The sequence below is a fragment of the Zea mays genome, chromosome 5 (genome assembly GCF_902167145.1).
Source record: "Zea mays cultivar B73 chromosome 5, Zm-B73-REFERENCE-NAM-5.0, whole genome shotgun sequence".
NCBI classification, from domain to species: Eukaryota; Viridiplantae; Streptophyta; class Magnoliopsida; order Poales; family Poaceae; genus Zea; species Zea mays.
The window spans coordinates 934612-1004420 of NC_050100.1; the positions used below are offsets into that span (position 1 = coordinate 934612).

Consider the following 69809-nt stretch of genomic DNA (forward strand, 5'->3'; position numbering starts at 1 on the left):
TTTGAATTTGGTGGTGGTGGTGCAGTCCTTTTGCTTTGGGCTCATTTCTCCCCCTTTTTGGCATGAATCGCCAAAAACGGAATCATTAGAGCCCTCGAAGTGCAATCTTCCCCTTTGGTCATAAATAAGTGAGTTAAGATTATACCAAAGACGAAGTCCTTTTGCGTTTGAGCTTTTACTCTCTCCCCCAAGGATGAAGTCTTTTTCCTTGATGCTCATTTCTCCCCCAAAGAAGAGAGAGTTGCTCGGAGTGATGGCGAAGTATGAGTTACGGAGTGGAAGCCTTTGTTTTCGCCGAAGACTCCAATTCCCTTTCAATATACCTATGACTTGGTTTGAAATCGACTTGAAAACATATTAGTCATAGCATATAAAAAGAGATATGATCAAGGGTATTCAAAAGAGCCATGTGTGCAAGCTAGCAAAAGAAATTTCTAGAATCAAGAATATTGAGCTCATGCCTAAGTTTGGTAAAAGTTTGTTCATCAAGAGGCTTGGTAAAGATATCGGCTAATTGATCTTTAGTATTAATGTAAGAAATCTCGATATCCCCCTTTTGTTGGTGATCCCTAAGAAAATGATACCGAATGGCTATGTGCTTAGTGCGGCTATGCTCGACGGGATTGTCGGCCATCTTAATTGCACTCTCATTATCACATAGCAAAGGGACTTTGGTTAATGTGTAACCGTAGTCCCGCAGGGTTTGCCTCATCCAAAGCAATTGCGCGCAACAATGTCCTGCGGCAATGTACTCGGCTTCGGCGGTGGAAAGAGCGACCGAATTTTGCTTCTTTGAAGCCCAAGACACCAAGGATCTCCCCAAGAACTGGCAAGTCCCCGATGTGCTCTTCCTATTGATTTTGCATCCTGCCCAATCGGCATCCGAATAACCAATCAAATCAAAAGTGGATCCCCGAGGGTACCAAAGCCCAAACTTAGGTGTATAAGCCAAATATCTCAAGATTCGTTTTACGGCCGTAAGGTGTGATTCCTTAGGGTCGGATTGGAATCTTGCACACATGCAAACGGAAAGCATAATGTCCGGTCGAGATGCACATAAATAAAGCAATGAACCCATCATCGACCGGTATACCTTTTGATCCACGGACTTACCTCCCGTGTCGAGGTCGAGATGCCCATTTGTTCCCATGGGTGTCTTGATGGGCTTGGCATCCTTCATCCCAAACTTAGCAAGAATGTCTTGAGTGTACTTCGTTTGGCTAATGAAGGTGCCCTCTTGAAGTTGCTTGACTTGGAATCCTAGAAAATATTTCAACTCCCCCATCATCGACATCTCGAATTTCTGTGTCATGATCCTACTAAACTCTTCACATGTAGACTCGTTAGTAGACCCAAATATAATATCATCAACATAAATTTGGCATACAAACAAGTCATTTTCAAGAGTTTTAGTAAAGAGTGTAGGATCGGCCTTGCCGACTTTGAAGCCATTAGCAATAAGGAAATCTCTAAGGCATTCATACCACGCTCTTGGGGCTTGCTTGAGCCCATAAAGCGCCTTAGAGAGCCTATAGACATGATTAGGATACTCACTGTCTTCAAAGCCGGGAGGTTGCTCAACATAGACCTCTTCCTTGATTGGTCCGTTGAGGAAGGCACTTTTCACGTCCATTTGATAGAGCTTAAAGCCATGGTAAGTAGCATAGGCTAATAATATGCGAATCGACTCAAGCCTAGCTACGGGTGCATAGGTTTCACCAAAATCCAAACCTTCGACTTGTGAATACCCTTTGGCCACGAGTCGAGCTTTGTTCCTTGTCACCACACCATGCTCATCTTGCTTGTTGCGGAAGACCCATTTGGTTCCTACAACATTTTGGTTAGGACGTGGAACTAAATGCCATACCTCGTTCCTCGTGAAATTGTTGAGCTCCTCTTGCATCGCCACCACCCAATCCGAATCTTGGAGAGCTTCCTCTATCCTGTGTGGCTCAATAGAGGAAACAAAAGAGTAATGTTCACAAAAATGAGCAACCCGAGATCGTGTAGTTACCCCCTTATGAATGTCGCCGAGGATGGTGTCGACGGGGTGATCTCGTTGGATTGCTTGGTGGACTCTTGGGTGTGGCGGTCTTGGTTCTTCCTCATCCTCCTTTTCTTGGTCAATTGCATCTCCCCCTTGATCATTGCCATCATCTTGAGGGGGCTCATCTTCTTGATTTTGTCCTTCATCAACTTGAGCTTCATCCTCATTTTGAGTTGGTGGAGATGCTTGCGTGGAGGAGGATGGTTGATCTTGTGCATGTGGAGGCTCTTCGGATTCCTTGGGACACACATCCCCAATGGACATGTTCCTTAGCGCTATGCATGGAGCCTGTTCTTCACCTATCTCATCAAGATCAACTTGCTCTACTTGAGAGCCGTTAGTCTCATCAAACACAACGTCACAAGAAACTTCAACAAGTCCTGAGGACTTGTTAAAGACTCTATATGCCCTTGTGTTTGAGTCATATCCTAGTAAAAAGCCTTCTACAGTTTTAGGAGCAAATTTAGATTTTCTACCTCTTTTAACCAGTATAAAACATTTGCTACCAAAAACTCTAAAATATGAAATATTGGGCTTTTTACCGGTTAGGAGTTCATAAGATGTCTTCTTGAGGATTCGATGAAGATATAATCGATTGATGGCGTAGCAGGCGGTGTTGACCGCCTCGGCCCAAAACCGATCCGGTGTCTTGTACTCATCAAGCATGGTTCTTGCCATGTCCAATAGAGTTCGATTCTTCCTCTCCACTACACCATTTTGTTGTGGAGTGTAGGGAGAAGAGAACTCATGCTTGATGCCCTCCTCCTCAAGAAAGCCTTCTATTTGAGAGTTCTTGAACTCCGTCCCATTGTCGCTTCTTATTTTCTTGATCCTTAAGCCGAACTCATTTTGAGCTCTTCTCAAGAATCCTTTTAAAGTCTCTTGGGTCTGAGATTTTTCCTGTAAAAAGAATACCCAAGTGAAGCGAGAATAATCATCCATAATAACTAGACAGTACTTACTCCCGCCGATGCTTATGTAAGCGATCGGGCCGAATAGATCCATGTGTAGGAGCTCCAGTGGCCTGTCAGTCGTCATTATGTTCTTGTGTGGATGATGAGTGCCAACTTGCTTCCCTGCTTGACATGCGCTACAAATCCTGTCTTTCTCAAAATGAACATTGGTTAGTCCTAAAATGTGTTCTCCCTTTAGAAGCTTGTGAAGATTCTTCATTCCAACATGGGCTAGTCGGCGATGCCAAAGCCAACCCAAGTTAGTCTTAGCAACTAAGCAAGTGTTGAGTTCAGCTCTTTCAAAATCTACCAAGTATAGCTGACCCTCTAACACTCCCTTAAAGGCTATTGAATCGTCACTTCTTCTAAAGACAGTAACACCAGTATCAGTGAAAAGACAGTTGTAGCCCATTTTACATAATTGGGATACGGAAAGCAAATTGTAATCTAAAGAATCTACAAGAAAAACATTGGAAATAGAATGGTCAGGAGATATAGCAATTTTACCAAGTCCTTTGACCAACCCTTGATTTCCATCCCCGAATGTGATAGCTCGTTGGGGATCTTGTTTTTTCTCATATGAGGAGAACATCCTTTTCTCCCCGGTCATGTGGTTTGTGCACCCGCTGTCGAGTATCCAACTTGAGCCCCCGGATGCATAAACCTACAAAACAAATTTAGTTCTTGACTTTAGGTACCCAAACGGTTTTGGGTCCTTTGGCATTAGATACAAGAACTTTGGGTACCCAAACACAAGTCTTGGAGCCCTTGTGTTTGCCCCCAACAATTTTGGCAACTACCTTGCCAGATTTGCTAGTCAACACATAAGATGCATCAAAAGTTTTAAATGAAATGGCATGATCATTTGATGCATTAGGAGTTTTCTTTCTAGGCAACTTGGCACGGGTTGGTTGCCTAGAGCTAGATGTCTCACCCTTATACATAAAAGCATGGTTAGGGCCAGAGTGAGACTTCCTAGAGTGAATTCTCCTAATTTTGCTCTCGGGATAACCGGCAGGGTACAAAATGTAACCCTCGTTATCCTGAGGCATGGGAGCCTTGCCCTTAACAAAATTAGACAAGTTCTTAGGAGGGGCATTAATTTTGACATTGTCTCCCCTTTGAAAGCCAATGCCGTCCTTAATGCCCGGGCGTCTCCCATTATAGAGCATGCTTCTAGCCAATTTAAATTTTTCATCTTCTAAGTCATGCTCTCTAATCTTAGCATTTAGTTGATCTATGTGATCATTTTGTTTTTTAATTAAGGCTAGGTGATCATGGATAGCATCAACATTAATATCTCTACATCTAGTACAAATGGAAATATGCTCAACATTAGATGTAGAGGGTTTGCAAGATTTTAGTTCAACAACCTTAGCATGCAACATATCATTTTTAGTTCTAAGGTCGGAAATAGTAGCATTGCAAACATCAAAATCCTTAGCCTTAGCAATCAGTTTCTCATTCTCATTTCTAAGGCTAGCAATGGAAACATTTAACTCATCAATCCTAGCAAGTAAATCAACATTATCATTTCTAGGATCAATGCAAACATGAGAATCTACCTTAGCAATTAATTTAGCATTTTCACTTCTAAGGTTGGCAATAGTGTCATGGCACATGCCTAGCTCACTAGATAATTTGTTACATTTTTCTACTTCTAGAGCATAAGCATTTTTAACCTTAACATGTTTCTTATTTTCCTTGATTAGGAAGTCCTCTTGGGAGTCCAAGAGATCATCCTTTTCATGGATAGCACTAATTAGCTCATTTAATTTTTCTTTTTGTTCCATGTTAAGGTTGGCAAAAAGAATACGCAAGTTATCCTCCTCATTTTTATCATCCTCATCACTAGATGTTTCATATTTAGTGGAGGACTTTGATTTTACCTTCTTTTTGCCGTCCTTGGCCATGAGGCACTTGTGGCCGACGTTGGGGAAGAGGAGGCCTTTGGTGACGGCGATGTTGGCGGCGTCCTCGTCGTCGGAGGAGTCGCTTGAGCTTTCGTCGGAGTCCCACTCCCGACAAACATGGGCATCGCCGCCCTTCTTCTTGTAGTACTTCTTCTTCTCCTTCCTCTTGCCCTTCTTGTCGTTATCCCTGTCACTATCACTTGATAATGGACATTTAGCAATAAAGTGACCGGGCTTACCACACTTGTAGCAAACCTTCTTGGAACGAGATTTGTAGTCCTTCCCCTTCCGTTGCTTGAGGATTTGCCGGAAGCTTTTGATGATTAGGGCCATCTCCTCATTGTCGAGCTTGGAGGCGTCAATTGGTTGTCTACTTGGTGTAGACTCCTCCTTCTTCTCCTCCGTTGCCTTGAAGGCCACGGGTTGCGCCTCGGATGTGGAAGGCTCATCAAGCTCGTTGATCTTCTTGGAGCCCTTAATCATGCATTCAAAACTAACAAAATTCCCGATGACTTCCTCGGGGGTCATTTGTGTATATCTAGGATTGCCACGAATTAATTGTACTTGAGTAGGGTTAAGGAAAATAAGGGCTCTCAGAATAACCTTAACCACTTCGTGGTCATCCCATTTTGTGCTCCCGAGGTTGCGCACTTGGTTTACCAAGGTCTTGAGCCGGTTGTACATGTCTTGTGGCTCCTCCCCTTGGCGAAGACGGAAGCGACCGAGCTCCCCCTCGATCGTTTCCCGCTTGGTGATCTTGGTGAGTTCATCACCCTCATGCGCCGTTTTGAGTAGGTCCCAAATCTCCTTGGCGTTCTTCAGCCCTTGTACTTTGTTGTATTCCTCCTTGCTTAAAGAGGCAAGGAGAATGGTTGTGGCTTGAGAGTTGAAGTGCTCGATTTGGGCCACTTCATCCGTGTCGTAGTCCTCATCCCCTACGGATGGTACCTGTACACCATACTCAACAACATCCCATAATCTTTTGTGGAGAGAGGTTAGATGAAATTGCATCAAATTACTCCACATAGCATAGTCTTCACCATTAAAAGTTGGTGGTTTTCCTAATGGGACGGAAAGTAAAGGTGTATGTTTAGGAATGCGAGGATAGCGTAGGGGGATCTTACTGTACTTTTTACGCTCTTGGCGTTTAGAAGTGACGGACGCCGCATCGGAGCCGGAGGTGGAGGTCGATGAAGTGTCGGTCTCGTAGAAGACCACCTTCCTCATCCTTTTGTGCTTGTCCCCACTCCGATGCGGCTTGTGAGAAGATTTTTCCTTCTTCTCCTTATGGTGAGAAGAGGAAGATCTTTTCTCCTTCCGCTTGGAGGATTTCTTCTTCTTCTCTCTTCTCTTGGTGCGGGACTCTTCCGATGAAGATGAAGTGCTCCCTTGGCTTGTAGTGGGCTTGTCGTCGCCGGTCTCCATCTCCTTCTTGGCGTGATCTCCCGACATCACTTCGAGCGGTTAGGCTCTAATGAAGCACCGGGCTCTGATACCAATTGATAGTCGCCTAGAGGGGGGGGTGAATAGGGCGAAACTGAAATTTACAAATAAAAACACAACTACAAGCCGGGGTTAGCGTTAGTAATAATAAACGAGTCCGCGAGAGAGGGTGCAAAACAAATCGCAAGCAAATAAGGAGAGTGACACGCGGATTTGTTTTACCGAGGTTCGGTTCTCGCAAACCTACTCCCCGTTGAGGAGGCCACAAAGGCCGGGTCTCTTTCAACCCTTCCCTCTCTCAAACGGTCCCTCTGACCGAGTGAGCTTTCCTTCTTCTCAATCAACCGGGAACAAAACTTCCCCGCAAGGGCCACCACACAATCGGTGCCTCTTGCCTTGGTTACAATTGAATGTTGATCACAAGAGCACAAGAGAAAGAAAGAATGCGATCCAAGCGCAAGAGCTCAAATGAACACGGCAAATCACTCTCTCTAGTCACTAGGGTTTTGTGTGGAATTGGAGAGGATTTGATCTCTTTGAATGTGTCTAGAATTGAATGCCTAGCTCTTGTAAGGGGTTGAGAAGTGGGAAAACTTGGATAGCTATGAATGTGGGGTGGTTGGGGTATTTATAGCCCCAACCACCAAACTTGACCGTTGGCTGGAGCCTTCTGTTCGATGGCGCACCGGACAGTCCGGTGCACACCGGACAGTCCGGTGCCCCTGCCACGTCAGCGTTGCCGTTGGATTCTGACCGTTGGAGCTTCTGACTTGTGGGCCCGCCTGGGTGTCCGGTGCACACCGGACATGCACTGTTTGATGTCCGGTGCACCGGTATGGGCAGCCCTGACGTCTGCGCGCGCTGCGCGCGCATTTATTGCAGCGCAGAGAGCCGTTGGCGCCGCAGGGAGCCGTTGCTCCGCTGGCACACCGGACAGTCCGGTGCACACCGGACAGTCCGGTGAATTATAGCGGAGCAGCGTCGTGAAAACCCGAGGCTGGCGAGTTCAGGAGGCCGAGCTCCTTTGGCGCACCGGACACTGTCCGGTGTACACCGGACAGTCCGGTGAATTTTAGCCGAGTCGCCCCTGGAATTCCCGAAGGTGAATAGTTTGAGTCTGAGTCCCCTGGTGCACCGGACAGGTACTGTGCACTGTCCGGCGGCACACCGGACAGTCCGGTGCGCCAGACCAGGGGTGCCCTCGGTTGCCCCTTTGCTCCTTTATTGAATCCAACACTTGGTCTTTTTATTGGCTGAGAGTGAACCTTTTACACCTGTATAATCTATACACTTGGGCAAACTAGTTAGTCCAAAGATTTGTGTTGGGCAATTCAACCACCAAAATTATTTGGGAACTAGGTGTAAACCTAATTCCCTTTCAGGAAACGACGCTCGTCTTCGTCTCAGACGCAAGGTCGAAGCCCGACGTGTCCCCCGCTGGGGCGCCGGCGTCGTCGACTTGCTCGACAGCCGACGAGGTGCCACCTCTTGCTTGGCCATGGTTGCCCCGCCTCCTCCTTCGTCGGTGGGGGAGGTGACGGGACAACCCCGGATGTTGTTCCTCCGCCATGTGGGGAAGACGTCGTTGACTCCGCCGCCGGCGGGCGGGCTGACGGCCGCCATTGTCGCTGTCGCGCGGCGAAGGAAGGAGTATCATGTCGTAGCTACCATCGAGGGACATGAACTCAAGACTCCCAAAACGGAGCATCGTCCCGGGTTGGAAAGGTTGCTGGAGACTACCCATCTGGAGCTTGACGGGAAGCTGTTCGTCAACACGCAGCAGGCCCCTACCTGGCGCGCCAACTGTCGGCGTTTCGACCCCGGGGGGTCCCTGGACCGACGAGTAAATTGTCGCTGTGTGTCCCAGCCCAGATGGGTCGGCGCGAGACGGGACACAAAGGGGGGAGAACAGTAAGGGGAAACCGCGGCCTTCGTGTTGTTCTGCGCCCAGGGCGGATGGATGCGCTTGCAGTAGGGGGTTACAAGTGTTCGCGTGGGAGAGAGAGAGCGAGAGCCTTATGCGTCGGCCCGTTCTCCCGCGCGGCCAACCTTTCGTACGAGAGCCCTGGACCTTCCTTTTATAGACGTAAGGAGAGGGCCCAGGTGTACAATGGGGGGTGTAGCAATGTGCTAACGTGTCTAGAGGAGAGGAGCTATTGCCCTATGTACATGTCGTCGTGGCTGTCGGAGAGGTGTTGCTGCCCTGTTCATGTGATGTCGTGGCCGTCGGAGGAGAGCTGGAGCCCTGCGGAAGTACAGCTGTCGGGGCTGTCGGATCCTTGCTGACGTCTCCTTGCTGACGTAAGGGGCTGGGAGCCGTCGTCGTCATGGAGCGTGCAGGGTGTCATCATTACTTGTTTACTGGGGCGAGCCAGATGGGACGTCGGTCTTGTTCCCTATAGCCTGAGCTAGCTAGGGGCAGGATAATGATGGCCCCCCTGGCGACGTGGCCAGTCCGGACCCGAGTTTGGGCGAGGTGGCGATTCCTCCGAGGTCGAGGTTGAGTCCGAGCCCTGGGGTCGGGCGAGGCGGAGTCCATCGTCTTCCGGAGCCGAGGCTGAGTCCGAGCCCTGGGGTCGGGCGAGGCGGAGTTCGTCGTCTTCTAAGTCGTGGTTGAGTCCGAGCCCTGGGGTCGGGCGAGGCGAAGTCCATCTTCCGAGGCCGAGACGGGGGCCGAACCCTGGGGTCGGGCGAGGCGGAGCTTCCTATGTCGCCCGAGGCTGGACTTAGCCGCTGTCGACCTCACTCTGGCGAGTGGCACGGCAATCGGAGTAGGGCAGGCGGCACTGTATTCCTGTCAGGTCGGTCAATTGAGCGGCGAAGTGACTGCGGTCACTTCGGCCCTGTCGACTGAAGAGCGCGCGTCAGGATAAGATGTCAGGCGATCCTTGCATTAAATGCTCCTGCGATATGGTCGGTTGGTGTGGCGATTTGGCCAAGGTTGCTTCTCCGCGAAGCCTACCCGAGCTGTGCCTCGGGCGAGTCGACGGTGCGTCCGTTGCTTGAGGGGATCCTCGGGCGAGGCGTGAATCTTCCGGGGTCGGCTGTCTTTGCCCGAGGTCGGGCTTGGGCGAGGCGGGATCATGTCCCTTGAGTGGAGCCTTGGCCTGAATCGCGCCCATCAGGCCTTCGCAGCTTTGTGCTGATGGGGTTTACCAGCTGAGATTAGGAGTCTTGGGGGTACCCCTAATTATGGTCTCTGACACGTGTGTTACGTGGGAAGTTCTTCTTTCTCGCTTTTTGTCTAACAACTAGTATCGCATATAAGTCGAATAAGAACAACAAAAATAAGCGTTCAAGTCTCCACCTATCTGACCTCATGTAACCCAGAAAGACGCACGACAGTGATGGTGGCGCTTCGTTGCTCCTCCTTCCTTCGCTCGAGCTCGTTGCCATCACCGCCGACAAAGCCGTTGTGGCACCCAACGTCTAGATCTTTGTCCGTGACCCCCTGCACGATAAAGAGCAATGTGGAGTTCCACACCGTGAGTCGTGCCATCGCCCTCAACTCGTGTGGTCGTCGCCTTTCGTCCCTTTGTTTCACCTTGCTCCTCTGCATGGCATCCGAGCTCACATGTAGGTAGTCACGTTTGTTGTATGCGTTTGTTTAGCATTTCAGTGGGTCCATAGGGCACGACCACGACGATGATGGCGGGCGATAAGTGCTAGACTCTCTCTTTGCTAACATTGTTGGCGTGGAGGCTACTATTGTGCGCCCGTAGGTCCCACCTCCGCACACAACACAACCTCATTTTTTGTTCTAGTATCATGTAATTGAGTTCCTCTCCTCTTTGATGAATCAATCAACTAATTGCTCCATTAATGCTAGTTCTTCTCCGATACCCACGACATTGCATGTGCGCTGTTTGCGCTTCTTAGACCTAGACATGAGGTATGAAACATGGTGAATGGAATGGTCAAGTCTTGGCAGTGACATTCGAGACTAATGAATGTTGGATTCTTGCAGATCCTAGTAGTTGTTGGGGCCCCTTATGACACCTTGGAGGTGATGATTTGGATCAGGGTTCGACCAATGTAGGGTCACTCAAGGATTTCAGAGTGACATACCATGAAGCTCTGGTGTGTTAATTTCTCCCTTCACAATCACAACCTAGGTCCTGATCGAGGACATCAACGCGCTCATCGATATTGACGCGACAAAGATTAGGGAGATGCTAGAGGAAGTTGAAGCATGTTTTAAGACACGATGTACACTAACATTTTATTGAATAATTTGTGTGTTGTTGCGACGCATGGGCATTATACTTGTATCTTGTAATACATGAGAGGGATACCCATTGATTCATTGGAGAATAATGAATAATCCATTGAATTGGAGAGTAAATAATAATTCATTAATAAGGTATCTTGTGCTTGTATGCTAAACTTTAGCACCATGGATCTAAGGCCCTGTTTGGGAGGGCTTCACGTTTTGAGAATTTCAACTTCGTTGTAGCTTTTCTTATCTAAACGGGTCTAGCTTCATGAGTTCTAGTTTTAAAAAATTGAAACTAGAGACCAATTTCATGAAATTTTCGAAGCTCCTTAAAGGGTGCTTCAGAAACAATATTTCCGTAGCCACTCATGAAGTTGCAGGGTAATTACCTGCTATGCCACTTGTTATGCATCATAAGTTTGTAACGTTCTTCCCTGTTTCCTTGTCAATCTCTTCTCTGTTTCCTTGTGTTCTTTCGTAGCTTGTAGGTGGCTGCTGCTCCTGATCGAAAGGGTTATGCCGAGATCTCTTCTAGGGTTTTTTCAGATGACTGTGATTGAGTTATCTAAGACTCAACTAAAAAACAAATGGGAAAAAGTAAAAGGTGACTAAAGAACAAATGGAGAAAACTAAAAGGTGACTTAGGCCACGTTTGGTTTCATTAGTCTTAGGACTAAACTTTAGTCCATGGACTAAACCTTAGTCCCTACCCTGTTTTATTATAGGGACTAAACATATTCTAAATACATTAAATGCGACACATAAAGACTGAAATACTCTTTTTCTTGTTTACTGTGTATAACACTGGTTTTCTAGACAAGAACAATTTGAGTAAATGTTGCCCTTTAGTCACTTTTAGTACCCATGTGAGGGACTAGAGTCTAAAGTCAATTAGTCCCTACTTTAGTCCTTCCATTTAGCAAAATAGAGACTAAATGAGACTAAAAACTAGAGACTAAAGATTAGTCCCTCTAACCAAACGGGGCCTTAACTGCATGGAGAAAACTGACGATGAGGCAAACGGGCACCGGTTGGGATAACTTAAGACAGACCATAGAAATGGACCCTGAGTGGTGGAGGAACATCAAGGCGGTTAGTGTTTAAATAACTTGAACATTGTAATCTCTACTTGTACTTATGCCAACATTGCTTAATTAGTCCTTAATTGTTTGAGGAAATTCTAGGGTGCGCTAAGTTTAAGAAAGGCCCTCTTCAGGATGAGGCAGATCTTAGCAAGATGTTTGATAAGATCACAAACGATGAGAGCGACCATTGGAATCCTATGACTAAGAACCCAATCATTAATGAAAGTCAAGAGTCTACCATTAATCTTTTCCATCTGCGGCCATAGAAACTGAAATTCTATCCAAACTGAAATCTGCCATAGAAACAGAATTTTTGTCCAAACAGAAATCTGCCATAGAAACTGAAAATTTGTCCAAACTGAAATCTGCCATCGAAACTGAAATTTTGTCCAAACTGAAAACTGCCATAGAAACAGAAATTCTATCCAAACTGAATTCTGCCATAGAAATTGAAATTTTTTCTAAACTGAAATCTACCATAGAAACTGAAAAATTGTCCAAACTGAAATCTGCCATAGAAACTAAAATTTTGTCCAAACTGAAACTGCCATAGAAACTGAAATTCTATCCAAACTGAAACTGCCATAGAAACTGGAAATTTGTCCAAACTGAAATCTGCCATAGATACTGAAATTCTGTCCAAACTGAAATCTGCCATAGATACTGAAATTCTGTCCAAACTGAAAGCTGCCATAGAAACTAAAACTTTGTACGAAGTGAAAAGGGAGATGTGATGATTGATTTATATGCAGATGGTCTACAAGTAGCACAAACTAACCTGAAAAACTATTGTTTGTGTGTCACTTGGCTGAAACAAGTGGTTTCTGCTGAAACTTGGTCGTGGCATACATACTGCATGTATGGGCTCTGCATTTGCTCCATGTAAGGGACTCAAGCTGTCAGATTTGTTTAAAAAATATGCTGAATCTGAATTGAGTGATGTCTGCAAAATGAATGGAAATCACTCGGCTGAATGGGCTCTGCATTTGCTCCATGTAGTATAGTGAGGGTTTGTGTGTTGAGTGGATGCGCAAAAATTCTGCATAGACCGAATACATGCATAGAAACATACAGTTCCTGCTATTATTTGGAGATTGTCTTTTTCTGTTTTTTTGGTAATTACAACTTTTGTATCTGTATGAGATATGATAGAGTAATATGATCTTGTTTTTGGAAATGACTGTTACATGAAGGCGACAGCTCTACTGATAGTGACGAGGATACCGAGGTGCTTATGCATATTTGTTTGGCAGGAGGACAAATTCCTATGGCTTATGTTGACATGTACGTTGACAAAAATCCAGCTAGAACGTTAATATTAAGGCCCCGTTTGTTTACTTTTATTTTGAGGAATTAGAATCTTACTATTGTAATAGCTATTTTTTAGAATGTGACATTCCACCACTTTCCAAAGTTATCATATAAGCCTATCTCTAATAAATTGGGTGAGAGATATAAATTGATTCTATAGATTTACATGCTATTTTTCTGATGTACAACATATAGCACACTCTTCTACTTGCTTCGTTATAACATGAATGTAGTATATAACTATCTCTCTCATATGATTTAAGATAATATACAAATATATTACATATATGTTGGGGCTTTTGTCTTTCGAAGGTTCTCAAAAACACGACTAACATGCTTTTTAAGTATAATATACTGTCACGGGAACCTTCGACTTTGAGATGAAGGTGTGCACGACATGAAGGGCGCGATCTGGGAGAAGGATGAATCAATTCCAAAGCTACGAATTAAGAAGCTTCGGCTTAGCGCAAGGGCGGTGATGGAGAATGGAACCGACCTAAAGGGGAATATACTGTCAAGTCCTCGACTGATTACTCTCTAGTCAGTAGCAGGTGTCAAGGGCATGGATGTAATTTTACCCAGACTGTGTCCTATGCCTATAAATAGATGAACAGTGGCACCGTACTGTTCACGCTGACTTGTATTTACTCGCATGTCACACTTGGATTCTTACCTTCTGTCAAGCCGAAGGTAAAAATGTAATTCAATATCGTTAATATTTATTCATGATTATTCAATAAGAATATAAATAATATAATGATTTAAGATGATCATTCGTATTCTTTGTATGTAACTCATGCTTCTGCTTTCCATTACATATTGAGATGATGAAGGTATGTCCTTCATGACCTTCGTCTGAAGATCATTATATCCTGAGGGAGATAATGCTTCGAAGGACGAAGGCTTTTAACCATTAACATTTGTGTTGCCTTGTTCTTAACTCATAGCATTTGAGAACAAGTCCCCAACATTGGCGTCCACCTCCGGTGAACTCATTCGACCACCTTCGGCAAGCTGTGACCTTCGTCATGCCGTCGAAGAAATCTTCAGCACTGGGGGCTGCATTGCAGCTAGTGGACGTCAACTAAGAAACACTACGCGAAGCTAGAAGCCAAAAAAGGAAGGCTACAAGTCCAACGCCTCAAGAGGAGGTGTTGGACCAAGAAATCAGGGACCTCAAAGCAATCCATCAACAGGTCCAGAGGAAGAAGGAGAAGATGGTTCGTCTTACTGATCTTCAGAAGAAGATCGATGAGGCTGTTGAGGAAATGCGTCATCTCACCCAAGATGACTAGGACCGAAGACATCACGCAGAGAGCTTCGTTAGGACAATTCCTATGATGATGACGAATGGTATGATGATTTCCATCATGGAAATTTTGCTTTTGATGATGCTTCTCCTCTGTCAGCAGAACTGCATGCTACCCCATGGCCCCCATCATACAAGCCACCCCAGCTCCCTATGTATGATGGGCACTCAGACCCGAAGCAGTTTCTAATAAGCTACGAAGCAACCATATCTTCATATGGGGGCAACACTGCAGTCATGGCGAAATCCTTCGTCATGGCAGTAAAAAATGTCGCACAAACCTGGTACTCTTCTCTCCGGCCAGGAACAATCACATCATGGCAGAAGCTGAAGGACATGCTGATCACCAGTTTCCAAGGGTTTTAGACGAAGCCGGTCGCTGCTCAAGCTTTGTTCCAGTGCACGCAAGACCACGAATAATACCTCCAGGCGTATGTCTGAAGGTTCTTGCGTCTAAGAGCACAAGCGCCCACAGTGCCCAATGAAATTGTCATTGAGGCCATGATCAAAGGGCTTCGGCCAGGACCTACGGCTCAATACTTTGCCAGGAAACCCCCTCAGACCCTGGAGAAGCTTCTTCAGAAGATGGACGAATACATCCGGGCTGATAATGATTTCCACCAAAGAAGGGAAGAAGCCTACATATTTTCTGAAATGACTAGGGGCTTTGAAGGAAGAATCCACCCTAGACATGTCAGATCAATCCATAACTCCAGCTAGAGTGATGACAGAGGAAGCCAGCTTCAAAGGCCACAACACGGCTCTCAATCCTCAGGACAACAACAAAGCTCTTTCAGGCCACCAGCCCCAAGGGGCAGAGGCGACAGGGGCTTCAGAGGAAGGTATGGGGATCAGCCCAGAAAGCTCTACTGCTTATTCTGTGGTGAAGACAAGGGCCACACTACAAGAACATGTCAGGTCACCATTCAGAAGCAAAAGGAGATTGCCGAAGCAGAGGCGCGGCAGAGTCAGCCGAAGCAGGTCTTACATACTGCTTCATGCTACTCTCCCTATGTACCAGAATACGTAGGTAATCAACATGCGGCTTCTGTTGCTTCGGCAAGTCATTCACAAGCTTCCTGGGCCCAGCTCCCATTACCACCACCATTGCCACCTACTCACACTCGAAGCCAGCAGCCAGAAGGGCACCAGCACGCCCAACAACAGCGAGACTTCAGGGAGGAGTCCGAAGCTCGTACAGTCAATAGCACTGTACCAGAATCGAAGCATATATATTGAGGAATATCCTACTTTTGATGTGTCTTTATCTTTTATGCCATTTTATTTTTTGTACTAGAAACAAGTAATGAAGGACTTAATTTCGATTTCTTGTAATAATTGTGCCTGCATCAGAGTAAAATATATCTTCCTCATGGACTTTCGAAGCTCGAAAGACGTTTCTCAAAAGTCGTTCCTAAAGGAATGCAGAGCCAAAAACTACTATCTGAAGGTGCAAAAAGTCGTTCCTAAGGGAGTGCAGCGTAAGTTTTCTGCTCAAAAGTCGTTCTTAAAGGAATGCAGAGCCAAAAATTACGATCTGAAGCCGCAAAAAGTCGTTCCTAACGGAGCGCAGCGTAAGTTTTCTGCTCAAAAGTCGTTCCTAAAGGAATGCAGAGCCAAATACCACCGAAATATAAGGTGAAGAAGCTCAAAAGTCGTTCCTAAGGGATGCAGAGCTTAAATGCCACTGAAATAGAAGGTGAAGAAGCGGTATTTTCCCCTTTTAATCCCAACCACCCGTTTGTCATCCAGCGGCAGACGACCTCCGTCCCAACTCCGAACAGCAGTGATGGCACCGTGGCTTCCCCCCCCCCCCCCACGGCAACGCCATGTCTAGACCTGGTGAGTTTCACAACCGAAACCTGGCAGCCCGACCCTAGATCCCAACGCATAATATGCAGCGAGCAGCACAAGGGGAGCGGGAAAGAGTAGTCGGTCTCACCAAAACGATGATGCGAGGTGAAGAGAGTTGCGGTCCACCCTCGACGCGCTCTGGTGCGTCACGCGGACGTCCCTTGGCGATGCCCACGACGATCCCGCAGTAGTGCTGGCGCGGCGAACCCGACAGAGTGTGGCTAGTGGAGTCTACTGGTTTAGGGGCGACTAACCAATGTCGGGGCGGACGAAGGCCGCAAGGGCGTGGTGGTCCAACTCCAACGGCGTGATGCGACCGCCGGGAGGACGCGAGCACAGGGAAGAGGACGCGAGCGCAGGGAAGAAGTGGGGGAGGAATAGCTGTGAGGGAGGTTTATACAGCTGGGTAGTTGCGATCACGGTGGAACGTGCGTGGTCGTCATGCCGAAGCCACCGGCGAATTTCTCGCCGAGCGCGCCGTAGAGGTGGTTGAGAGGGAAAGAATAGAGTTGACGGATGGGTCCCACCCAACGGTGACACCGAGTCAAGCTCGCGCATGAGCGGATCACAGAAATGGCCCACAAGTCGGCGCAGTTGCTCCCGGTCTGGCACACGCGGAGGGAGGCTGGGCAGTGGGGCCCGGTCGTCAGCGGTGAGCGCGTGCGGGGAGAACTTGGGCCGCACGAGTGTAAAGGGGTAAATGGGCCGCGCGGGTGTAACACTTTGGGCCCACCCGAGCTCTTTCTTTTTCTCTTTATCACTTTCTTATCCTGTTCCTTTTTCTTTTATTTTAGATCCTAAATTTTGAATTCAACTTTGTGATGAATTTGTCCTCAGTTTTAAATGTACAGTTTGAAAATATCGGTGTGAAAGATATTTATTCTTATTTTTATTTTATTTTATGTAGTATTTTCTCATTTCATTCCTTCTCTTATTTATCAATTCTAGAATTTAAATTTAGGCTAAATCCCAAATTCTCATTATTAATGTATCCCTATTAATTTTATCATTATTAAATGCACAAACAATTAAAATCCAGCATGATGCACACATTATCTTTGTGTCTTTAACTACTTTTCTCTCTAAGTATGGTCATTCCCAAGTGATGATAAGTAGAAAACAAAACAACTATTGAGATCATCCCTTTCTCTTATTATTTCCAAACTGGGTATTACACAAGTTCCTCAACGACTATTATAGCATAGGCTGCTAGCAAAGATGATATCCAGGCCAGAATCGCACAGCTGAAGAGAGAGCTTTCTCAGAGGACTTGACATGGCTGTTTGGTTCAGCTTCTGCTCGGCTTCTGGCCGCCAGAAGCCGAAGCTGGAACCAAACGCTCAGCTTTTGGCGCGGATTCTGGCCGACGCGCTTCGGTAAGAAGCCACCCGCGCACGCTCCGCTGGAAGCGGCCTTCACTTGGCTTCGGATAGAAGTCTGTCCACTTCGCGTTGGGTTAGGGTTGTCGCCGCCGCCGCAGCGCACCCAACGCGCCACCGCCGTCGTCTTCGCAGGTACGCCCGACCTCCATCCGCGAACTCCTCCATCCCAACCGTCTGTTTCCCTCAGCGGCGTCTCCTTCCCGTCATTTGTAGGGTTCGCGCAACCTCTTCGCCGCAGCCCCGCCTTCTCCCCCTGTCTTCTTCGTCTTCGAAGGTACGGGCTCTGTCCTCCATCCGGATCCTCTCATTCACCGCCGCCGCCACGGTTGGTTGACCCATTTACTATCGCTAGGGTTACCGCACCCACATCGGCGCCGCTGCTTCTCGTCGTCAAGGTTCCTCTGCTCCCCCACGTCGTGTCGTCATCTTCCCAGGTACGGTGTACCTTGCCTCGATCCTGAGCGTCATCACGTGTTTGTAGGGTTCGTCCTGCCCCGTTTGGTATTTGTTTAGCCTTGAACCACTGCCGACTGATCTCCTGTTTATTCAGTTAATCATTAGTGTTATGGATCCACGTACTAAACTAATTTTTGGTGCATTGTCGCCTTCAGATACCCGTATCACGTCGGAGGTCTGTCTTCGGTTCCAAGATCCAGTGGAAGCAAGGTAATGTGCTCCTCAATTTGATGCGCACTATACTCAACAGGTGTTGCCCCAATTTTTTATTATGGTTTTCTTCGGATACCATTCATCTGTTGTGTCACTATTATTTGTTGACTGATTAGTTCATACTTTGGTAGTTAGTACCTGTTGTTTCTATGGTGTACTCAGGGTCTTTATTACTTTGTTTGTCACAAACTTTTCTATGTTCAAGGTTTTGGTCATAATTTGTTAGTTACTGCCTGTGTATGTATTAGAAGATGGAGTTCCAAATATTTTGACGTTATTTGGGTAATACATTGACAGTCTGGTAGTACTATTATTAGTACACAAGTGCCTAGTAAATAGTGGTACTTGTCCCCTACTTTGTTAGCAGCCTATGCACAGGACATGTGACTACGCCAAATTTTTGTAGATAGTCCCCATGTCTGGTATACTAACGACCTAATCCACATCAGATGGATTCAGCAGACTCCATAGCCGACAAGGCAATTGGACGGATGCAAGAGATTTCGGACAAGATATTTTCCGTAGCGAGGGAAACAATCCATCCTAGACGCGGATTGACCTCATTTGATGCTACCAAACTTCGTGTAGCTTTGGAGGAGATAACTTGCATGCTGGAGCAAGACTCTCTGGTGTTGCAAGAGCATTTGGACATCGTGAACAACTTTAACATCCCGGTTGACAGCAGCTATGAACCTTCTACCTTGTCGTCACCACCCCCATCTGACGACGACCTGACTCCACATTGGGACTTTGCGGAGCATTTCCAAAACTTTTGGGGAGTTGAATATGACTCCGATCAGATGCCTTCGTTTAGTGACAATGATGTTTAAGGTAGAAGGGAGTCAACCTTGGAGTTAGGTGTTTGAATAACAGGGTTCAAGTCCCTTAGCTTTTCTGTACTAAGGGCGTAGGGAAACAGGGAATCAGTTTGTTCTTTTGGTTCATGGGCTGCTGTAAATGTGTTCCCTGACATTTTGTGTCCAGTACCAGTTTATTTAAGGTTCTCGTTGTGTAATTAATGAAATTGCAATCTTAGTACTTACGGTATTATCTGAACATAATATGGCCAGTATATTCTTCATCTTTTTTGTTGTTTTTAATTCGGGAACACTACTACGTATGTTGAAAACTATATACTTGTTATGCACTAGATGGACAAGTCCGGCAAAGTGATTGCAAAGTGGGATAGTAGAACAACAAAAATTTACACAGAAATTTGTGTAGAAGAGGTCAATGCTCGCAACAGGCCACAACAATTCCTAAATGCAGAAGGGTATGCTAACCTCATAAGGAAGTTTAAGGAACGCACTGGTCACACTTACACCAGGGATCAAATGAAGAATAGGTGGGATTCGTTGAAGAGAATGTTCACCCAGTGGAAAACTCTTAATGAAAGGGCTACAGGTCTTGGTCGAGACCCTCATACTGGTTCAATCAGTGCGCCAGATGAGTGGTGGGCCAAGCAAAATGAAGTAAGTTCAACTTTTTTTTCGTAGACTAACATTAGTATTGGCCATCTAAAAGTAGGACTACGAATTGGTGCAGGCAATGCCAGGTTGTATTATGTTCAAAACAGCCCCCCTAGAGAATGAGGACGAGCTAAAGGTTATGTTTGGACCCATTGTCTGCACAAATGAAAGAACCCTGGTTCCTGGCGTGGAGGATGCTAATTCATCTTCTGATGATCATTTGGATTACACTTTAGGTGGGGGTGGAAACAGCACACCTGACCCCTGCACAAATGCTACTGGGAAGCGTAAGATGCGCCATGATTCCCCAAAACCAAAGAAGAAAAAAGATTCGAGGGAAGAGTACATGAAAAGACTTGTGGAGGCTTTTGAGTCCCGCTCATTGACCACAAACAAGTCCATTACCTCTTCTGACAATGACCCGGTTCGATTAGAGATTAAAAAGCAGTTGCTACAAGTCAAGGAAGATGGATCACCTGAAGGGAGCGAACTACATTTGTTTGCGACGCATCTTCTGATTCATAAGAAGTATAGAGATGTTTTTGCAAACTTGGAGACAAAAGAAGGAAGAATCGCTTGGCTTCGCAATGCTTACGAGTTAGAAACTAAAAAGAGCACTTAGCTGGTGGACGTCCGACAACAGAGTCGTACATGTTTACTATTATCGTTGGTTGTGTTTTTCATCAGGCATGTCGTTTCATTAGATGTTAAAAAAGTCCACCTACATGCTGCTGGTCGGACAACTGATTCTTATGTGTTCAGTATGTTAGTTGTGTCTGGTTAATGAGTAATGTCGTGTCAGTTTTCGTTAGTATCATTTTCGCTTTCAAACAATTTTCCACAAAATCGAGTTGAACATGTATCAGAATAATCATAGTTGTAACTTTGTGAGCTATGTGAATCTGTGAACTGCATATGCCTGTAAACTGTTCGGCTTCTTTAATATGTGTTTTATAAACTGTGGTTGCATATGAAATTGTGGCTCTTGGTTGTCTCCATGCAGATGTGTGACCCTTATGAACACACATATGACGATGAAATGGATGCACACACATCTGATGATGAAATGGATGCACACACATCTAATGACGAAACAGATGGAGAAATGCTTGTTGCTCTTTATGCTGTTGACATTTGGGGCAGGCATTTCAGTCGGGCTCCTAGAAGAACATTGGTCGAATCTGGTATTCAATGGGTTCAAAGAACGTTGGAGATTAGTAACGACTGTTTTGACATGTTTCGGATGCGAAGAACTGTTTTTCGTCGATTGCATGACACGTTGGTACAAAATTATGGTCTGCTTCCAAGCAGGGGTGTCAGTACTATGGAAGCTCTTGGCATATTCTTGTGGGCATGTGGGGGTCCACAATCGTTTAGGCAGATCAGAAATAAATTTGGTCACTCATTGGAAACAATTAGCCGCAAGTATAGTGATGTCCTTAATGCACTTTATAAGATGTCATCTGACACAATCAAGCCAAAAGACCCACATTTTGTCGAGATTCATCATCGTTTGCGAGAGGCGAGGTTTTGGCCACACTTCAAGGATTGCATAGGCGCAATAGATGGTAGTCACTTCCCAGCGTCAGTCCCGGCTTCGGAACAAGCGAAATATATTGGCCGACACGGTTACACGTCGCAGAATGTAATGGCCGTATGTGACTTCGATATGAGGTTCACATTTGTGGTGACAGGATGGCCAGGTTCCGTACATGACACAAGAGTACTACAAGATACTTTAATAACTTATGCCGACAGGTTCCCCCATCCACCGGAAGGTATATAAATATTTTGTTCATTAGTATAATACAGTACTATTTTATGTCATATGTACGTAACATTTGTATTTTGAGTTTGTGCAGGTAAATACTATCTTGTCGATTCGGGTTATCCAAATAGAAAGGGGTACCTTGCACCTTATAAGGGTCAGAAGTACCACATTACGGAATGGCAAAATGCGAGGCAACCTATTGGGAGTAAAGAAGTTTTCAACTATGCGCACTCATCCCTACGAAATGTTGTTGAGCGATCATTTGGGGTGCTAAAAATGAAGTGGAGAATTCTATTAAGTCTCCCTTCATTTTCGCTTGAGAAACAATCGAAGATAATTATTGCATGTATGACACTGCATAACTTCATTAGAGATAGTGCTCTACACGATAGAGATTTTGATGAAGTAGGACCTAATAGCCTAAGTCATGATCTACCTGCAGGTGAGAGTAGTACTAGCACATCTGATGAGTTAGACATGAGTGATTTTCGAGATGCAATTGCAAATGCATTAGTGTCGTAGTTAACTTAGTGCAATTGTAACGGTACTTATGATGTAATCAACTCCACTAATTAGTTTGTAATGAACTTTATCTGCGTTATGGGTTTCATTTTATCGTTTGTTCCAACAGAATCTGCAATTTGAGAATCTGTATCCAAACACGTAGATTCTGACGAACAGCTTTTCTGTACAGCTGGCGAACCAAACACCTAATTCTAACCACCAGCTTTTCCCAACAGCCAGCTTTTCCCCACAGACAGCTTTTCAGATAAGCTGGCCAGAAAAAAGCCGAACCAAACACGCCCGACATATGACTCTGAGAAGTTGTCAGAGAGAATAGCAAAGCTTTCTTTCTGGTGGGGTTGCTGTGATTAAGAAATGTTGTTTTTTTTAAAGAAGAAATGTTGTTTGATACATGTTACTGGTGATTTTCAGGCTTTGGTGGCACCTGCAGCGCTGATAGCGCATAATATGCTGGGGTGGAAGGTGAGGTGATTGTGAGGGAAAGCGAACGGGAGTTGGGTTATAACGCCATGGCGGACAAGCACGATGGCGAACTGTGGAAGAACTGGACTCGGTGATTGGCTGGCTAGTCCGCTGGTAGCACAGCCAGGGCAGGGCATATGGCGGATGGATATGGTCGCATGGCAACCCCACGTGGCAGTAAATTCATGGTGCTCCTTGCGCGCCTTATCCTCCTTCTCACATCACATGGGACTGGACTGGGAGTGCCAATGCCTCCAGCCCAGCTTGCCTGCCACCTGGTCTTGACCCTCTCCTGGATAGGAGGAGCAGCAGCCAGAGGGACATCAAACTGTGCTGCCTGCGTGTGTGTCTTCTTTCTTGCCTCTCCCTTCTTCAACCTTTGCTAGCTTGCCAGGGAGGGAGTCCATGAATTCCAGCAGAAGCCTCCTCTCTTCGCCCCTCTTTGCTAGCTCGTCTCCAAACTTCAGGAGCAGTGCTTCCGTCTCCTCCTCCCCATCCCCATCCCGCACCACAGGTATATATAGCCCTTGTATGTGTTTCTAATCTGCAGATACTATTGTCCCTGGGCACTGGCAGAGCTCATCCGCTACCATCTGGCAGCAGTTCCAATGATACATGACACCAGCAGCAGCAGAGCATCCACGGCGTGCCACTACTCGCCGTCGCTTGTGGCAGAGGAGCAGCTTCACGGCTCCAAAGACACCTTGACCTTGAAGGGCGAGAAGGCTTTGCTCGAGTTGCTTCTAGGCATGGTGTGTGTGTCTCACTCACCTCGTTCCTTGTTGTACTACCTGATTTTCATAACCATCTCCGATCCCCTGCAGGCTCTGGACCAGCACGTTGACGGCAGGAAGCTCATTACCCAACAGGAGGCTGAGGATAGTGATTTCGAGAGCTATTTGAGAGAAGCAACAAGCCGAGTGCTTTACCAGCCAACATTCATGTACGGCAGGCAGCTTCTGTTTTCCCTCTTCCTTCCCAAGTAATCTTTTGGCAGCCGCTGTTGATTCTGGCCTGAATTTATTAGCAGTGAAGAGGATGATGATGATGATTCTGTTTCGGAGAGCTCTTCAGCATCATTGGCCAAACCAGCTGGAACATTGGATCTTGGCAAGCTGACAGAGGAACCACAGTTGGATGTACCACAGCCTCACCGCCGGTTTGTTCCTTCAACGTCAAACACTCTTTTTATGTCTTTTATTATACTAACACTTGACCACCATTGTGTTGCCACCACAGCAGTGTGGATCCAAACCATTCGTATGATCAAGTGTTTATTAGATCCACTCGGTTACTGGAGAGGAGATCCAAGAAACGCAACGGCGGCCACAGGGCTTTGGATAATGGTGTGGCGTGCAGTGGTGTGAACTCAAAGAGAAAAGACAAGTTTGGCAGAGTTCTTGATCCAGACGAGCCTTTTAGGTTGTTTCTACGGGATCGAGAGACGACAGAGTTCTTGACAGCGAAAGAGGAGAAACAGATGTTCAGTCAAATACAGGCACGGCTTCTTTTTCTATCATCATTTAATTGCCCTTGTAGTAGGTTAATTAAATTGATTACTGGCTGAATCAGAAGTATATACATATATTTTGCACAGAATCTTATGAAGCTGGAGGGGGCTCAGCGTAACCTGCAAGCTCAGTGTGGTCGTGAACCAACAGTTGAAGAGTGGGCTCAAGCCGTAGGAATGAGCTGCAGGGAGCTGCAATCCTGTGTGCGCACCGGAAGACGGTGCCGAGAGAAGATGGCCCGCTCCAACTTCCGCCTTGTGATACATGTTGCTAGGAAATATGAAGGATGTGGCCTTGACATTCAGGACCTGGTTCAGGTTTAGATTGCTTGCTTGCTTGCTTGCTTGCTGTTTATTACATTACATTACATTACTATAGGAGTCGTAGATATCTTGATTTTCTTGTTCTGAATGCCACCAGGATGGATGCTGTGGGTTGATGAAAACCTTTGAGAAGTTCAACCCGAGCAAGGGATGCAGATTCCCGACCTACGCGTACTGGTGGATACGCCAGTCGATCAAAAAGTCCATCTTCAAGAATTCAAGACTAATCCGGTTGCCGGTATTAATTGACTGTTTGTTATGATCAATTATATATAAGGCCTCTATTTCATATTTCGCCCTGGGCTCCTAAAAAGTCAGGAACGGCCCTGGTTGCAGGAGAGTGTGTATGCACTTTTGAGGAAGGTGGGCAAAGCGAGGATGGAATGCATAATGGACGGGGAGCAGCCGACGAACGAGGTGGTGGCAAGGCGTGCTGGCATCACGATTGAAAAGCTGGCGAAACTGAGAGCGAAAACCAGGAAAGTACGGTCCATGCAGGATCGAGTCTGGTCAGACGACGGTGTGACATACCAGGTACGTACGGCCATAGTCTAGTTGCTTGATCATGGATGATGATCTTGGATGCATGCATTCATCATTCACTGCACTGATGGTGGATGATGATCTAATCTTGCAGGAGATCACCGAGGACCCCAACATTGAAGGTCCTGAGGTGAGCGTGGACAGGCTGATGATGCGGCAGCAGGTGCGCAGCTTCCTGACGGGGATCCTGAGCCCCCGGGAGAAGGAGATCATCGAGCACCGGTTCGGCATCCACGACGGCCAGCCCAAGACCCTGCATGTCATCGGCGACATGTACGGCCTGTCCAAGGAGAGGATCCGCCAGGTGCAGAACAAGGCCCTGGACAAGCTCAGAAACAGCATCTCAGCACAGGGCTTCCACGTCTACTTTGATTTGCTAACTTAAGACTCTTCAACACGCAAACATTACATGTACAATGACATTCCATTCTGCCAATGGGTATATTATGTATAGATAGACGAAGAATTCATGTTTTTTTCCTTTCCCTTTTGCCATTTGACATTCATTCATCCTTGTACTCAACAATGGATACTCATACATGGTTGTTTGAGGAGCAAAGCTTACTTTAAATGTATGGATGTACGTTTAAGTGCACATATGTTTATGAAACCTCTCTTTGTTTCAGTGTTTCTGCACAGCACCTAATGGCAACATTGAAGAAACTCGCAAGCACCATCATCTTCACAATGTATCAGAGCAGCACAGAGACTTTTGGACTCTTTGATCGCATTTGTTTGCTTTTCACAATTGGTGAATGAGTTAGTTGTTTTTATTTACATGGTGCCAATTCCTAGCTCTGCTCCTGTACATTTTAACAGAGCATTGATGGAATTATGGCGTCTTATTGTGTGGCTACAATTGCTTGATGCAATTATGTCATCCACCAATAAAAAAACAATTTACCGCGGAGTGAGAGCGACGTGGGCCTGTAATGCTGGTCCGTTTCCTCAGTGGGCTGGGCTCGCCCAGTAGGCAGCGCAGGTCAGTCAAGAGAAAGCTGAAGTACTGGCGTGCTGCTTGATTTTTAGACCCTTGATTAACAGTAATAATCTCTAAAAAGGATTAAAGGCTAGTTTGGAAACTTAATTTTTCTTCGAGATCTTTGGGATCGAAGCGAAAATTAAGATAATTTTTCACTCATATTTTGAGAATTACGAAGGAAATTTAAGCTCGTAACAGGAGAAAGAGGAGGAGGAAAGTGGGAATAGAATAGAGGAGAGGAGAGGGAGAGGACTGGACTGGTACTCGCAGTCGCACTAGTGCTAGGCGCATCCGGCATCCCCATCCCTTGCCTCCGAATCGGATCGCCGCCCCCGCTGCCGCTGCCGCTGCCGCCGAGCGGAAGCAGCCATCACCCCAAACCCTAGCCAGCCATCCAACTATGGAGCCGCCCGCCGCCGCCGCCGCCGACTCCTCGCCCGATCCGACGCCGCAGGACCAGTTTCCTGCCCCGTCCCCTTCTCCCTCCGCCTCCCCGGCCAAGCGCTCCGCCTGGAAGCACCCCTCCCCCAACGGCCCCGCCGTCATGGATGCCAACCACTGGCCCGCGCTCTCCGACGCCGCCAAGGGCATCAAGCTCCCAGACTCCTCGTCTTCCTCGCCTGCGCCCGTCGCCGCCCCATCGGTCAGATCTCTTCTCTTCTTATTTAACTTCATTTTACTAGTACTACTATATCCGATGATATGGGTTCCGATGGTACGAGTTCCTAAGATATACTCGATTATGGATTCGATTCCATTTCCATCTCTAGGCCGTTGCCAATTCCTCCAGTTCGCAAAAGCACGGCGCCCATCACGTCCGCCACAAGTCCGCCAGGCGTGGCGGCGGCGGGGAGCACTCTCCACGAGACCATCCTGACCGGACCACAGCCACGGGTTGGGACCACGCCGGCGGCGGTGGGGGTAGGGGTGCCCAGAGGAACCATAATAACGGAGGCGGCAGGAGAGGCAACGCCGCCGCTGCCTCTGCCGCCGGACCTTCTCACCATGGTGCCGGTGGCAGCGGCGGAGGTGGAGGCTTTGGTGCCAGGCGAAGAGGGGCCTACGAGCCGCCCTTCTATCGTGGCCCTCCACCACCAGTGGGCATGGGCCACTACATGCGAGGTGCCCCACCACCACCACCTCCTCCGCCGCCCATGACCGTCGCTCCACCGTTCATGGGCCCGCCACCGCCGCCAGTCTCACCCATGCGCCCCTTCGCTGGACCAATGGTGTTCCATGGTAAGCTTATTATCTACCTCGATGCTGCTGCACCTGTAGCTCTGGTGCTCAAAATTTAGTCCGGGTTACTGCATTGGTCCCTTGTGACCCATCGATTGCTTTCTTTTATAATCTCCAGACATGTCATCTCCTGTATCCCCCATATACTTTTATGGGCCACCACCACCAGAGGCTCTTAGGGGACTGGCTATTGCGCCTCCTATGGTTGGTCCACCTGCTTATCCTTACTTCCAAGCGCAGCCTGAGCCACAGCCTGAGCCTCAGCCTGATGCTGAGCCTGACGTAGAAGAGGAACGTGTCAAGCTGCTCAAGCAGATAGAGTTCTACTTCAGGTCGCCACATTGACCTACTCGTGCTCTCTACTAAATTCTTCAATTGTTAAGACTGTTCTTTCGTTGATCATCATCTTTTTTCGATCCACAGCAAGGAGAACCTGTGCTCAGATGTTTACTTGAGGCAGCAGATGGATGATCAAGGCTGGGTTGATATATCTCTTATAGCTGGCTTCAAAAAGGTGACCATAACTACTTAACTCTTACTGCTTACTGTAATATCAAACTTTGGAGTTTCAGTTGCTGATTCATTGTTAGTACTTGTTCCACCTTTTGGCCTTCACTATCTAGTATCTACTATAGTAAAACATGTTTACATATACTCTGGCATTGTCTGATCGGGCAGTTCTAATGAGTTCCTACTTGCTACATCTCCCATATATGTGACAGTAATTCTTTAACTTTTTTTTGTGCTCCTGTTGAGAACAGTCTCCTGTTGAATGTGATGGTTTGTCACTCTAAACTGCAACTTTGTTCTTTTTTTGTAATAAGAACATGCTCACGCGCATCACATGTTGTGGACCATCGTTTTGTGTGATTCAAATAGAATGACCTTATTTATGTGTAAGCGTTAATCTGTTGGTATTAGCTTATCTAGTTCCTTATATTATTGTGGTTGGACTGCTTTATCTGAAATTTTGTTCCTACTCTACTCCAAATCTACCTTTTGCAGCACAGTATTAGTTTATTGTAGGAACCTGTTTATGCATCAATGAGCAGATTATCAGTGGAAACTGATAACTTGAAAAGAACTGCTATGGTCCATCCCATAGTATATTGGCTTGAACTCCTATGTGTCATATCCAAATCTACTTTCTGCATAACAGTAGTTATTTATAGCAGACTTGTTCATGGGAAAATACTCAGTGGAAAGTGGAAACTGATATTTTGGGTGTTGGCTTCTCTGATGTGGTCTTATCTGTGTGATCTGGATGGTTCGGACTTCACTTGAAGAGAAGTGACTGCATACAGTTCCTCAATCAGTGAGCAAGTGATCTAAAATATATCCACCCATAGACCCGAGAATCCCTCTTAAAATGCTAGATAATTCAAAACCTGATCAGAAGGCCTGTGCTGAAGTCATGTGTTGGTTTGATTAAGCAGCCCCCTTTGTTAATTCTTGTACATTTAACACTGTGTTTCTGTTATGAAGTTGTATTCCCTGAAATGTGTGTGTGTTTTAATCTTTGGGCATGAACCGTGAAGGGTCTAGTTTTGAGTCAATTCATGCAGTACTGCATTGAATTCTGTTGGGTTAATAACAAACTTCTGTGACCCTAATAATTATTGGCTTGTTAGGTTGTAGTTCCTATTGATCATTGGTTCATGGGTGTGATATTTGTTGCTCACCTTCTAAAATGATTGTGTTGATTGATATTGACCTGCTGATTACGGCGAGTGGAGATCTGCACCTGGTTCTAAAAGAATGTATCTTTCTTTTTGCTTTATTTTTGACCTTCCATGATTTTTGTGGATCATGACATTTTTGTGTAGACGTCACTTTTCTGTTTTATTTTTTATATAAGGTGGTCAATTTCTGCAGGTATTTTTTTTCTTGAATACGCAGGAGGTCTGCGTATTTTTATATTAAGAAGAAAAAAGGGGGGGAACCCCAAAACAGAAACAACAGTTTTACAAACTCACACCACCATTAACGCCTAAGACAACTCCTCTAAATGGAAGAAAGAGAGAGTTTTAGCGCCAGCCAAACGCCAGCACAATTTCTGCAGGTATAGAAGTTGCATTTACATGCGCATGATGGTTGTGCTCTCTCTCTGCGTGCGTGTGGGTGGGTGCAAGGGTGGGGGTGCATGGGTGTGCGCGTGCACTGTGAAAACTAATTTTCACATCAATTGCAATTGGTATATACAAACATGTGTTGTATTTCTCTTTCATATTTATTTAACTTATTTTTGGGTGGGATAGGGTTGTTATTCTCGGTTGGACGATCAGGAATGCTTGCAGTCTGGTATGCTATGGTGTTCGGCATATTTCTGATTGTGTGCTAAACTGCAGATTTTTTATGGCCACTCTTAACATTTTATGGTACTGGCCTAAGCACACAACTCAGCTTCAGTTAAACACTTCCCTTTGCATACATTTGCTCATTCGAGTATTGGAGTTGGAGTATAGGAATAAAAATGAAAAAGATAGTGTTCCATATTGAGATTGATGTGTATTGGCTGAAGTTAGTGTTCCATACTGATCTACTTGCGTTTTTGTATGCAATGGTCTGTATTACCTTTTCTTCGAAGAACATTTTTTTGTTGATTTAATATAACATCCATAAGAAAGTGCAGAATCATGAGTAGTTGCCAACTGATTGTGAAGTGAAAGTGCAGCAAATGATTCTGTGCAGATGATGTTGTACTTCAAATTCTGTTACACCCCGTTTGGATCTTTGGAATTTAATTCCATTCTAATAATAGTAATTTAGGCAAAGATCAATTAAGCTAATATGGTTTTATACGAAATATATTTGTATACTATTATTAGCAATATGTAGGAGATATTTATGTGCTACATTTTTGCTATAGAGGAGTGATCCGAAGAACGTCTTATAAGTTGCAAGTAGAAACTTATTTCGTTGATACATAACATCATTTCCCACACTCCACCCCATGAATTTGAGATAGACTTATATCTGAGCTTTGGAAAGTGCTGGAATGTCAAATTCCAAACCAAATAGACTACGTTATTAAGTAATTACCAATTCCTCCAAAATGAATAGATCCAAACGTCCCGTTAGTTCATTTGATGTCTATGCATACAGCAGCAAGGTCTACTTGGGTTTATAGTTGTGTAGGTAACTTAATTGGTTATAGTGAATCAGGTATTGGTCTCAAGGTGTTTTCCGTTTCTTAGAAACTGAAGTATGTAGTACGGATTTATAGTTTGATAGTGTCAGCATCAGGGGAATGCCATAAAAGGAAGGGGTGGAGCAGTGTAGAGGGGGGTGGGTATGGTAAGGCAGTCTGAAGCTATGAGGATCAGAACAAGATAGACAAAATGTGAACTAGGAACCAATTAAACTAGAACTACACTAGAACAAAAAAGAGAAGGTAGAGCTAGTTGATTATCAGCTCACTTGATATCTAAGCTTGTAACCTTCTTCACTTGATGTTTGTCTATCCATCATACACAAAGAGGACGTAGGGTATTAACTATTAAGCATCTTGCGGCGTGAACCTCCGCAAATCACTTGTGTGCTGGTAGCTAGGTAGTACCTACTACCTAGGATCAACGTGCCTCCAGCTTACACCCATCGCTCTATCCTTCAACTCTCTCGGATACCTATGGTACACTGGTGTTGTACCACGGCGACAGATAGATATCATGAGCTGAGGCCTTCTACAGTTGATGTTTAAACACAATGTGTGCAACTTAGATATTTGTTCTTTTGAATTATGAACCAGCACAGCCTATGATGTATAGAGTGTTTGCATTGCTTGATTTGGTTTTCTTGTGTGTAGAAAAGGTCAGATCTATTGTTTTAAATTAATTCATTTGACAGTCAGTGGAAGGTTCTTTGCTACTTGCATTCCTGTATTAATGTGATATCTTGGTATTACAGTGCTACCACTTATTTCTATTGATGATTTATGCGGCATAGTTGTCACAACGATGCTTAGGCATCCTGTTGGTTGTTGTATGTGGGTTCATGCTATGATCCGGCATCTTTCTGCTCTATCTTGCCTCTGGTTCTGTTCAATGTTGTGATCTACAGGCATCATCCCCATCTGGCCACTAGTGCAATCTTCTGTACAGAGCGCTGAAGGAAAGCTAGGGCGCTACTTAAAAACATGATATGTCACCTTGAGTATGTTTGAGGAATGTATTAATTATTCTGAGCATTGTTTTCTGTAGGTCCAAGGGCTAAAGAAGGACCTGCAATATATAAAAGAGACGGTGCAGTCCTCATCTATTCTGGAAATGAAGGTATATTCTGTTGTTTAGCTTTAGTCTAAGCAAAATATGGTGCCCCATTGATGCCCGCAGCGAGAGTCCACAGAGTAACTTGTCCATGCTTTACCCTCATCACTGTGTCAATGCTTTACCCTCATCACGGGAGCTGCAATTTTTTTGATGCACTGGTGTAATTGATTCCCCTTTCAAATTTGTGCCCTGCCATCCTCGTGGGTAAATTCCATACCTAGACACGTTAGGCATTTGTGTTTGATTTTTTTTTAAATGCCTGAGCCCTGAATGATTTGGGCCTATTGTGCTTATTGTATAGGCCGCGGTGTCTGTTAATGCAGGATAACAAGATCAGGAAGCATGATGACTGGGTGAAATGGGTGATCCCTCGTGAGAGCAATCCTGATGTCCCGTCAAGCTCAGCATCTGTACCAAGGCCTGATGTCAATAATCTGACGGCACATCTTGGAGGCATGGATCTGCAGGATTCTGCTAGCTCTGCTGGCGCTGTGGAGCCGAAGCATAATGATGTGGTCCAGAACGGATCGCCTTCTGGTAATGAAGAGGCTGCAGTAGCTGAGGACAGCTCTGATCAGCAGTAGTTACAACAAGGCAGTGGTTTGGATTCACACCATGACTGCAGGGGTTTTGTCGGTGCGCGAATGACAGGGCACAAGTGGTAACTTTTTTTTGGCAACTTTTGGAGGGGAGGCGAGAGGCGTATTAGACTGACAAGCGAACGTGTTTACTGGCGTTCAGGTAAGATTTTGGTTTACCTTGTTATATTCAGGGGTAGCGATGAAGATTTGGGGCAGTTGGTGGAATGGAGATGAAGCAGAATAGTGGGAAAACGAAGGTGGTGATATCTGGAGGCGCCTAGGACCGAGGACAAAGATTATGTGTGATAAGTTAGTAGCCCCCCTGTGGTTGTTTACTGGGGGGGGTTGCGTTTGCACACGGGCGCTTGGATGCTATCATGCTGTTGTTACGATGAACTAGTTGGTTTTCGTCTGCGTTAGGATGGGGGATGTTGTAGGACCTCCGATTTTTTTTATGGAGGAGCTGAACTTGGAGAGCCAGGGAGTTTTTTTTTTTTTTGGACTTGTTGTTTTGTGGCATGATGGTGTTAAATTGAAGTAAGAAGATGCTCATTCTGCTGTATGGTATTGATGTGTTGTGGGGTTGAAGGTGGGTAAAAAATGGGAGGGGGATTGCTGTATGGTCAGGTCTTGAATGGCTAGCATACTAGGTAGGAGCAGCGACCGCATTGCATTCTCTTTGTCACCTGTCCAACAAGCTTCTGTTTTGGACGGCATCCTACAATAGGGCACCAACAGCAGACTTGGTACGTAGTAGTAAAGCCAGTAACTGTTTTGTGCATCCATGTCGGTGCGTTGCCATCATAGACGTACCTTTGCCTCTGCTGTTTGTACGTCAAAGGAATCAGTCAGGGCGTTCGTTGCTTTGATTGCTGGCTGGATCGGATTATATATCGTCTCGGCAGCTAGGGCGGCCAGCACCAGCCATGACTCCTTCGCTTCTCCTCTCCCTCCTGCTGGTGGCGGCGAGGTGCTGCCATGGCTGGTCGTCGTTCCAGAAGCCGGCGGTGACTGCGGTGATCGCTTTCGGAGACTCCATTGTGGACCCGGGGAACAACAACGGGCTGCATACGGTGATCAAGGCCAACCATCCGCCCTACGGCAAGGACTTGTTCAACCACGAGGCCACCGGACGCTACTCCAACGGCCTCATTCCAACCGACCTAATTGGTACTATGTTATGTTATGTTATGTACACAGACAATATATAATTATTATGCATGGTTGCATGCATGCATGCAGCCCAGGAGTTGGGTGTGAAGCTGCTGCTTCCTGCCTACTTGGGCGTGGATCTGAGCCCGGAGGACCTGCTCACCGGCGTCAGCTTCGCGTCCGGCGCCACCGGGTTCGACCCGCTGACTCCCCTCGTAGTGAGCGTCATCTCGCTGGAGCAGCAGCTCGCCTACTTCGACGAGTACCGCGGCAAGCTGGTGGATATCGCCGGCGAGGATGAGACGGCGAGGATCATCGACGGCGCGCTGTTCGTAGTGTGCGCGGGCACCGACGACGTGGCCAACACCTACTTCACGACGCCGTTCCGCAGCGCGGAGTACGACATCCCGAGCTACGTGGAGCTGCTGGTGGGCGGCGCCGAGGAGTTCCTCCGCAACGTCAGCTCCAGGGGCGCCAGGAAGATCGGCTTCGTGGGGATGCCGCCCGTGGGGTGCGTGCCGTCGCAGCGGACGCTGGGCGGTGGCCTCGCCAGGGCGTGCGAGCCCAAGCGGAACGAGGCGGCGCAGCTGTACAACGCCAGGATCCAGGAGATGGTCGCCGACGCCGACCGAGACTTGGCGACGACCACGGTGGTGTTCCTGGACATCTACCGCGTCCTGGACGACCTGATGGAGCGCGGGGACAAGTACGGCTTCTCTGAGACCACCAGGGGATGCTGCGGCACCGGCACCATCGAGGTCACGGGACTCTGCGACTCCCGCTTCGTCTCCGTCTGCGACAACGTCTCGCAGCACGTGTTCTTCGACAGCTACCACCCCACCGAGAGAGCCTACAGGATCATCGTCAAGGACATCTTTGACAACTACGGACAAGTGCTCATCGGATGATATATATATCTACCTTGCTTGAGCGATCGAGCATGCATGTTCATCTTCTTCATCTTTATGTACGTTCGGCTAGCTGGCCCAAAGCCTCAAGGAGGCCCATTTATCTTCTTCTTACTCCTCCTCGCCCCAAGAATAATTAATTGTAAGCATGATCTGCGGAATCAGACGGGGATGGTCTGGTGGAAGTCTACATATGGGCCGCTGGCACGATACAAACCCACCAATTGATTTGGTTTGGTTTGGCCCATATGGCCACTTCCTATCCATCCATCCATCCATTCCTTCTTCTTCCTCCTCCTCCTCCTCCTTTATTCTCTCTCCAGGGAAGGCAAGCTCGGCCAGACCTCCCTCTTCAATAAGAACAAGTTGAAGAAAGATGTCCACGTACCTGGTGTCCTGCTGCCTCCGGCCACCGTCAGCGGGGGCGGAGATGCCCAAGGCGGCTTCCGCCGCCTCCTCCTCTTCATTGGCCCCGCCGCCCGACACCAAGAGAGTCGGCCGAAGGTACTGCTGTTTCTGTACGGTTCCAATTTCCGAATCTTCGCCTTCGCCATTTATTTCCATCCTTTTCTTTGTCTACTTCGATTTTTTAATATTAATAATAATAACGGCCACGTCAGCAGAGGAAGTTCTATTTCGACCTCTCCTCTATCCGCTCTCTTTCCCCTCGATCGACGCCGACGCTGCTGCCTCCCGCGGCGCAGCATAAAAATGGGGAGCGGCGGCATCCGTAACGCCAGGCCCTCCTCCTGGCTCGCCGCCGTGGCCGCCGCTGCCGCACCACCAATCGCCCACGCCGTCCTCCTCACCTCCGGCCACCTCTCCTCCCGTGCCTCCGCCAACTCCCTCCTCCGCGTCGCCCCCTGCTCCTCCGCCTGCGCGCTCATCCTCCGCCTCCTGCTGCTCCACCGCCTCCGACCCGACCACATCTCCCTCTCCTTCTCCCTGCACGCCTGCGCCCGCGTCGTCCCCACCACCAGCCGCTACCCGCTCACGGTCACGGGCCTCCTCCACTCGCTCGCCCTAAGGCTTGGCCACGCCCGCGACGTCTACGTCGCCAACGCCGCCGTATCCTCCTACTTCGCCGCCTCCGACGTCGCCTCCGCCGACCGTCTCTTCGCGGAGGTCTCCACCGACGTCGCCGACGTCGTCACCTGGACCACAATGGTCACCGGCCACGCCAGTGCCGGCGGCCTGGGCCGGGCGAGGCACTTCTTCGACGCCATGTCCGAGCGGAACGTCGTATCCTGGAACGCGATGCTGAGCGCGTACGCCCGCGCCGGGATGCTCACCGAGGCGCGGGACCTGTTCGACGCGATGCCTACCAGGAACGCCGCCACCTGGAGCTGCATGATCAGTGGCCTCGTGCTGTCGGGACGCTGCTGGGAGGCGCTGGGGCTCTTCGGTGACATGGTCCACAGCAGCGGCATCGTGCCGAACGAGCCCGCGCTGGTGAGCGTGGTCTCGGCGTGCGCCCAGATGCGGTCACTGGAACACGGCGCGTGGGTGCACGCGTACGCCGAACAGGAGCTGCAGGGGGCGATGAGTGTTGTCCTCGCCTCCGCTATCATCGACATGTACGGGAAATGTGGGGGTATCCACAGTGCCATCAGGGTGTTTGCTGCCATGCCCATGAGGAACATCTACTCCTGGAACGCGATGATCACTGGGCTCGCGATGAATGGTGGCGAACGACAGGCCCTGTCGCTCTTATGGAAGATGCAGATGGTTGGCGTTCAACCAAATGACATAACTTTCATCGGGTTGCTGAGCGCTTGCACCCACTCTGGTCTTGTGAATGAGGGCCGCCGGTTGTTTGACAGTATGATCGAGGACTTTGGGATACAGCCATTCCCACAACATTATGGTCTTATGGTTGATTTGATTGGCCGCTCTGGTCGTGTCATGGAGGCCTTGTATTTCGTCAAGAGCATGCCCGTGGAGCCACACCCTGGCTTATGGGGCGCACTAGCTAGCGCCTGCAAGATGCATGGCAAGGTCGAGCTTGGTGAGGAGGTTGCCAAGAAGCTCATTGAACTGGAGCCTCGCCATGGCAGCCGATACATCCTGCTGTCAAACTTGTATGGCTCTGTGAATAGATGGGATGACATGGCCTCTGTGCGTAAGATCCTCAAAAGGCGCAAGGTGCCCAAAGGCACTGGCAATGCAGTGGTTGGGATGACATCGGCATCCTGTATGTCGAATGGTTGAATGCACTCTCGATAGTGATATGTACAAATTTGGGACTACTTTTCATTGATAGGGGCATTAAGATTTTTGCAACGATTGGAACTGCGGCCAATGAGAATTATGAGATCGATGAAGCCTAGAGGAGAATGGGGCTGAAAAAAGAACTTCTCAAATATAAATGTTTGGTTGATATGTCATCATATGCCACCTAATTGTTTGAACAACACTCAGTAATTGCATTTACTGGGAGTGGAAGTGCAAGAAACTAGCAAGAAGTGCAGACTGATGCGTGAATACTGATCAAAGGGGGCTGGAACTCGAGAACAATGAGTGGTGTAGTATGATCAGTTCAGAGTTAGGCAATTCAGTTAGTGCAAGGATATTTCAAATTAGTTACCCGACCTCTTTTTTTTATTGCATATTGATATCTAGAATAAGATCGATCCAAATCACTTGAATGCTAATTTTGTCAAAAGTATCCTTGTGTGCTTAATTTAACCAAACTTTGCTACCTTCCGTCATTACATGTATTTATCAGAATTCGCAATTTCGTCCTATTTTGTAATATGGTGAACTGACCTGACTGTTTGCTTATTTGCTTGCTTGGTCCCCCCCCCCCCCAAAAAAAAGAGACTTTGTGCTCAGGAGCAGTGAGATTGCCACGCTCGCCGCCATCTTCCACTTCAGGTACCCTTCTCATTTTTTTTCCTTCAGTCATGTTATGACCCGTGTTGTCACTTCAACTGTTTTGTTTCTATTCTACTTCTACCTGTAGTGTGTGTATTGTGACCACTCTGCCTACCAATGCATAATAAATTACTCTGCTAATTTCGATTCCTTTCCATTGCATTCCTGAAACCCTACTCACAACACGAAGTGACAATGCGGATTCTATGATTTTGGAACTCACAAGAGTCAACGCATTGCACTAGTTCTATTATTTTGGGACTTGGCCACTGTTATATGCATCTTCACCTCGCCGTGCATCATGTCTTGCGCTTAATTGGTCCCAGTGTTATTAAAACTACGTTTAAACGATGTTTAAACTACGTTTAAACGTCAAAACTCTAATTAGAGGTTGAAATCACGTTTTAGCGTTTTGGCGTTATAAACTGTAAAACGCAGTGTTTTATGCATTTTAGACCATTAGCTATTTTTGGGCCCGGTCTATTAGTTACTTTTGGGGTTCAATCTAGCTCATGGGTGAAGTTTTGGTAAGCCACTAAACTCTCTGTTTTGGTATTTAACTTCATATTATTGTCTGAAATTATGATATATTGGTATTTTTCCTATGTTGTTTAAAACTACGTTTAAACAAAGTTTAAACGTTTAAAAGTCAAAATTTCCCCCATGAGCGTTCCAACGTTTTATCGTTTTAATAAGCTTGATTGGTCCAAGCAACACCAGTAGCTACATAGAGGAATCAGGAATGTAATGCAAATACAGTTGATGAATATCTGTTGTTTTTGCTCTCCTCTCGTCTTCTCTGACAAGTGTGTGTGTTTCCCTTTACTCTTGGCTCCAGTGGCAGCAAACCAAGCTACCTTGGCGTTCAGAAGAGTCCTCCGTCCCTTGCTCTCTGCCCTGCAACCAATAACTGTGTTTCCACATCAGAGGAAATAAGCGACTCAAATCACTATGCTCCCCCATGGTAAGCCCATTACCGCCATGAGTTCCGTTCTCTGAATATGCTGCAGCTTTACTTTAATCTCTGTTATATACTGCATGCACTAAAAGCTGGCGTAGGAAACAGGAGTATGCTACAACTCACTCCGTCTATCTGATCCCCAATCACAACAACTCGCACCTTGTTCCTGCTAGTGTAAATTGTAATGAGGAAACAACTATCATGACTTCATGAGCCCTTTGTGTTGTTTTCTCTTCCAAAAAAGGAAGAAGCAACGGCGGTGAGCGAAAATGTCGTGGAGACGAGAAAGCAGGAGCAGTGAAAACCGAGAGCAGAAAAGCTAAACCCTAACGCGGGCAACACCTTTTTATAGGTCACAGCCCCAAAAATATAAAATAAGGGAAAAGTAACATCAATCAACCGTCATTTCCACAACAGTCAGTTTTTCATGTCCCCAGAAAACACTCAACTGATGATCGAGATCAGCGTTCGGACCATCCCCTAGACTTTGGTTCCCACCTGTCAGAACCCAACATGCAGTTATGTTGTATCGCGGTTTGCGGAGTAGATTAACATTATTTTTGTCCAGGAACTACAATCCCAAGGATGGGCGGAGCGGTAAACCCATAACCAAAGAGGAGGCCATGAAAGAACTAATTGAAGTCGTAAGTAAATATGTGCATGATGGCACACATAGAAGCATTGTACCGGTGTTACCGCCTTGGAGTCATATATTTTTCTGCAGCATCATCTTGTATTTGGTTGGAACCAGGTCACGAAGACAAAGCCGGACAACTTCACTCCTCGCATAGTAGAGAAAAAAGATGATTATATCCGAGTTGAATATGAGAGTCCTATATTTGGGGTAGGCGGCGGCGGGTAGCACCTTGTTTTCCTTTTTGTGGGCGTTACTAGATGTGCGTAAATGTGGTGGCCATTTGATATCATTTGTCGATGCTGAAGTTTGTAGATGATGTGGAGTTCTGGTTCCCTCCTGGCAACAAGACCATGGTTCAGTATCGGTCGGCGTCTCGATCAGGATTTATCGATTTCAATGCCAACAAGAAGAGAGTAAAGGTATGCGTGCTTGTATCTTGGTACCGGTTTAGCTCTGTATACTAGTGGATGACACTCGTGATTGGTTTCGTGTGCGTCTTAGGAGCTGAGATTGGCTTTGGAAAAGAAGGGCTGGGCTTCAGAAAGCAACTTCTGAATTGAAGTGAGAAGGGTGGAAGAGGTGCAGGTGCATGCTACTCAGACGAGCCAGCACAACTGGGAACTGGGATTGGGTACTGCCCACGCAAAGGCAAAAAAGTCTCTTTGTGATGGTCCCTCGTTCTCATTCAGGTCAGCGATTACCTAGTTTGTGTACTAGGCAGCGTAAGCTAGCTGCTGGTGGGTGGTGGTGGCCATCATGAGGATTCAGGATGCATGATGATCTTCCATGGGTGGTGCCGGGGGCGCACTAAGGGAAAAAAAAAAGGATATTACATGGACAGCAACCACCCTGGCTAGCTAATACCAAGAAATCATTCATATACTCCTAGTCTCCTACCAAGAAAAAAGATATATTTATTATGCATCTTCTTGCCATCCGTGCATCCTACTACATGCATCGGATCTGTCCTTGCGATAATGAGATATGCATATTCGTTCGATATGATTGATAGATAGTCGACCCAGAGATGATTTAGGTCTCTCTCTCTCTCTCTCTCTCTCTCTCTCTCTCTCTCTCTCTCTCTCTCTCTCTCTCTCTCTCTCTCTCTCTCTCTCTGGCATTAGTTGGATGCATGGTTGACTTGTTTCATGCATGGATTCTATTATAGTGCACACATATATATTAATAAAAAAAGGTATCTAGATTATATAGACACACACAGGAACTGTCACTCCTGATCGAGCGAGATGTCGATGTCGTGACTGAAGACCCCCATGGATTCAGGTTCTGTTCAGATTGGATTGCTGGTGGGTGGGAGTAGTGGAGTGGAGCTGGGCATGTTGGCCATCCTCCGGTCCATACATGTGTAGTCAGAAACAAATTTGACCCTTTTTGGAGGTGCGCATGCATGTCGATGGATTGAAGACCCTGGCCGGTTGAGGTCAAATCCAAAGAAAAGATATGATGCAGGTCAGTCGCCACCTTCCATTGTTTACCACCCACCAAAATGCGTCTACTCTCACTCTCATCATTAGCTAGCTACGAAATGATCCTTCTCTCCCTCCCTCTCCGTTTCCAGGAAAAAAAAAAACCTTCTCTCTCTAGTCTCGACTCTATTAAGGTAGTTGGAAGTTGCAGCTTAGACCCATCAAAACCGTCTATTAATCGATCAAGTGCTCTCTACATGTTGATTCTTCAACAGTTCGACAAGGTAAATCACCCACATATGTTTATATTTTGAGTTGGGCCACCCACAAATCTATGATCACCACCAAATCGTCTAGTGATACCGATCACAAAGAGTAATAAGCATAAACTCTAACTTGATCTATCCAAGGCTAAATAGAACGGTGGATGCACACTTGCTTTTCTCGGTGGATTAATGATGTACTAACATGGTGATGATTAGATCTCAATCACCTAACTAGACAAAGACTCTCCCTTCCTCTCCAAATAGGTCTTTCGGGTGCACAAATGGTCAAGAGAGCTAAAATAGGTGAGTTGGAGGAGTATTTATACATCTCACAATGTACATTGCAGGCTACAAATAAAGTAAAATTGTGCACAAGTGTCACCCACCTAACAAATAGAACATATATTTTTTTTATTAAAATAAAGTGTACGCATGTACCAATGTCACCGCAGCACGAGCAACTGCCTAGTAATGGCTACCAAGTACGTTGATTTAAGATTAAAGTGGACGGTTCTGTAATGTCACCCACCTAACAAATAGAACATACATATTTTTTGTTTTATTAAAATAAAGTGTACGCATGTACCAATGTCACCGCAGCAGGGGCAACTGACTAGTAATGGCTACCAAGTACGTTGATTTAAGATTAAAGTGGACGGTTCTGTAACTTTGACGTGCACTGCATGGCAGCGGTTCTGTTACATATGCTATGTCTCTCAATCTCATTTCATATCTCTATATGTCCGATTATTTATGTGGTGTCTTGGTAGCTAGCTCGGAGCTTAATTTTAATTCGCAGCTGCGCAGTAGTATAAAATCGTTGTTGGCCCTTTGCTTTCCCTCTCCCTCGTTGTCCATGGCCCTCGAGTCATGGCTCACCAAGGTCCGCTCGGCCATGTCCTCTGCCTCTGGAGGTTCGGGGGCGCCATCGAGGCCCCGGAAGCAGAGCACCGTCGGCATCCTCGCCTTCGAGGTCGCCAGCCTCATGTCCAAGCTTCTCCAGCTGTGGCGAGCCGTGGGTGACGCTGCCGTCGCACGCCTCCGCCACGAGACCATGAACCTCCACGGCGTCCGCAAGATGGTCTCCGACGACGACGACTTCCTTGTCGGCCTCGCCCGCGCCGAGCTCGTGGACACGCTCAGGGCCGCATCCGACTCCGTGACCGCGCTCGCCGCGCGGTGCGCGGACCCCAGCCTCCGCGACTTCAGGGACGCCTTCCTGGAGCTGGCCGACACCGGCCGCGACCGGCACCGCTGGACGGCGCCCAGCTGGAAGGAGATGGACGCGAGGGCGAGCAGGATGGGGAAGCAGGTGGCCACCACCGCCGCGCTCCGGAGGGCCATGGAGGAGCTGGCCGAGGCCGAGCACGGCCTCCGGAAGCTTGTCGTCCTCCAGTGCGCCGCCAACAGCCTTTCGGCGAGCAAGATCTCGGCGGCGTCGGAGCAGCAGCAGGTGGTCTTCTCCAAGAGGCAGGAGGTGAAGCACCTGAAGCAGACGTCCCTCTGGGGCTCCACCTTCGACGCTGTCGTCGCGTCGCTGGCACGGGCGGCGTTCACCACCCTCGCGCGCATCAAGGCCGTCTTCGGCGCCGGCCGGGAGCAGCGCCACCCGCCGCTGTACCGCAGCCTGACACTCTCCTCGGCGGTGCACCCGTCAGGCGACGCGCGGTCCCCGCCGTCGCGCAAGTCCATGTCAATGGAGGAGGTGCTGCTGTTCGACGTGGACAACCAGCCGTCGTTCGCTCCGAAACGGCAGGTGCGGGGCGGCGGGTTCCTGGAGGACAGCTCGGCGGCACTGACGCCCCCGGCGGGGACGCTGGGCGCGGCGGCGCTGTCGCCGCGCTACGCCGGGCTGGTGATCTCGATCGAGCGGATGGCGCGGTCGCCGCTGCTGGTGGGCCCCGAGGAGCGGGACGAGCTGTACGGGATGCTGACGGCGAGCGTGCGCGCGCAGCTCCGGGCGCGGCTGCGCGGCGCGGTGCCCGCGGCGGACCCGGGGCTCGCAGGGCAGTGGTGCGCGGCGCTGGCTGGGATCCTGGAGTGGCTGGCGCCGATGGCGCACGCGACGGTGCGGTGGCAGGCGGAGCGCAGCCTGGAGCAGCGGGGCGGGAGCGGCAACGGCAGCGTGCTGCTGCTGCAGACACTGCAGTTCGCGGAGCGCGACAAGGTGGACGCGGCGGTGGTGGAGCTCCTGGTGGGGCTCAACTACGTGTGGCGGTTCGAGAAGGAGATGAGCTGCCGTGCTATGCTCGCCTCGCCCGCCCGCCCGCCCGTCCGATGACGATGCATCCATGGATTATGGATGGTGGTGGTGATACGAATGATGCAAGCACATCTGCATCTGCATCTGTTTGTTGCTCATTCTGGATGGATCTGTTGATGACGAATAAATAATAAGCTAAGGCAGGTACACATGGTTAGTTGACTCAATCATCATCTCAACGATTCCATCATCACATGGCGGCAGAGCAGACTGTTGTTATACACTATAAATAAATATCAAACACCAGTGGCAGCGTCGATCAAAATACAGGTTAAAATACTTCAGCGACAGTAAGGGAGGGGGCCATGGCTTTGGCTCCTCTCATGCTCCTCTTTTCTATTGGAATGGAACAATCTGTACCTTAGCTGGATGATAACTAGCTACTCAAACACAAATATTCCAGCATTTCAAGGATTCTAAGAACTAGTTCAAGTCTTTCAAAGACCTGAGATGTAACACTCACAATCTGTCTAAAGTGTCACCTGCCTGCCACTTTGCTCATAACAAATAATGGAAAGAAAAAAAACTCAAACTGCGGGCATAAGAAAGCCCCCAGAAATTGCATTAATAACTTCTCATGCTGGTCGAGAAAAACTCCAAGCCCCTGTCCCACTCATACACACGGGTACCATAACCATGATCAGGGACGGACCTTAGACCAATACTTTTAGCATGCAACAAACAAGAGGATTTATTAACTCCAGCCTGAAAACTCACTCTCACAGAGAATCAAACTCAGGACACGAGGAGGGCTACTCAAGCTATCTAATCAACTCAGCTAGAAGCCCTTTCGCCACTTTGCTGATAATTTATTTAGCGTAATGAACACATTGCAAGTCAGCCAATAGGCGCTTCTAAATATTTAGAACAAACAATCATGGATTAGGAAATGAGACTCCTAGTGCATCAATTGAAAAGACTAATCATGAAAGACAAACTCAATGTCCACACAGGTTTAGAGGCACCATTCCTTACAAAATAACACCCTAGCAGATAGGAACACTACAAACCTTCATGTGAGTTTGACCATTTCATTTGTCTCCCTGCACTGGGCACGCGTGGGGGGATATTGGTGGCTTGGAAGGGGGGCACTTGTAAGGTTCTTCAGACCAGAGTAGACTCTTTTTCAGTATATGTTCAAGTTGATCATATTTCTGGTACTCCTTGGTGGTTTACTGGGGTGTATGGCCCTCAACCAGATGATCAGAAGTTGCAGTTCTTAAATGAGTTGCGCACAATTCGCTCGGCATGTTTTGGACCTTGGATTATTGGTGGGGACTTTAATCTTATATATCGAGCCGAAGACAAGAACAATAGTAACCTTGATAGGGCTGTGATGGGTAGATTCCGTCGTATTCTTAATGAGTTAAATCTGTCGGAACTGCCATTGATGGGGCGCAAATTTACTTGGTCCAATGAACGAGCAAGTCCCACGCTTGTTCGTTTAGACTGAGTCTTTCACACTTCAGGCTGGGGGGATTATTTCTCGGACTGTGTTTTGCAAAGTTCAGCAACATTCATTTCAGACCACTGTCCTCTTCTGTTGGGGCTGCATGAGTATTCCCAGGGCAGGAGACGGTTTCACTTTGAAAGCTATTGGCCAAAATTGGAAGGTTTTATGGAGAAGGTAGAAGAATCTTGGGTACAGCCAGTGGGTTCCTTTTGTCCACTGCAACATTTTGCAGTGAAGTTAAAAAGTCTTTCGAAACACTTGCAGTCCTGGAGTCAGCGGAGTGTTGGCAATGTTAAGAATCAGCTCTTAGCAGCTAAGGAAATCATGCACCAGCTAGAAATTGCAGGGGATTCTAGGGCTCTGTTGCCTCTGGAGGAGTGGCTTCGGCGACGGCTAAAGCTCCACTCTTTAGCTTTATCCTCCATGGAGCGCACTATGGCCAGAACAAGAGGTGGCCTTCGCTGGTTGAAAGAAGGCGAAGCTAATACATCTTTTTTTCACCAACAGGCACGATATAGGAAGAAGAAAAATTTCATTGCCACACTGAAAGTAGCAGACAGAATCTTGGTAGAGCAGGAGGAAAAACAAGAAGTTGTGTGGGATTTTTATAATAATCTCTTGGGGACTGCTGTGCAAAGGAACTGCTCTCTCAACCTGGCTGCTTTTCATATTCCAACCCGAAACCTTGAGCAGTTGGAAAGGGATGTCACTGAGGCAGAGGTATGGGCCACTATTAATTCTATCCCTTCAGACAAGGCTCCAGGGCCTGATGGATACACTGGGCGCTTCTATAAGCATGCATGGCCAATTATTAAAGGGGATTTCATGGCAGCTATGGGGAGGATTCTGTTGGGTGATGTTTCAAATTTGCACCTTCTTAACTCAGCTTTGGTGACTTTACTTCCTAAGAAATCTGATGCTGCAGAGATAAAAGATTTTAGGCCTATCAGCCTTATTCATAGTTTTGCTAAAATTGTTACCAAGTTAATGGCAAACCGGCTTGCTCCCACGCTTCCTGAGCTGATATCCCCTAACCAGAGTGCTTTTGTAAAAGGGAGAAGCATACAAGACAACTTTATTATGGTGCAACAAACAGCCAGAGCAATCCACAAACAAAAAATTCCCAAAGTGCTTCTCAAACTGGATATTGGCAAGGCATTTGATTCTGTTTCTTGGCCATTTCTGCTGGAAGTTCTTGGGCATCTTGGTTTCGGTCCAGTATGGTGCAATCTTATCTCCAAGTTATTGTGCTCATCCTCGACTAGGGTGATGGTGAATGGAGAACCTGGAAAGCTCATTTGCCACCAAAGAGGATTAAGGCAAGGGGATCCTTTATCTCCTATGATGTTCATCTTAGTTATGGATGTTTTGAATTCACTTTTCTCGCGGGCTAGCGATATGGGCCTGCTGCAGCCTCTCTTGAGAAACAGAAATGGGCAAAGAGTCTCCCTGTATGCAGATGATGTAGTGATGTTCATGCAGCCAAGAGAGGAGGAAGTGCTTATGGTGAAAGAAATCCTTAGAATTTTTGGAGAAGCTTCGGGATTGGTCACGAACTTGAGCAAGTGCAGTATGACTCCTATTCAGTGTGACGATCCAGAGCTTGTGGAGATTAGGAGCATTTTTCCTTGCAAGGTTTTGCCTTTTCCCTGTAAGTATTTGGGCTTGCCTATGTCAATTAGGAAACTCCCGAGATCCTCCTTCAATGAGCTCATTGATAAAATTGCTGACAAGCTTCCGGGATGGAAGGCTGCTATTATTAGCCCGGCTGGGAGAGCTACTTTGATTAAGTCGGTTCTCACTGCAATCCCTATTTATCATTTGATTGCCCTTAACTGCCCCAAATGGGTAATTAGAGCTATTGACAAGATTCGCAGGGGGTTTTTATGGAAAGGAAGGACAGATGTTAGAGGAGGCCATTGTGTTGTTGGTTGGTCCAAGGTTTGCAGGCCTATCAGTAGGGGGGGCCTCGGAATCCACAATTTGGAGGTGCTAGGCTGGTCTCTGAATATGCGTTGGATGTGGCTTAAAAAGACCTAGCCTGAACGGCCATGGTCAGATTTTGACGTTCAGGTGCATCCAAATGCAGCAGCATTTTTCTCAGTCTCTGTTTGCTCTATTGTGGGTGATGGCCTGAATACGTTGTTTTGGACTGATAAATGGTTACATGGGAAATCTGTGGGTGAGCTTGCTCCAGCTCTCCTGAGTCGCATCCCCATGAAAATTCAGAAGAGCAAAACGGTGTACGAGGCTTTGCTGAATAATAGATGGGTGTCAGACCTTACTGGCAGTTTGCCGGCTGATGTGCTTATGGGTTTCTTTTGTATATGGGACGTCACTCGGGGTATTCATTTGCAACCTGGAATTTCAGATCAGCATAGATGGCTGTCAACGGCCAATGGGCAGTATTCATCTAAGTCAGCTTATGATCATTTCTTCGCTGGTTCCGTTTATTTTGAACCGTCCGAGCGAATTTGGAGGACATGGGCACCTCAGAAATGCAAATTCTTTATTTGGCTAGCATCCCTTAACAAATGTTGGACCGCAGATAGGCTGGCTCGTAGGGGATTGGACCATCCTGACAAATGTCTTCTTTGTGATCAGCAAGAGGAAACAGCACAACACATTCTGGTGGCTTGCGTTTTTGCTAGAGACATTTGGGCCCAGATTTTGAACAAGGTGGGACTGCTGCCTTTGGCTCCAGAAATAACAGATGTGGTTTTCCAAGATTGGTGGAGGAAGGCTGAGCAGAAAGTGCCAAACAGTAAAAGAAAGGGGTTTAATTCCCTAGTTATATTGGTGTCTTGGCGGTTGTGGAAACAAAGGAATGCTTGCGTGTTTGATGGGGTATCCCCGAGTATCCGCAGCATGTTGCAAGAGATTCATGAGGATGTTAAGCTTTGGGGAATGGCAGGAGCAAAAGATATTAGGCAATTGTGGCCTTAATTTAGATGGGGTGGTGGGGGTTGCCCCCCCCCTTGTTTCTTGTTTCTTTTATTTTGGTTCTTTCTTTTTTCTTTTTGTCCCCCTTTTCTCGTTTGCTGCCTTCTCGGGCACTTTGTTTTCCTAGTCCACTTGGGACCTTTTTTTCCTCTTAATATAATAACGTGCAGTTCTCCTGCGTGTTCGAGAAAAGCTGTATCCAAAACTGCGCCAGTTTCCACACACAACCATTGCAATGTTGATCTGCTTGTTACAGCCAGAATTTTACCATCAGGAGAGACGTTCATGTGGTCATATTGGCAAACAGAACCTTTTGAGTCATGAAATGGAATTGGCATAACTCTCAAGGTCTTTGGATCCTCATCAAGGTGGTACCTTACTGGAAACAGTAAGAAGGAAAAAAAGGCAGCAAAGCACTATGTTTGAAAGGACTAAAAGATGGGCGTATTACTACAACGGCAACATCAACAGAATATGTGTTATTGTCATGGACAACTATATACTACAAATTTGCATCTGAAGCGTCAACTAATGCAGCTAACATGGAACCAAAAGAAAAGTTGAAAAGGAGACTAAATTTACAGAAAGCTAATAAAACCAGGGAAATGACAACTCTGGCCACTAGTATAATCCTCAAACACACTGGATGTTTCTATTGGGAGATTTGACTAACAGATAAGTCAATCAATGAAGGCTTGAATTGAAAGAAAGGAAAAATCTTCCATAGTGTCAACTTTGTGAAGAAAAGCACAATAGAAATCATGTGTTTATGATCGTTTCATGCTAAAGGAAGCGGCAAAAGACTTGCCTCTTCAATGTATTAGAAGAGAAAAAAAGAGAATCCACAAGACCGAAAACACACCGGAAAAACAAAAAAATGAGAAAAAAACGAAACAGAGAAACTAAAGTACAAAACCACCACCCACTGATCTATTTAAGATACACTAAAAGCTCCCAACTTGATCTTTCACCAATTGTGCAACTTAGACCGTAGATCTTTGATATCCCTGGAAATTCTGTTGTTTCTTTCCAACCATATATTCCACCAGAAGCAGATGAGAAGCCCATCGAAAATCTTTGACTCCTTGCAGCAACGACTCCTTAATCTCTTCCATCAATCGTACAGCGATCTGAGGCTAGAAATGCCACTTAGGAAGGACAGATTGGCCCAAGAAAGGATCCTGCCCCAAACCTTTGCAGAAAACGAGCAGTCTTTACATAAATGGGTCATAGTTTCCTGTTATAAGTTGCAAAGGCAGCAAATTGGATTGCAATGCCATCCCCGCTTTTGGAGGTTGTCCGCAGTCAGAACTCTGTTATGCAACATGGTCCATGCGAAGAAGCGACATTTGGGCTCAGTTCTCGCCTTCCAGATAGGACAAATTTTGATTTTACAAAAAATCATGGTGAACTGAATTTTGTATGCAAATATTGAAATATTGAAATATAGTTTCATGCAAATATTGAAATATAGAATTCAGCGCATTGAAGAGATGATATAAGATGTACATATATTAGAAAAACTATAGAATGGTGACTTCGGGTGAACATGCCAAGTTTAACTTGCTAGATACTATGAACTCAAGAACCAACAAATTAATGTTCCATACTCGAATGGAACCATCTTTGGATGCAGTAATAACTTGCTCGGAATTTGGAGCAAAGCACAGGAATGCTCACAAAAATATGCGACACGAGATCGAGTGGTTACCCCCTTATGAATATCGCCGAGGATGGAGTTCACGGGGTGATCTCGTTGTATCGCTTGGTGGACTCTTGGGTGTGGCGGTCTTGGACCCTCATCATCTTCCTTGTCTTGATTATTGGCATCTCCCCCTTGATCATTGTCCTCCTGTTCAGGTGGCTCTTCTTGATCTTCATTTTCATCATCTTAAGCTTGATCCTCATCTTGGGTTGGTGGAGATGCTTGATTTGAAGATGATGGTTGATCTTCTGCTTCTGGAGGCTCTTCTGATTCCTTAGGACACACATCCCCAATGGACATGTTCCTTAGCGCGATGCATGGAGCATCTTCATCATCTAGCTCATCAAGATCAACTTGCTCTACTTGAGAGCCATTAGTCTCATCAAACACAATGTCACAAGAAACTTCAACTAGTCTAGTGGACTTGTTAAAGACTCTATATGCCCTTGTGTTTGAATCATAACCAAGTAAAAAGCCTTCTACAGCCTTAGGAGCATATTTTGATTTTCTACCTCTTTTAACAAGAATAAAGCATTTTCTACCAAAGACTCTAAAATATGAAACATTGGGCTTTTTACCAGTTAGGAGTTCATATGATGTCTTCTTGAGGATTCGGTGAAGGTAGAGACGGTTGATGGCGTAGCAAGCGGTGTTGACTGCTTCCGCCCAAAACCGGTCTGAAGTCTTGTATTCATCAAGCATGGTCCTCGCCATGTCAAGTAGAGTTATATTCTTCCTCTCCACTACACCATTTTGTTGTGGTGTGTAGGGAGAAGAGAACTCATGCTTGATGCCCTCATCCTCAAGAAAGCCTTCTATTTGTGAGTTCTTGAACTCCGTCCCGTTGTCGCTTCTTATTTTCTTGATCTTTAAACCGAACTCGTTTTGAGATTGTCTTAAGAATCCCTTTAAGGTCTCTTGGGTTTGGGATTTTTCCTGCAAAAAGAACACCCAAGTGAAGCGAGAATAATCATCCACAATTACAAGACAATACTTACTCCTGTCGATGCTTTTGTAAGTGATCGGGCCGAATAGATCCATGTGGAGTAGCTCAAGCGGCCTGTCAGTCGTCATGATGTTCTTGTGTGGATGATGAACACCAACTTGCTTCCCTGCTTGACATGCACTACAAATCCTGTCTTTCTCAAAATGAACATTTGTTAGTCCCAAAATGTGCTCTCCCTTTATATGCTTATGAAGATTCTTCATCCCAACGTGGGCTAGTCGGCGATGCCAGAGCCAACCCATGTTAGTCTTAGCAATTAAGTAAGTGTCGAGTTCAGCTCTATTAAAATCAACTAAGTATAGCTGACCCTCTAACACTCCCTTAAATGCTACTGAATCATCACTTCTTCTAAAGACAGTAACACCTATATCCGTAAAAAGAAAATTGTAGCCCATTTTGCATAATTGAGAAACTGAAAGTAAGTTGTAATCTAAAGAATCTACAAGAAAAACATTGGAAATAGAATGGTCAGGTGATATAGCAATTTTACCAAGTCCTTTGATCAAACCTTGATTTCCATCCCCGAATGTGATAGCTCTTTGGGGATCATGGTTTTTCTCATAGGAGGAGAACATCCTTTTCTCCACAGTCATGTGGTTTGTGCACCTGCTATCAATTATCCAACTTGAGCCCCCGGATGCATAAACCTACAAAACAATTTTAGGCCTTGTTCTTAGGTACCCAAATGGTCTTGGGTCCTTTCACATTAGAAACAAGCACCTTGGGTACCCAAACACAAGTCTTTGAGCCCTTGTGTTTGGCCCCAACATATTTGGCAACTAATTTGCCTGATTTGTTAGTTAAAATATATGAAGCATCAAGAGTTTTAAATGAAATAGTAGGCTCATTTGATGCAATAGGAGTTTTCTTTTTAGGCAATTTATCATGAGTGGATTGCCTAGAACTAGATGTCTCACTCTTATACATAAAAGCATGATGAGAGCCAGAGTGAGACTTCCTAGAACGAATCCTTATAATTTTGTGTTCGGGATAACCGACAGGATATAAAATATAACCCTCGTTATCCTGAACCATGGGAGCTTTGCCCTTAACAAAGTTAGACAATTTCTTAGGGGCACTAAGCTTGACATTGTCTCCCTGTTGGAAGCCAATGCCATCCTTAATGCAAAGACGTCTCCCATTATAAAGTATGCTTATAGAAAATTTAAATTTTTCATTTTCTAAGTCATGCTCATTAATTTTAGCACTAAGTTGAGCTATGTGATCATTTTGTTGTTTAATTAAGGCTAGGTGATCATGAATAGCATCAACATTAATGTATCTACATCTAGTATAAATAGTAACATGCTCAATGGTAGATGTAGAGGGTTTGCAAACTTTTAATTCATCAATCTTAGCATGTAACATGACATTTTCATTTCTAAGATTGGAAACAATATCATTGCAAACATTTAAGTTTTTAGCCTTAGTAATCAATTTATCATTTTCTATCTTAAGGCTAGCAATTGATTCATTCAACTTGTCAATCTTAGCAATCAAATTAGCATTATCGTTTTTAAGTTTGACAAGAGAATCATCACAAACATTTGAATTCTCAACCTTAGCAATTAATTTAGCATTCTCATTTCTAAGGTTGGAAATAGTATCATGGCAAGTGCTTAGCTCACTAGTTAATTTTTCACATTTTTCTACTTCCTGAGCATAAGCATTTTTAACCTTGACATGCTTCTTATTTTCCTTAATAAGGAAGTCCTCTTGGATATCCAAGAGTTCATCCTTCTCATGAATAGCACCTATCAATTCATTTAATTTTTTTTCTTTTGTTGCATGTTTAGGTTGGCAAAAAGGGCAAGCAAATTATCTTCATCATCACTAGAGTTTTCCTCATCACTAGATGTTGCATATTTAGTGGAGGCTCTAGATTTTACCTTCTTTTTGCCGTCCTTTGCCATGAGGCACTTGTGGCCGACGTTGGGGAAGAGAAGACCCTTGTTGACGGCGATGTTAGCGGCGTCCTCGTCGGAGGAGGAGTCGGTGGAGCTCTCGTCGGAGTCCTACTCCCGACAAACATCGGCATCGCCGCCCTTCTTCTTGTAGTATCTCTTTTTCTCCTTCTTCTTCCCTCTCTTGTCGTCGCCCCTGTCACTGTCACTAGAAATAGGACATTTTGCTATAAAGTGACCGGGCATACCACACTTGTAGCAAACCTTCTTGGAACGGGGTTTGTAGTCTCTCCCCTTCCTTTGCTTGAGGATTTGGCGAAAGCTCTTGATGATGAGCGCCATGTCCTCGTTGTCGAGCTTGGAGGCGTCGATGGGGAGCCTGCTTGATGTAGACCCTTCTTTCTTCTCCTCCATCGCTTTGAAGGCGACGGGTTGCACCTCGGGTGTGGAGGTAGCGCCTCGCTCGATGATTTGTTTTGAGCCTTTGATCATCAATTCAAAGCTTACAAATTTTCCTATAACTTCTTCGGGAGACATTAGCTTATATCTAGGATCACCACGAATTAATTGAACTTGAGTAGGGTTAAGAAAAACGAGTGATCTAAGAATAACCTTGACCATCTCATGGTCATCCCATTTTGTGCTCCCGATGTTGCGCACTTGGTTTACCAAGGTCTTGAGCCGGTTGTACATGGCTTGTGGTTCCTCTTCCTTGGTTGAGCATAAATCGACCGAGCTCCCCCTCGATCGTTTCCCGCTTGGTGATCTTGGTCACCTCATCTCCTTCGTGTGTGGTCTTGAGCACGTCCCAAATCTCTTTGGCACTCTTCAACCCTTGCACCTTATTATACTCCTCTCGACTTAGAGAGGTGAGGAGTATAGTAGTGGCTTGGGAGTTGAAGTGCCGGATTTGGGCTACCTCGTCCGAATCATAGCCTTCGTCCCCCATGGATGGTTGGTGCGCTCCAAACTCAATAATGTCCCAAATGCTAGAGTGGAGTGAGGTTAGATGGTGCCTCATTTTATCACTCCACATACAATAATCTTCACCGTTAAAAACCGGTGGTTTGCCTAGTGGGACGGAAAGTAAAGGAGTGTGTTTGGAAATGCGAGGATAGCGTAAGGGGATCTTACTAAACTTCTTGCGCTCATGGCGCTTAGAAGTGACGGACGGTGTGTCGGAGCCGGAGGTGGAAGGCGATGAAGAATCGGTCTCGTAGTAGACCATTTTCTTCAATTTCTTCTTCTTGTCACCACTCCGGTGCGACTTAACGCGGGGAGGTGATTCCTCCCTTTTGTTGCCAGACTCCCCCGATGGAGCTTTCCCGTGGCTTGTGGCGGGCTTCTCGTCGGTCACCATCTCCTTCTTGGCGTGAGCTCCCGACATCACTTCGAGCGGTTAGGCTCCAATGAAGTACCGAGCTCTGATACCAATTGAAAGTAGCCTAGAGGGGGGTGAGTAGGCAAATCTGAAATTTATAAACTTTAAGCACCACTACAAGTCGGGGTTAGCGTTAGAAATATAATCGAGTCTAAAAGAGAGGGCGAAAATAAATCACAAGCAAATAAGGCAGATGACACGGTGATTTGTTTTACCGAGGTTCGGTTCTTGCAAACCTACTCCCCGTTGAGGTGGTCACAAAAACCAGGTCTCTTTCAACCCTTTCCCTCTCTCAAACGGTCACTTAGACCGAGTGAGCTTTTCTCCTCAATCAATTGGGACACTTAGTCCCCACAAGGACCACCACACAATTGGTGTCTCTTGCTTTGATTACAAAGATGTTGAGAACAAGAAATGGGGAAGAAGAAAAGTGATCCCAGCGCAAGAGCTCAAAAGAACACGGCAAAACTCTCTCTTCTAGTCACTAATTGCTTTGAGTGGAATTGGGACTTGGAGAGATTTTGATTCAATCTATTTGTCTTGTATTGAATACACTAGCTCTTGTATTGAATGTGTTGGCTAAAAACTTGGATGCCTTGAAGTGTGGTGGTTGGGGGGTATTTATAGCCCCAACCACCAAAGTGGTCGTTGGGGAGGCTGTCTGTCGACGGGCGCACCGGACAGTCCGGTGCGCCACCGGACACTGTCCGATGCGCCAGCCACGTCACCCAACCGTTAGGGTTCGATCGTTGGAGCTCTGACAGGTGGGGCCACCGGACAGTCACTGTTCACTGTCCGGTGCGCCTTCTGGCGCCTGCTCTGACTCTGCGCGTGCTGTACGCGCACTGTTCACACACTGTTCACTTTTGCAGACGACCGTTGGCGCTATTAGCCGTTGCTCCGCATGGCACACCGGACAGTCCGGTGCTACACCGGACAGTCCGGTGAATTATAGCGGAGTGGCATTTCCAGAAACCCGAAGGTGGCGAATTCGGAGTTGATCTCTCTGGTGCACCGGACACTGTCCGGTGGTGCACCGGACAGTCCGGTGCGCCAGACCAGGGCAGCCTTCGGTTTTCTTTGCTCCTTTGATTTGAACCCTTTCTTTTAACTTTGTATTGGTTTGTTGTGAACCTTTGGCACCTGTAGAACTTATAATCTAGAGCAAACTAGTTAGTCCAATTATTTGTGTTGGGCAATTCAACCACCAAAATTATTTAGGAAAAGGTTTGAGCCTATTTCCCTTTCACTACGCCATGGCAGAGGCCTAAGGCAGGGCGACCCTCTCTCCCCCCTTCTTTTTGTATTGGTGATTGACTCGTTGCAAAAAATCCTGAAGATTGTTGCAGAGTCTGGAGCTTTGAGCAAGCTGGGGAACCACTCGCCCATCCTTAGAATTTCGTTGTATGCTGATGACACGACTTTGTTTGTTAAGCCAAAAAAGAGGAAATTGAGACAATTGTCAGTTTGCTGACCTTATTTGGAGAGGCTTCTGGTATGATGACCAGTTTTGGAAGTCCACGATTGTGCCCATTTGTTGCCAGGGACTACCGCTTGATGACATTCTTGACGGCCTCATGCTAGAAGAGCAACCTTCCCGATCCGATATCTGGGTCTGCCTCTCACTTCGGTTAGGCTAAGGAAAAGGGACCTTTAGTTTTTGGTAGACAAGGCCTTGGGCAAGCTGAGTAGTAGGCAAGCTGAGTAGTTGGAATATGAGGAATTTCTCAGTGGCAGGCCGTTTGACTCTTGTTAAAATGGTGATCACCTCGCAAGCAATCTACCTGCTATCCACCCTCAACGCGCCCAAGGAAATTCTAAATCTCCTTGAATCCAAAAGAAGACAGTTCCTTTGCGCTTAAGGTGGTTATGGCAAATTTTCACATCTCCTTATAATGCTTGGGGAAAATTGGAAATGCCTTACACTAATGTTGATAGTCTGCTCTTTGCGACATCAATAGATATTAAGATTGGAGATAGCTCCAAGATATCATTTTGGACAACGCTTGGCTAGGGGGAAGGAGGCCGAAAGACTTGGCGCCTAGTATATTCTCCATATCAAGAAATAAGGGCAAATCACTGGCGGGGGCGGTTAGGGACAATGCTTGGATCGCAGATCTCGCTCTGCTAGACATTGTAATTACGACCCACCACCTTCATGGGTTCTTTATTCTTTGGTCCGAGGTTCAAAAGATGCAGCTTGACCCAGGGGCTGAGGATATCATCACCTCGAAATTCACTGCAGACCATCGATACATAGTGAAATCAGCATATATGGCGCAATTTTTAGGCTCAGTTCACACAAACTTAGACCTCATCATTTGGAAGAATTGGGCGCCCCAAAGTGCAAGTTTTTAGCTAGCTAGCGATTCAAAATCGCATTTCGAGTGTAGTTCGTTTAGCTACCAGAAATTGGTCCCATTCCCCGACTTGTGTTCTTTGTCAAGGTGTCCTGGAATCAGGTCTGCATATGTTTGTGGAATGACGGTTCACTAAACGGATTTGGGAGGAGATTGTTGTTTGGGTTGCCATTGAGGATTTGAAGCCGTCTAACTGGGAGCTATCTCACACACTGATGCATTGGTGGAAGAACTTGACTATGCTATCATGGTGTAGCAGAAAGGGACTCAGATCATTGTTGATCCTTGTTAATTGGATAATATGGCGGGAAAGGAATGCGAGGACTTTTGATCGCAGGTTTTCGACCAGTCAGCAGATCATAACTGTGATTAAGTGCGAGGCGGCAGCCTGGATTGCAGCCGGAGCTAGGCAATTAGCTACTCTCTTATCCTCATCAACTTAGCTGGGTTGCTAGTTGTGAGTCTTTTTTAGTTGCTAAGGGATGCTTAGAGAGTAGCTGTTGTGCTTGACATTGCCTTTGTATTAACTCTTTTGCCTTAGGGCGTTTCTCTCCTTATCAACATATAAGGCAGAACTCCTGTGTGTTTGTTTCGAAAAAAAGATATTGAATTTTTTGGTTAATCTTAAAACTGGAAAGAACTTGCAAAATGATGCTTGTGATTCTCTGAGTTTCCCTGAATATGTGCAAGTATAGGTCCTGATCCCTACTGCTGTATCGATCATTGCTTGGAATGAATTGCACTACTGCTACTATTGTTTTGACTAAGTGTACTCGTATTTGTAACAAGAGATCTGGTATGATTTTAGACGACTGTGTTGGTCGTTCAGTCTCAACCCGAACCCACCATGTTAATTAATTGAATAGGGCATTTTACACCACGTATTCAGATCTTTTGATTACAATGACGTCATGTGGCGGATTCTGCAACGAGACGCAGATCTGCTTGGTTATGATGCAGATTTGCTGCCTGTCTAACTTGGTTCCGAGTTGCAGCACCCTGTGTCGCCGCGTCATACCAGGGCGGTCGCGTTGTGTCTCGTATCGCTGCGCCTGCCCGTCGCCGAGTTGCAGCACCCTGCGTCGCTGCGTCGTACCAGGGACGTCGCGTTGTGTCTTGTATCGCTGCGCCTATCCGTCACCGTGTTGCCGTGGTCTGCGTCACCAGCCACACCTTTCCCAAACGTGTGGTCGTATGACAACAGTTGGTGCGCACAGGATGCGTCGAGGAGGAACAAACGATGTTTTCGTTGGAGAGTCGATTAAATGCGTTGAGCCAGCCGATTATGGCCCAACTGTTGGAGCTTATTATTTTAATATACAAGATGCCTCTACCCTTTACCCTTGAGATGGTCTTAGGCTGTGCGCAGCGGTAAACGCTAGCCATCCCCCTCCCCTTGCATGCTGGCTGTAGGGGGCACCCCACGGCCGCAGCGGTGCCCTCTACAGTGCCCTCTACGCGTCGGCCCCCTTCTCTCCCCCCAGATCTAGCGTGTCACTGTTCATCACCCTAAACACTGTGATGTGGGTCCACAAATAATTGTTAGTAGATAAAAAATTGATAGTTGATATAGAAAATGATATTTTATAGTTGTAGTGGGGTATAGGGGAGTATTTAGGGGAACCGCTCTGGGAGATGAAAAATAGGGGGAAAACAGAGGGGAAAAGTGATATAGGGGGAAAAATTTAGGGGTAACGGTTGCGGATAGCTTTAGACTATCTGCAACGCATTACCCTAGGGCTCCCCTCCCCTATTATTGTGCTCATGCAAGGGGCAAAAATCACCCCCTTCCTCTCCGCATGGCCTCTCCCTACAGTGCCCCCTACCTGTGTTCCCCTTCTCTCTCCCCTCGTTCTGGTGTTGCCCGCTGCTACTGTTGACAGTCTCGTCTTTCGTGTCCGAGTAGTTGTTAGTTGATAACAAATTGATAATAGATGTAAAGTAGGGATAGAAAAATATATTTTATGTGTAGGAGGATATATAGAGGAAACAGTTGCGGGAAGAATGAATATAAGAGATAGAATTTTGTTGACGTGGCTGCATAGTAGCATTTATGGAGAAATTTAGAGACCACCGTTGCGGACAGACTAGCGTCACTGGAGAAGGCGAGTGCAGTGACGAAGTCAGTATGGCCCCTCAGCGTGTTGACATCGAGATGGTGGTGCTTCTTGGCCGCGTCCTAGAAGAAAAGATTATAGAGATCAGTGATGTATAGTCATGTCCGTCCATCTCCATGGTGGTGGTAGGAACGATTCGGATGAGCGAAGACACATGAACTGAGATCCCCTGTCCTGTAGGGCGGATTTGGTTTCCCTGGTGGTAATGAGACGGCGGCGTGGTAATGCGGGCGGAGGTGGCCCTTCTTAATGGAGGGGCCGACATGCTTAGGCTGGCGGCAATCGCGGTGGGAGGGATGTGGGCGATGGCGGCGCGCTTGCGGCGGAGCTAGCCGGCGAGGAAGACGAGAGCGACGGCGGCACCAAGGACTGCGGAGACGAGAGCGAGGACGCGAGTGAGACCGCCATCTGGCCTTGGCTTGCTGCAGCAGGCGCCAGGCTGTGGCGAGGAGGGCTTCCCGTGCTGCCGCTTCCAGTCGTCGCCTTCTCAGAGGGATTTTATTTGGCGGTGAAGGCCCAATAATCCCAGATGCCGGCCCATCCCATCGCACGATCCAAGTCTTTCATTTCATTCGCCAGCTAGGCTATAAATAAAGGTAACGAAGCATCGATCCGATGCTGCTTCCACTACCCCTCTCTCTCTCTCTCTCACCGGATCGGATTCTCACACCACAATGCAACAACCTAGCTGGGACTGGGACTGGGACTCCGAGCTGCTCCTGCTGGTCAGTGGCGAGAAGAAAGCGGCGTAGCCAGTTATTAGCATGTCGTCGTGGCTGCACTACTCCGACGGCCAGCGGCGGTCCTGGAAGCGCAGCTGGGCGGCGCGCGCCCTGTCGTCGTGCTCGCTGCCGCCGCCCGGCCTGCTGGCCTTCTTCGCCATCGTCGTTTTCTTCCTTGCCGTCTCCGGGTACGTGGACTACAAGGCCATCGAGCGCCGCGCCGAGATCGGCGCCCGCGTCTTCGCCGCGCCGCTCGCCCTGGCCACCGTCTTCCTCCTCTTCGTCGCGCTCAGCTGGCGCCGTAGGTACTGGGCCACCAGGAGGAGGAAGGCGGCGCACCACTACCCATGGTCGTCGTCGTCGTCGTCGCAGCACGAGGCGGACGCGGTGGCGCCGTGGGGCGTGTTGGCGGCGGTGGCCATACTGCTGCTCATGATGACGTTCCAGCAGTCCGTCCACTCCATGTGGTTCAGGCCGCTCTGGGACTCCGACTACTACGACCCCTAAAAGCAGGTTGATCGAGCTGAGTAGTACTTACTCGCTAGCTACGAATCCAATCCTCCTCTTTTTTTTTCTTCTTCTTCTAAAATAAAAATGAGATATATTTGTGTATGCTTTGTTATATAATAATTATTATATTATTATTAAGTACAATATATCTATTAGTATACTTTTGTATTGTGTATGTTGTTAATATTGATATAGCTACGTCGTGTAATGACTTGGTTATAGAGAGGGTTGAGCAAGGCTTTGGTAGCACAGGCAGGTAAATTGTTATGACCGAGTCCTATAATGATTATGTGAAATATCAAATACGAGAATAAGAGACTTAAAATAATTTGGAGAAGTTATCAACCAAATATGATATTTGTCATATAAAAGCAAAGCAGTGATCATGCTATGGGTCTTGCCAATGACACATGCTTCCCCATCTTTACTTTAGAAAGAACATTTTTGTAATTATTGATAGCTAAAATTAAATGTGGCTTAACTTAATAATTACAATTAAGAGCGTGCGCACGCCAGTCGGGCTACAATGATGATTCACCAAGCCACATTGAAAGTTGTTCCAAATTCATAATTAAAGCAACATAAGTTAAAAGGCATTGTTTTTTATAGTGGCAAAAATCTATTACTACCACTATCAAGCACCAGTTTTAACTGTCGACCTGCGTCAACATTTTTACAAAACCCCATACATTTCTTCAGAATCAACCTGCAGTCCTGCAACTATATGCGACCTCCTCGGCGTGCTCCCCGTCGTGTCTCCCTCCCCCTAACACGAGGTCATAACTCCTAGCGATTCTAGCGCCTCCAAAACCTTATCCACTCGTGTGTGATATGCGCCATCTCCACCCCGCTCGTGCTCCTTGCCTCCTTGGTGCTCCCCATCCAAGGCATCACGCCCATTGTTGTGCGCCCCATCTCCCACCTCCATGTGCTCATGTTCGACGATGTCACATACACAATCACCTTCGACTGGTCATTGTCCACCTTTTGAGGCCTCGTTTCAAGGGCACCCGGTTCCCCACCGTGGCGGGGCGGTACCACCTCTACGTCTCCTACATGTGCCCCTAGGTGTCTTGGTGCCTCGCCTTCCTCAAGCTCAAGGGCCTCGACCACATCATCGACGTCATGGTAAGTAAGTAACACTAGCCTTTCCCTCGCCTTTTCCCTCGCGAGCAGACAATGCCTATGCTAAGGTCGGCCGCCTCAAGCTGGCGCTGCAGGTGCTCGGCAAAATGCCCCGGAGGAATAAGGTCTCGTGGACCACACTCATCACCTCGCTGGCAAGGGCCGACCAACGGCACGACGCACTCTGACGCTTTGTCGAGATGTGGCCTCTGGCATGGCGTGCAACTCCCACGCCTGCGCGGACACGCTCACGTCATGCGCCAACGTGGGGCAACTTGCCTAATGACGTTGTTTTCCCTCTCCCCATTTGATCGTGAAAACACACTGATTTTCTAATTTATTGCCTCCAAATTGAATTCTCTCCTGACTCTAGTGGTGGACCCAGCTGCTATGCTTATGGTGTGCTAGAAAAAATATCAAAAAAAGAAACAAAAAACAGAGATCAACAAGACTCAAACCTTGACCGCCAAGTTCAAAATATAGTACTTACATCACTTTGCTAACTACCCTTATGTGATATTAGGGTGTGTCATGGCCCATATAGACCACCAGCTAGATCCGCCCCTGCCTGACTCGTCGTATCCTCACCGCCAAGTTCAAAATATGTATCCATCTTTGTATCCTCGTCTCACATGTAACTTTATCTAGTACAATACTAGATAATCTTCCTATAACCTCCCCAACTAGACTGTAAAAGGACGGACAAGACACCATAAGAGGACAGACCATCAGATCATAAGCAATAGCCACCATCATACAGGTGAGAGCACCTAGAGGGGGTGAATAGGTGATCCTGCAAAAATCAACTCTAAACAACACAAACTTGGTTTATAATGAGTGTTAGTGAAAGATAAAACTAAGTTGGTATGAGTAGAGATGGAGAGATGAGAACTCTTCACTTGATTACTGCTTTGAAATTTGTATCAAACTTAGAAGCAATAATACAAGTGAATATGAGAAATCAAGAAGACGATAATCGTAATAAAGTAAATGGACACGATACACAACGATTTTATCTCGTGGTTCGGCCAATGCCTACTCCATGTTGTGGTGGCCTCCTTCGGTCAAGGGTTGCACTCAGCCCCTCTCAAGTGGTCCAAAGATCAAACTTGAGTACCACGATTGTCTTCCTTGTATCAATTCCTGGTTGCGAGGAATTTCCATAAATTAGAGTCTCTCACGCTTTACACAAATGTTTACAATCAAAACAGAGTAAGTATGGGAATAGAGACACACACGATAACACAATTGCAGCAACAACACGCACACAAGTCAAGAAGAGAGCGCAAGAATCAAAATGGCAGAGTCACAGCTCAAGAACGCGCTCAAATCTCTATCTAATGAATTAACGGTGTGATTGCGGGATCTCAGAGTTGTAGTGTGCTCAAGGTATGCTTGTGTACCGCTCCATAGCGCCTAGGGGGTCCTTTTATAGCTCCAAGGGACCTAAGAGATGATGGAACTCCATTTGGAAGGCCATGGTTGCCTTCTGTCCGCAAGTGCACCGGACTATCCGTTGCACACCGGACACTAAAAAGTGCATGATTTCCTTCCATAAACGGTCATGTTGACCGTTGAGTCAGCTGTTGGAGCCTTCGGTCGACTGGCACACCGGACAATCCAGTGCACACCGAACTATCCGGTGGGGCCTCCCGACCATTGGCTCAGCAGACATGACCGTCGTTGATTGCGCGTCGACCGTTGGTGCGGGTAGAGCTGCTAGTCGCCTGGCTCACCAGACTATCCGGTGAATTTTAGCCAGCGCACCTGCCACTTTTCCCGAGAGCGGCCAGTATGGCCACTGAACAATCTAGGCACCTGACATTGTCCGGTGCTCCCAAACTGAAAGTAGCCTAGAGAGGGGTGAATAGGCTAATCTGAAAATTTTCACAACAAACTTCGAAAGATTGTTAAATACACAGTTCGACTGGTGCAGGCCGGTTCAACAGCTACGTGCGCAAGTTGAACCACTCTGAACCAATCCAACTGTTTTATAAACTTTAGACTAAAATCTACTCGAAAAAGTATTTCGTGAGTTCTTGTGAGAAGTAGGATATAGCTAAGTTAGGATGAAAAGATGAATATGTAAAGGCTATTTCACTTCTAAATAAACTCTACGGAAAAATCTCTTCTTATCTTAGCTCAAAGAGCGGGTGATACAAACTTCTTGGGGTCGTCCACAAATTTGGAGACTCCCAAGCAACCTCAAAAGATCTTGAAACCTAGGGTTTCAAGAACACCAAGAACGCACAAGAGGGGTTTGCACAAGCTCAAGTCTTTGTAAAAAGAGTTGGGAGAGGAAAGCCAAATCGTGAGCACAAGCACAAACCTCACACCCAAGAGCTCCTCCAACAAGGTTGAATCTTGAGGAAGATTTAAGTGTGAGAGAGATGGAGAGATGAGTGCTTTGTCTCAAGTTAGGTGAGCAATAAATGTGTGAGTGTCCAGCTGTATTGAAGAAGAGAGAGAGAGGGTTCTATTTATAGTCACGGCTCAAAAACTAGCCGTTTGACCAGAAACCTCGCAGAAAACCGGTTGAACCGCCCCCTGACAGGTCAGCAGACTGTCTGCCAGTCTGACTGCCAGACTGACTAGCAGACTGACCTGCAGGCGGGTCAGACAGGTCAGGACCGGTTGAACCGCCCCCTAACACCCTGGTGACCTGACTACCAGTCTGATTGGCAGACTGCAGATCAGAAGTCAGAGGGTCAGAGACCAGTTGAGCTGCCCCCCAGTCTAGACCAGAGAGTTTTGGAGAGAAAACCCCAGCTCAGCTGCCCGGGGGCAAGTTCAGCTGGGTATGGTCAAAGAGGTCCACAGCTGAAGTTGAAGTTCAGCTGAAGTTGAAAGTTCAACTCAGTTGAAGTCCAGCTCAGCTGAAGAAGCTCAGCTGCAGCTGAAGAAGCTCATCACAACTGAAGTTAAGTTCAGCTGGAAAGCTCAGCTGCAGTTGAAGAAGTTCAGCTGCTTTTCAGTCAGAACACTCTAGGTTTCTCAACCCTAACCATGGTCAACCAAATAATGTTAAAGTGAATTTTGGTTTTCAAAAATAGCTTTTGAATTTGGGGACTTGAGCTATAGCAAACACCTATACCTGTGCGGAAAAGAGTATGGAAGAATTACATCATGCAACACAAGATTTTACATGAATTTTTATACGTTCGTTGCATGAAGTCCTTGGTGCTTCCTTAAGTTCATGTTTCTTTCTAATCATACACTGAGAACAAAAATTGTTAGTACCCATATTTGTTTTGTCATTAAATCACCAAAACCCTCACTTGGGGTTGATTGCACTTACAATCTCCCCCTTTTTGGTGATTGATGCCAAAACAATTAAGGTCAAAAAGATATACATTTGCAATAGAAAATTTCTTTTGAATGATTATATGTAGATGGCTCCCCCTAAATGTGTGCACGATTGTGAATCCAATGTTTTGACATAATATGTCATGTGAGCAACACATTTAGAGATAGTGACAAAAACCATACTGAATACAACCATCCGAGGGGTGCAAGAGTGTCATAACAGGAGTTGTGATGCACATGACTATCTCTAAATACACATCATTTTTACTTCATAGTGAAGTAATCATTACAAACTGATAGGACAAAAGATGATGGCCAGAAGACCATCATACCACTTTGAATAATAACCCAGCAGTTTTATTTCATACAATGATAAGAGGATACAAGCCACAACAGTGGCCAAAACAAAAATAATCCAAAAGAAAACCGAAAGAACCACAAACTAGAAGTTGGATTTTCTCCCCCTTTTTGACAACAAGTACCAAAAACGAAGAGAGAGACATGGATACATCAATCAATATCCTCAAGGAGGAGGATAGGACGGAGGATATGATGGAGGGTATGAAGTGTAGTCAGGGAAGAGGGTCCTCATCACGTCCTCCTCGAATGTGGAGTCCCTAGGTGGCTCATCAGCCGCAGAAAAAACAGAGGCCGAAGATGTACGATGATCAGGAGGAGGTGGAGGGTGGGGATGGTAACCAGAGCCGGATGGCCTAGTGTCACCAGGAATGGGTCCCGGACCCGGGTAGGGAGGCGGAGGGTGAGAGGATGATTGACCCGGATCCCCATGGTAGGGAGGCGGGGCAAACTGCTCACGATCATCAACATAGGCTTCTTCTTCTTCTTCATCGTCTGCTGACATAAATGGCACCCCGTAGGCCTGCTGGTGCCACTCATTGATCTCCGGGGGAGGAGGATGGAGAGGCACGTCAGGCGAGCGAGGGGCAAAGGGCACACCCATAGTAGAAGCTTGACGACGAAGATTGTCGTCAGTCTCCCGTTGACGCCTTGCCACCTCATGTACATCAGCAGAAACGTTGTGGCACATAGAGAAAAACGCCGCAAACCCATGGACCAAGCGAGCACCCATCCCTCGGCCACGACCTCGACCACGACCACGAGCACGTGGCATGGGAGATCCGCGGCCAGAAGAGGGACACGAGGCAGCGGCGGGGCGAGAGGAAGATGGATGATGGGGAGGCTGGGGAGGTGGCTCAGCGGAGGAGGCAGGGCCTCCAGACCCTGAGGGAGCCCGCTTCGTACGAGCAGTTGGGTTGGAGGAATCAACCCAGTAGGGTACGTAGCGGGAGTGTTTGACTGGTTTTTCGAAGTGGGTCTGGGTGACCACTTCGATCATCTTCATTATAAAGGGTGCATGAAGACACCCTCTGAGAGGAGACCAGGAAGCACGGATGATCTCGTCCCAGATCATGTCAAACACATTGATGCGGGCGAGACTGTTAGGAGCAAGGAGGAGAAGGAAGACTCGACTCTCCCCAAGGACATTCATTTGATTTCCGCCCTTCGGGAGAACGGTCATCTTGGACAAAGAATTAAGGTACCTGTAGTACCTATGCATGTTAGCTGTCGTCCAGAACTCCCACTCATTAGAGACATGAATAAATTCCGTCTCTTCCTGCATGGGCAGCCTAATGTTATGCACTCGCATGTTGCTGCCCTGAATATCTGCATCAGAGAAGCCCAGAATATGGGCAAAACGACGATAACTGACTTTGTGCCAGTTACCCTGGATGAAGAAATACATGACTGGGTAATCATACCCATCGGCTTCCTCATCTACTTTCTTTATCCAGAGGGTGGCATAAAACTGAGCTACCACCTCGTCGTTCCAGGGGTATTCCATGGTCATAATGTTTCTTAACCCCTTTCTCTCTAAGTTTTGGAGAGCTGACGTCATGTCAGCATCTCCCATATTCTCACATCCCTCCCAGTCTATAAACCTATGCCTGATGACTGGGTGTTTCTTGGATAAAATGACAGAATTGTAGAAATCAGCCTGGAAAAGATTCCAGAACCGAGGGTCTTGGACACCAGGATGACGAGGAGTGAGAGTAGGATTGGTGAACCTCAGGCGCTGAAGGGTGTCTACTCCCTTCAGAGAGAAGTCGACAGGAGGTTCATGTGGACCGCGGGTGACGTTCGCCGGATGCAAGTGCAGTCCGGTGACGTAGAGAGCATCTGGCGCCGAAAGGTCGATGAAGTCGTCGAAAGCCCCATCCTCCTCCTGGCAGGGAGCATACCCAGAGGAAGACGTGCTACGACGAGGTCGAGAGGCGCCAACCTTTTTGAAAGGGAAATGTGCCCTTGGGCCATTTCTAAGTATTTTGGTGATTGAGTGCAAACACAAGTGCTCAAATGTGAATCTATGCCCATGGTTGAACAAAGTGCAAATCACAATTAAAGGTATGTTTCTAAGCCTTAGTACATTGGTTTTGTGTACTAATATACTTGTCTAAGTATTAGAAACAGAGAGAAGAAGAAAAGAGAAGAGATGGAGAAAGACTTGGCTGTGTACAGCCAAGACTCAGCTCGGTCTGGCACACCGGACTGTCCGGTGGTGCACCGGACAATGTCCGGTGCGCCAGGCTGACTCGGCGTGAAAAGGCCGCTCTCGAGAATTCACCGACGGCGTACGGCTAAAATTCACCGGACTGTCCGGTGTGCACCGGACTGTCCGGTGAGCCAACGGTCGGCCGAGCCAACGGTCGGCCGCGGGATCTGCGCGCGACACGTGGCCGGGCCAACGGTCGGAAGGGGGCACCGGACTGTCCGGTGTGCACCGGACTGTCCGGTGCGCCAACGGCTCCCAGATATGCAACGGTCAGCAACGGTCGGCTGTGCCGTTTATGGAAAGAAATCGGGCACCGGACAGTGTCCGGTGTGCACCGGACTGTCCGGTGCACCCGACGACAGAAGGCAGGGATGGCCTTCCAGATTTGTTCTCAACGGCTCCTAGCTGCCTTGGGGCTATAAAAGGGACCCCTAGGCGCATGGAGGATGATACCAAGCATTCCTACAACATTCCTAAGCACCAAGACATCGATTCCGCGCATTTGATTCATTGTGATAGCATCTAGAGCTCTTGTTGAGTTGTGAACTCATTGAGTTGTGTTGCGAGCTCTTGTTGCGACTTGTGTGCGTGTTGTTGCTCTGATCTTTTGAAGTCTTGTGTGCGTTGCTCATTTCCCCCCTTACTCTGTATTTCTTTGTGAATCTCAAGTGTAAGGGCGAGAGACTCCAAGTTGTGGAGATTCCTCGCAAACGGGATATTGAAAGGCAAAGCAAAACACCGTGGTATTCAAGTTGGTCTTTGGACCGCTTGAGAGGGGTTGATTGCAACCCTCGTCCGTTGGGACGCCACAACGTGGAGTAGGCAAGCGTTGGTCTTGGCCGAACCACGGGATAAACCACTGTGTCATCTTTGTGTTTGATCTCTTGTGGTATTGTGTTTTGTTGAGACTCCTTTCTAGCCACTTGGCAATTATTGTGCTAACACTTAACAAGTTTTTGTGGCTATAAGGTTAAGTTTTCACAGGATCACCTATTCACCCCCCCTCTAGGTGCTCTCACTTTTGGCGTCTCCCGCGAGTCGGCTGCGAGGGCATGGAAGAACCCTCTCCATCCATCCTACCAGAGTCGCGTCCTCTCTTAGAGAGGGAGCGACGAGGCGGAGGAGAGGGGACGGGAGATTCCTCCTGAATCTCGTCTGAGTCGCTGCTAAACTCAATCACGGAAGGGTTGCGACGACGCACCATGATTGGAGAGGTTTTGGAACTGGGAACCGTTTGAGGTGAGTGAGAGATGAGGCTCTAAATGCTGCGAAGAGACTAAGGTGAGAATGGGTGGAGTGAGGGAAGAGAAGGGGAGCGACAAATATATATATAGGCAGTTGAGCTGGTCCTCAGGACCGGCTCAACCGCCCCCATGGGCTGGTTCAACTGCTTCTGACCAGTGCGGTCAGAGAGCCAGAAACGGCAGAGGGAAAACGCTAAAAAAATTCAAATTTCTGACGCGACTGCGCAGTAAAAAGCAGATTCTTCAAACAGTAAAAGCTAAAAAAGTACTGTGCGGGATTCTGAAACGGTGTACTGCAGAGATTCCATGCGCCACAAAAAGTCAAAAGGTTCTGCGCAGATGAGACCGGACGGCAAAAGAAAAAACTGCGCGGCCAAAAAAAAATCTGCGCGAGCACACTGCTGCGCGGATGCGACCGGACAGCAAAAAAAAATTGTCGCGCTGCGAGGATGTGACCGGACAGCCTGAAGAGATTTCTGCGCGCCCTGACATTTCTGCGCGGAGGCGACCGGACAGCAAAAGAAAATGTTGCTGCGCGGGCTGACACAGCTGCTCGGCTGTGACCGGACAACCCATAAAAAAATCTGCGCGCCCTGCAGCTGAGTGGATGCGACCGGTCAGCCCAAAAATCTGTGCGCCCTGGCACTTCAGCGCGGCTGTGACCGGACGACCCAAAAAAAGATTCTGCATGGCTTGCTGCGCGGCTAAAAAAATTGCGTGACTGAAAAAAGCTGCAGCTGACAGACCTGCGCGGACAGACCTGCGCTGACCGGTCAGAGACCGGTTCAACCGGTCTTCAACACCGGTTCAACCGGTTTTGGCCAGGATGGTCCTGGTAAAATCTGAAAAAAAAAACAGTTGAGCTAAAGTTCAGCTGGCCATGCCAGTTGAACTTCAAGTGAAAAGTTTTAAAAAATCTTAGCACTAAAATTCATTCGAATTTTAACATTTCCACCAAGTTTTGAAAGATTATCACAAAGCTTTAAAACTATCAATCAAAAATAGTGAATCAAACAATCTGTGTGTCCGTTTTCAAGTTAAGTTACGAGAATCCAAGATATTTAATTCACTCCTAAGAAAGAAAAACCTAGTCTCATCGAGGGGTTTTGTGAAGATATCGGCTAGTTGATTTTCGGTGCTCACATGAAACAATTCGATATCTCCTTTGGCTTCGTGGTCTCTCAAGAAATAGTGTGTGATGTCAATATGTTTAGTTCTAGAGTGTTGCACTGGATTGTTTGTAAGTTTTATGGCACTCTCATTGTCACACAAAAGTGGAATTTTGTGAAACTCACAACCAAAATCTCTAAGGGTTTGCTTCATCCATAACAATTGTGCACAACATGCCCCAGCTGCTATGTACTCAGCTTCTGCAGTGGAAAGTGCAACACAATTTTGTTTCTTGGAACTCCATGATACTAAGGATCGCCCAAGGAATTGGCAAGTCCCAGTAGTGCTTTTTCGATCTACTTTGCAACCGGCATAATCTGAGTCAGAGTAGCCAAGTAAATCGAAAAGGGAGCCTTTGGGATACCATAATCCTAGGTTTTGGGTGTGGACTAAGTGTCTTAGAATTCTCTTAACTGCTACAAGATGGCAATCTTTAGGGTTTGCTTGAAAGCGTGCACACATGCAAACACTCAACATGATATCAGGTCTAGATGCACATAAGTAAAGCAGTGACCCTATCATTGATCTATATAATTTTTGATCTACAGGTTTACCTTCCTCATTTAGGTCGAGATGTCCATTTGATGACATTGGAGTCTTGGCGTGTTTTGCCTTTTCCATGCCAAACTTCTTGAGCATATCTTGTGTATATTTGGTTTGGCATAGAAAAGTACCTTCCTTGAGCTGTTTGACTTGAAATCCCAGGAAGTATTTAAGCTCGCCCATCATAGACATCTCAAACCTGTTTGTCATTACTTTGCTAAACTCTTCACAAAATTTTTCATTAGTACTACCAAATATAATGTCATCAACATATATTTGGCACACAAATAATTCATTGTCAACTTTGTGAGTAAATAATGTAGAGTCAGCTTTTCCTATTGTAAACCCATTCTTAATTAAAAAATCTTTAAGGCAGTCATACCAGGCTCTAGGGGCTTGTTTAAGCCCGTAGAGTGCCTTGTGAAGTAAATAAACATGGTTTGGCTTCTTTGGATCTTCAAAGCCCGGTGGTTGCTCCACATAGACCCTCTCTTGTAGTGGTCCATTTAGAAATGCGCTCTTGACATCCAGTTGATATAGCTTGAAATCATGGTTAGTAGCATAGGCAATTAATATTCTAATTGACTCTAACCTTGCTACCGGCGGATATGTTTCACCAAAATCAAGTCCTTCCACTTGAGTGTAGCCTTGGGCAACCAACTGTGCTTTGTTTCGTGTAACTACGCCATGTTCATCTTGTTTGTTCCTAAAGACCCATTTAGTCCCAATCACATTTTGATTGGGTCTTTGGACTAAGGACCAGACTTCATTCCGGGTGAAGTTGTTCAACTCCTCTTGCATGGCGATTATCCAATCTGGATCACCCAATGCTTCTTCAACCTTAAGTGGCTCAAGAGAGGAAACAAACGAGTAAAATTCACAAAAATTAGCTAAACGAGATCGAGTTGTTACCCCTCTCCTGATGCTACCCAGGATGTTGTCCACCGGATGGTCCCTTTGAATGGTATGATGGACTCTAGGATGAGGCACTAATGGTTGTCTTTGTATTTGCTCCTCTTCATCATTCACTTGATCAAGAGGTACTTCACCATTAACACTTTCGTGTTCATCTTCTACCATAGTTGGCATCCTTTGGAATTGATGATTTTCTTCAAGACTTGGATGACTTGAGGTTGATGGGTTTGCTTGGGTGGAGGGTTTGTCACCCACCACCTTTGCACCCACATCAACAACCTCATTGGTCATCCACAAAGTTCCTTCCTCATCATCCTTTTCTTGAGGTCTCACTCATCAAATGTCACGTCTATCGCTATTTCAACAAGACCGATGGTATTGTTGAAAACGCGATATCCATGCGCATTTGATGCATAACCAAGCAAGAAACCCTCGTCCACTCTAGGAGCAAACTTTGAGCTCTTGACTTTCTTGTTAAGAATAAAA

At 46.8% G+C, this 69809-nt stretch overlaps 7 protein-coding genes across 10 annotated transcripts; all 7 read left to right on the plus strand.

Moving 5' to 3' along the window:
• Nucleotides 1-22615: 22615 nt before the first annotated feature.
• Nucleotides 22616-25396, plus strand: LOC542484 (sigma-like factor 6). 4 transcript variants are annotated; one of them, XM_008646053.4, is made up of 9 exons: nucleotides 22616-22923; nucleotides 23013-23161; nucleotides 23234-23352; nucleotides 23437-23568; nucleotides 23649-23907; nucleotides 24007-24237; nucleotides 24341-24481; nucleotides 24580-24777; nucleotides 24881-25396. In XM_008646053.4, exons 1-9 carry the CDS (start codon nucleotides 22815-22817, stop codon nucleotides 25169-25171), a joined length of 1629 nt encoding a protein of 542 aa, XP_008644275.1. In that variant the 5' UTR covers nucleotides 22616-22814; the 3' UTR covers nucleotides 25172-25396. The 4 variants fall into 4 exon arrangements, with proteins under 4 accessions (XP_008644275.1, XP_008644274.1, XP_008644273.1 ...); XM_008646052.4 differs by having other exon boundaries at nucleotides 22648-22923; nucleotides 23010-23161; nucleotides 23440-23568; XM_008646051.3 differs by having other exon boundaries at nucleotides 22652-22923; nucleotides 23010-23161.
• A 676-nt stretch (nucleotides 25397-26072) lies between these two features.
• LOC100279569 (uncharacterized) lies at nucleotides 26073-32417 on the plus strand. The gene is made up of 6 exons (NM_001152566.1): nucleotides 26073-26411; nucleotides 26539-27007; nucleotides 27126-27339; nucleotides 27431-27521; nucleotides 31207-31278; nucleotides 31599-32417. The coding sequence occupies exons 1-6, from the start codon at nucleotides 26169-26171 to the stop codon at nucleotides 31857-31859; spliced, it is 1350 nt and encodes a 449-aa protein (NP_001146038.1). The 5' UTR covers nucleotides 26073-26168; the 3' UTR covers nucleotides 31860-32417.
• Nucleotides 32418-32775: 358 nt separating this feature from the next.
• LOC100284427 (uncharacterized) lies at nucleotides 32776-34097 on the plus strand. The gene is made up of 2 exons (NM_001371992.1): nucleotides 32776-33026; nucleotides 33099-34097. Exons 1-2 carry the CDS (start codon nucleotides 32783-32785, stop codon nucleotides 33914-33916), a joined length of 1062 nt encoding a protein of 353 aa, NP_001358921.1. The 5' UTR covers nucleotides 32776-32782; the 3' UTR covers nucleotides 33917-34097.
• A 92-nt stretch (nucleotides 34098-34189) lies between these two features.
• LOC100277870 (uncharacterized) lies at nucleotides 34190-39308 on the plus strand. The gene is given in 7 exon segments (NM_001151325.2): nucleotides 34190-34420; nucleotides 36737-36793; nucleotides 37632-37757; nucleotides 38323-38398; nucleotides 38506-38598; nucleotides 38697-38810; nucleotides 38893-39308. Coding segments are annotated over 7 exon segments (648 nt in total). The 5' UTR covers nucleotides 34190-34292; the 3' UTR covers nucleotides 38947-39308.
• On the plus strand, nucleotides 34592-36577 carry LOC100382009 (uncharacterized). The gene has a single exon (NM_001174775.1). The coding sequence runs from the start codon at nucleotides 34628-34630 to the stop codon at nucleotides 36125-36127; it is 1500 nt and encodes a 499-aa protein (NP_001168246.1). The 5' UTR covers nucleotides 34592-34627; the 3' UTR covers nucleotides 36128-36577.
• A 1489-nt stretch (nucleotides 39309-40797) lies between the features above and the next one.
• LOC100277681 (DUF3475 domain protein) lies at nucleotides 40798-42495 on the plus strand. The gene has a single exon (NM_001151184.2). It carries the CDS (start codon nucleotides 40941-40943, stop codon nucleotides 42363-42365), a length of 1425 nt encoding a protein of 474 aa, NP_001144656.2. The 5' UTR covers nucleotides 40798-40940; the 3' UTR covers nucleotides 42366-42495.
• Nucleotides 42496-57857: 15362 nt separating this feature from the next.
• On the plus strand, nucleotides 57858-58666 carry LOC100274283 (uncharacterized). Its single transcript, NM_001148647.1, has one exon. The coding sequence runs from the start codon at nucleotides 57981-57983 to the stop codon at nucleotides 58443-58445; it is 465 nt and encodes a 154-aa protein (NP_001142119.1). The 5' UTR covers nucleotides 57858-57980; the 3' UTR covers nucleotides 58446-58666.
• The last annotated feature ends 11143 nt before the right edge of the window (nucleotides 58667-69809 follow it).

What these genes read in the sequence shown, in the direction of transcription:
- LOC100279569 (NM_001152566.1), top strand. Translation starts at nt 26,169, where the DNA reads ATGGAGCCGCCCGCCGCCGCCGCCGCCGACTCCTCGCCCGATCCGACG. An exon ending in TTATAGCTGGCTTCAAAAAG is followed by an intron (nt 27,522 to 31,206) that starts GTGACCATAACT and finishes TGTTTTCTGTAG; the next exon opens with GTCCAAGGGCTAAAGAAGGA. An exon ending in CATCTATTCTGGAAATGAAG is followed by an intron (nt 31,279 to 31,598) that starts GTATATTCTGTT and finishes CTGTTAATGCAG; the next exon opens with GATAACAAGATCAGGAAGCA.
- LOC100284427 (NM_001371992.1), top strand. Translation starts at nt 32,783, where the DNA reads ATGACTCCTTCGCTTCTCCTCTCCCTCCTGCTGGTGGCGGCGAGGTGC. An exon ending in CATTCCAACCGACCTAATTG is followed by an intron (nt 33,027 to 33,098) that starts GTACTATGTTAT and finishes GCATGCATGCAG; the next exon opens with CCCAGGAGTTGGGTGTGAAG.
- LOC542484 (XM_008646051.3), top strand. Translation starts at nt 22,815, where the DNA reads ATGAATTCCAGCAGAAGCCTCCTCTCTTCGCCCCTCTTTGCTAGCTCG. An exon ending in ATCCCCATCCCGCACCACAG is followed by an intron (nt 22,924 to 23,009) that starts GTATATATAGCC and finishes ACCATCTGGCAG; the next exon opens with CAGTTCCAATGATACATGAC. An exon ending in AGATGTTCAGTCAAATACAG is followed by an intron (nt 23,908 to 24,006) that starts GCACGGCTTCTT and finishes TATTTTGCACAG; the next exon opens with AATCTTATGAAGCTGGAGGG.
- LOC100382009 (NM_001174775.1), top strand. Translation starts at nt 34,628, where the DNA reads ATGGGGAGCGGCGGCATCCGTAACGCCAGGCCCTCCTCCTGGCTCGCC.
- LOC100277681 (NM_001151184.2), top strand. Translation starts at nt 40,941, where the DNA reads ATGGCCCTCGAGTCATGGCTCACCAAGGTCCGCTCGGCCATGTCCTCT.
- LOC100274283 (NM_001148647.1), top strand. Translation starts at nt 57,981, where the DNA reads ATGTCGTCGTGGCTGCACTACTCCGACGGCCAGCGGCGGTCCTGGAAG.